Source organism: Pantherophis guttatus, chromosome 1 (assembly GCF_059756535.1).
Source record: "Pantherophis guttatus breed Tessera chromosome 1, ASM5975653v1, whole genome shotgun sequence".
In the NCBI taxonomy this organism is placed as follows: domain Eukaryota; kingdom Metazoa; phylum Chordata; class Lepidosauria; order Squamata; family Colubridae; genus Pantherophis; species Pantherophis guttatus.
This window is the reverse complement of record NC_142063.1, coordinates 315,458,538-315,530,626: the sequence shown is the minus strand read 5'-3', so window position 1 is coordinate 315,530,626 and position 72,089 is coordinate 315,458,538. Positions and strand designations below refer to the sequence as shown.

General features: G+C 39.9%; 1 long non-coding RNA gene across 1 annotated transcript; it reads left to right on the top strand.

Annotated features, from left to right (window-relative positions):
• The first annotated feature begins 16,744 nt into the window (after positions 1-16,744).
• Positions 16,745-52,078, top strand: LOC117671399 (uncharacterized). Its single transcript, XR_004592833.2, has 6 exons — positions 16,745-17,010; positions 42,433-42,495; positions 47,453-47,571; positions 48,192-48,261; positions 51,209-51,273; positions 51,739-52,078. It is a non-coding gene; the product is annotated as an uncharacterized LOC117671399 (long non-coding RNA).
• The last annotated feature ends 20,011 nt before the right edge of the window (positions 52,079-72,089 follow it).

Sequence of the window (72,089 nt, the reverse complement as noted above, 5' to 3'; positions counted from 1 at the left end):
TGATTTTGTCTATAGGGGTAATTCATATGAGAAGACTTCTTTCTGGATGCATACTATTTCTTAAAATATATCCTGGTGTTGATTAAAAAGTTTAAAACACTGGGCATTTTCTATGTGCTCTTCTCCTTCCCTTCCTTTCTAAATCTTCATTCTACACTCTTCTCTTTTCACTCTGTTTTTGCCTGTAGAAGCCATATGAGGGAAATACACAGAAATAAGAGATTAAAAATGTAAATTTTATAAACCGAAAATCAAAGATCCTAAATCCTTAGCATGGGAAAAGCCAACAAAAAGCATACGAACATTAAAACCCCTACATAAATAGAACTTCAAGGCTGAGCATGTTAAATAATTCAGCGGTTAAGTCATAAGTGTTCTTAAACTTAAGTATAAAAATGCCCTTGACAATATTTCACAGCTGTGCATTTCTTTAAAATATTTAGCATTCTCATTAAAGAGAATGACTTTATTTTATATATTAGTTACACTCCTGCTTGCTAATATGAAGGAATTGAATAGTGAAAGAGCATTCTTATGCATATAAGCAAAAGACATTTACATATAAAGTTAGAAGATGATTCCCTCCTCTACATCCTCGGTGTCCACGAGGGGCATTTAAACAAATTTATTCCTTAATGTGGGATATTAATATTTCCTACCTCAACATGTCATTTGCTAATGCCATCCTGAAGACAGGTTCATTCAGAAGCGACATCCACGCTCTCATCTCCGAAAGACTTAATGAACCTTACATTTTTTGGAATGCTGAACAGTGAAAAAGGCCTATTACATATTCATGGCTGGGACAGAAGACTTCTTTAACTCCGAAGCTTCCTGCTCTGGTTCGCTGTAAAACATTGTCAAAAGTCACCAGAGACATTCACTGAAAACTGCAACTCTTGATAGCAAGATGTTCTCGGAAAGTTTCAAGTACAGGAGCCTGTAGTCTATGAGACCAGTGGGAATAGTTCTGACAGACAAATGGAGGGATAATACATTTCTTGACATAATGGGATGAAAAAGTTGATGCCAGAAAAAGGAATGAATTAAAGTTATGCCTTCAAGAAAATCTTAAAGTTTTCTGGGCTGTCAGAATGTTATGCACATACTTTGCATGCGCATAAAAGGGGGCCTTCTCCTTCTCTCCCAGTCTACCCTCACCACAAATAATTTGCTATCTGGTGCAAGACGCAGCACTTCACTTAACTTACAAATGACATTGGTACTAAATCTTACATTTATATAAATATACTTAAAGAAGAATCTGGAGGACTTAAGGTAGTTTCAGATGCCAGGAATCTGATTTGATTTGATCTGCCATTTGTTAGAAATGGTGTAGGGTTTCCTGCTTGAGCTGGGGGTTGGACTAAATGACCTATAAGGTCCCACCCAAATCTGTTAAGGAATTGGATTTGGGTTCATTGCAAAGTCCTTGAAGTCCCCAAATAAGCATAACCAGTAAAGATACCATTTATGATCCTTGATGGAAACAAAAAGAAATTGGGGAAGATTGGAAAGTCCATGTTGTCTTTTTCCTGTATATCACATATTGTCTGCAAATTACCCATCATCTGCCACATTGTTGACCTGAGTTGCCATTCCCACATGACTTGCCTGAAGGTAGATGATAAACATTCAAATCATATTAAACCCCAAATCCTGGACGTTATGGTCCTCTGTCCTTTCTAGTCTTTTCTTTAAGTAGAAATATTCATTGCTGCAGTTGTGAAATTTATCACTAACATCCTATGACATTTCCCTGTTTGATACTTTATCATTGTTTCTACCTTCCGGACATGTTAAAGTAGCTGATCTCCACTTTCCACCTTATAAAGTCTTGCCTAAGCTTACTAAAATGTTCACATTTCTTCATAATGGGATGAAAATAATTTAAAATTAAAACAACAGCAAAATGGGCTGAATTTGTTCATCCTATCAGATGATTTGGGAAGTTTAGTGCTTTAAAGTCTGGGATTGAAATCCTGTGGTGCTGAATCAGTGTTGCCATCTCCCTTTCACATTATTAAACATCAAAAATGGGATAAAAGCAAGCAAAAGAAAGGAAAGAGGGGGAGAGAGGGAGGGAGGGAGGGAGGGAGGGAGGGAGGGAGAGAGAGAGAGAGAGAGAGAGAGAGAGAGAGAGAGAGAGAGAGAGAGAGAGAGAGAGAGATGAACAATAAACAAGAATTTGTAATATCTATATGAAAGGCATAGAACTTTCCAGAGCCAATAGAAACAATAACGTGAATAACTAGCCTGAAGAGTCACAAGAGTCACAGCCTTTGATTATTCTAGCCTTAAGCCTTCTATGCACATAACGGCAGAAGAATAGAGATGGAAAATAGGACACCAGGTGACCGCATCTCTGTTTTGCACCATAGAGGAAACGATTTGGTAGATGGGAAAATGCATCCGACACAGGGGTGCTGCATTGGTTTTAAATAGTATAGTTCAAGGTCTTAGTTTTGACTTCTAAAGCTTCTTATGGCTTTGCTCTCATTTATCCTCAGTGCTGTCTCTTTCGAATAGAAGAGCCCTCTGTTCATCCAGGGTTGATATACTCAAGGTAATCTCCATACACAAGATTAGTAGGCAAGGGCTAGGAGTCTTTTACTATTGCTTCTCCCCTCCTTTGAAATTCAGATGGTGCCCTTGCCGTTTGCCTTTAGGAAGGCTGTCAAAACAGAATTATTTCACAGAGTCTTTGAATGTAAGAGCTGTTGCCAGCAATTACAGATGCCAAGATGGGTTTTCTTTGGTATTATTGTGGGTTTTTTTGTTTTTTTTTTGCTTTATGTATTCTTTTAAACTACTCCAAGTGCAAGAAACAGACTCGGCAGACTCCCACTAGTCATCTTTAAGGCCCATTAAAGCCATCAACTCTCCAAAAGGCAGGAGGGAAATGGGAGCTGATTCCAGACCAGCATTTTTCAAAGTTGACAGCTTTAAGGTGTGTAGAGTTCAGTTCCTAGAATTGTTCAGCCAGCAAGTTTGAAAAACACTGCTCTAGAATCATGGGGCTGAGTTCCTGAAGGCCTACAATCTGGATCGGGGGTCTCTGACCTGGCAACTTTAAGATTTGTGGACTTCAATTCCCAGAATTCCTCAGCAAGCTTTTCTGGCTGATGAATTTTGGGAGTTGAAGTCCACAAGTCTTAAAGTTGTCAATGTCGGAGACCCCTTATCTGGAGGACAGAACTCTGGAATAGGGAATGGAACAAAGAGGATTGTTGGGACAAATTAGGATGGACAGATAATGAGAGTGTTGTGAGTGGAGAGCTTAAAATATGAATTAAAGCTAGCAGTTTTAACTGGGCTCTGGCTTGAACAGGGAGCCAGCAAAGAGGATAAGGATAAGGATAAGGATAATTTTATTTCTATACCGCCCCTCTCCCGAGGGACTCGGGGCGGTGTACAGCCAGGTAAAACACAATACAAATACAACAATTTAAATTTAAAAATTCTTAAAAGTATTACATTTAAGGCCAAAATTAGCTAAAAACCCAAAAAAATTAAGAACTCTGAATTTAAAACTCAATTATGAAGCTAGCCCTGTCTGTCGGAAGAGCAGGGTCTTAAAAGCACAGCGGAAAAAGAGCTTTATAATGTGATAAAATAGTATGGAAGAATCCGAATAGCAGAGTTTTGGACTAAAATCAGGGAATGAAGGAAGGACTCAGGAATACCTGCCAAGAGTCTGTTGCAGTAATTAAAGCATGAGACAACCAAGGTATGAACAAATCAAGCTGCAGTTTGTCAGAAACCCCCAGATAATACAAATACTCACTGAATAAAAATTAGCAGGCTGTGTCATAAGAGCAATAAATAGTAACAGAGTCAGCTAAAACTGCGGGCAAAAGAAATTGTGCCAACCCGGAAGTCCTAGAGAACCAGTAACTGAAGAATAAAATAAAGGATAGAAAGACAATTTGGCTCAAATGCAGCAGATTCTGATTTATTCATATTGAACTGAGATGATAAGACATTCAAGAAGAAATGCTAATGAGATTTTTAAGGTTGATCATGAATCGTCATCATCAAGGGTCAGAAAAGATTGATAGGTCGGAGCCAGGAATGAAATGCTCCCGGTTTGGACCGGATCACCTGATCCGGTAGCAATGGCGGTGGGTGGTTCGGAGAACCGGTAGCAGAAATCCCTGCCTCCCCCCCATGCCCAGCTGAGCCGCATGATCATCAGGGGATTTTTGGTTTACTTTTAAAAGCATTTTTCTACAAATAGTAGAAGCAGAAGCCCAGATTTCCCTAACCTTCTTTGTCCTTTTAATGAAGGTAAACACATTCAGGAATTTGTTTAGTGGAAAAACAAGTTGTTTAGACTGCAAGATTTCATTGCTAACAGGACAAAGATAAAATATCTTAAATATTTTACCTAACGATTGTGACTCCACTTGATTGGTTCCAGTACTTTCAAATAAATAGGACAGCATCAAAAATTTCAGAAACAAGAGGGAATATGAGAAATTTTACTGAATTTTAACATCTTATGACACATAATGCTGAACACTTTGTTGAGTTTAATTTATAATCTGAACAGGTCAAATATGTACAATCAAATGGATGCAAAACTTGAATAAGGTAACAGAGATGCAATAATAGGAATTTCAATAGAAGAATATTAATTTTGCTCAGAATATTATACAAAACCTAGAGAAAATTTGTATGCTTTACCACTGATATATCAAATCACTCTTGATTGTTAAATGAAGAAGTCTTTTTCTACAACATGCTGGAAATACAATGAACAACTCCATTTTTCAATATGCGGAGACAATGCTATAAAGTTCAACACTTCTGGAAAACAGTTCTTAGTAAAATAAAGAAATCTCGATTTATGACTGAATTGAGCCCCAACTTTCTGTTGCTAAGTGAAACATTTGTTAAGTGAGTTTTGCCCCATTTTACAACCTTTCTTGCCACAGTTATTAAATAAATGACTGCAGTTGTTAAGTTAGTAACACAGTTGTTAAATAAATCTGGCTTCCCCATTGAGTTTACTTGTCAGAAGGTTCCAAAAGGGGATCACATGATCTGGAACATTGCAGCCATCATATGTATAAGACAGTTGCCAACTATCTGAATTTTGATCATGTGACCATGGGGATACTGCAATAGTTGTGTGAAAAATTGACATAAGTCACTTTTTTCAGTGCTGTTGTAATTTTGAATGGTCACTAAATGAATTGTTATAAATCAAGGACTACCTGTATACTGAACTAGCTTTGTATATGTTAATAGCTGCAAGGATATCATATATTTTCCACTGGAAAGGATATTTGATTCTTTCATTGGAAGAAAGCTTAACTACTGTAAATTGTGGGAGTATACTTCAATGCCTAGAATAAATTCATATTTAAAACATGAATATGGTTGTAAGATAAAATTCTATTTGGAAACCATTCTTGCACTATAACCTTATACATGGATTTCTAGCAACCCAAAATTCAGGTTCTTTTATACAAAGAATCTACATTTTTATTTTTATGGAAAATTAGAATTGATTTAATGCATTGAAGTTATAGCTTTAGTTAGTGATTTATATTGTGTTAATATGTATAAATACTGTATGTGATGTTAGAATTAAACAAAGATAGAAGAAACCTCTTGGTCTTCCTAATGAGTAATTACAATTCCTGTCACAATGTCCTTTGTTTCTGGAAAGAAAGGCATGCTAGTTGAAAGTTTAAAAATATATATAAAAAGAAATGAATACTTCACTAGTTTCATTAAGTTAAGTAAAATAGATAGCAATAAATCGACTAATTTTGGGGGAAAGGGTAATCATTCCTCAAAATGCAGAAGAAAGCTATTTCCATTATCATAAAAGAGAATTTTGGTGGAATATTAGACACTAGACAAAAATTCTGTGAGTTGAAAGATTCCAGTTCAGTTTTTTCCTCCATATCTTCTTGTTATGGATCCTTAACTTTTTAACTGTTTGTTTCAGCTCGGAGTAACAAAGAACCCTAAACTTTTGTGGGATGAATTAAGGGACGAAAGGGAAATATAAAAGAATACAGGGCAATGCTGAATACAGAACAATGGTGAGGGATCTTTGGTTTGGGGTTGGTTTTTTTTTTTTTTTAATAGAAACTAAGCATCAAATGCATTCAACATAGCATTTGGAGACAAAGCTCCAATTTCAGGCGTTCTTGTGCCTTATTGGACCCAGATGTCATAAACAGTGGATAAAGGTGACTGATTGTGAAGCATTATTCATTTGTGGTGATGAAATTGAGTGGAAGGGTTTTTAAAAAAAATTTGCAGACCCAATTAAATATAAGGCAATGAATCTTTCCTCTTTAACTACTAGATCAATTAAATAGGATTTTGCTCTCAAAAATAATACGAGGAGTGGCTGGGGTGGGGGAAGACTGGACACAGACCTGACTTTTTGAAAGAAATCATTTGAAAAGCTCAGTCAATCGAACATTATGCTATATGCTATTGAGATGCAATCCTGCTTAGCTTCATACATCTTTCAAAATAGCTATAATTGTTGCAACCTGAGATAAATTTGGTTTGCTTATTTAAAGTTTCTGGAATCCTAATGTGGTACCTATTGGCTTGTGAACACATTTTCTGATGCCCACCTCACTCTGGCATATATCAAGACTTTAATATATGTGGAGGGATCAATCGCTTCCCTATGTTGTCCTATTTCTTTCTCAGTCTACCACCTCATGCCATTTCAGCAACAGTACCCTACTAGCTATTCTTTTCAAAAGAGAAACAAACATAGGGCAGGCAACCAACAACTGTAAAATCTATTTAGAACAACATCTAAAAACAGTGTCACATGGATGACAGGAATGGGAAAATGAGTCTTATCCCTTTCCCTCTCATGTCTTAAACAATTGAACTATTACAATACATGGTGCATGAGGTTGCATTTGCAACCTGCTACTGAACTAGACTGTAGCAGCACCGGCAGGTATACCTTGCGATACATCCATGTAACACCAAGTCTTTGTGATCTTCAGGAGATCTCTGTAAGTTTCCGGGTACAATTCAATATGTTGACTATCAACTATAAAGCCCTCATGCTTTATATGAGGATAGGATACTTGAGGGACTGCCTGTCTTCAGTGATTTCTGCCCACCCTACTAGATTTGGCAGAGTGGGCCTGCTCCAGATCCCTTCTGTGAAACAGTACCATCTTACATGGCCTAAATTTAAAATCTTGGTCTTCACTAAGGTTTTAGGGCTAGGATATTAATGGAGCTTGGTCTGTGTTTGGTTTGGCTTCATTGAGGAATTATTTCCTGGTGTTGTTATTATTATTTTATTGTTTACTCTGTATATATTTTAAAGCTTGTTCTCCACCTGGAGGTGATTGAAAGATGGGCAGCCATATAAATTTGCATTATAAATAAATAAGCCACTGCATTTAGTGTCATTGGGTTTTCATTGTGTTGTACTTTAGGGGAAGATATACATGCTGTAGATTTGTCTGTAGATTTGCCCACACAATATTGAAATCCAATAAATAAAACAAAATCTTTTCATTACCCTATACATATGCATGTGTTTCCATGTATAGATATGTGGATGCATGCTAAGAGGCACTGATAAATAGCTACACTAGTTTATTTTTTAAAAAAATAAACACAGGTTGGCATATCTTTCAGCAGTACATCTGGCATAATTGGATGGTATTTCCCAGGAAATAGTCCAATGATAGGATGCCAAAACACTAACAGAAGAAGTACTTGTGTTTTATGTCAATCATTTATTACCAGACAGTTCAATCAACATTGTTTTTGTGATGGGTTTCAACCAGATCAGTGCCAGAGACGGATATCAGTAAGGCTTCCACACAGTATTTGAAAAGAGAGATCTGCAACTCCAATATGGATGCTGCCAAGTGTTGCTTAGCAATGTGCTGTTCGTAGGCCAGAGCCAAGCCACAAAGGGAATGACATTCACACCTTCATTGAAAAGGCTTCATTCAGTCAATTAGGAGCTACAGCAAGAACAAGGCTGGGGTTGCCAGAAACTCAGTGTGCATCTTCCAGCTTTCAAATAATCTCTCTTCAGCCATCGTTTTATCCTGAAGCACAATATAAAGAAGATATTCAGATGAGTGTGGTCCAGGGTTTTCTTTGTAGATGTGAACTTTGAAAACCTGCTGATCAGGTTGTTCATAAGAAAATTCAGACTGTGTTCTTTTTCAGCTGGTGTGAAAAATGAGAAAACCAGCCCATCTGGAGAGCCTCAGATTAGGGAAGTTGATATACCGGTAATATAAAGAGCTGTAGTGCTGCAGTATTTAGAATACAGTATTGCATGCTAATTATGCTGACTGCCATGAGTTCAATTCTGACCGGCTCAGGGTTGACTCAGCCTTCCATCCTTCCAAGATCAGTAAAATGAGGACCCAGATTGTTAGGGGCAATATGCTGACTCGGTAAGCCGCTTAGAGCGGGCCGTAAAGCACTATGAAGCAGTAAATAAGTCTAGGTGCTATTGCTATTACTATAATCAGATCATACAGTATATCAGAGGGGTTCCCAACCCCCAGTCCATGGACCGGCACTGGTCCATGGCATGCCAGAAACCAGTCCATGCAAACAGACGAAGCCACATTTAATATGTTTTAAATTGTTTTTAAGTTTATGGATATATGTTGTTTGATTGTGGCTGTGCACCGCTCTGAGTCCTTCGGGAGAAGGGCGGTATAAAAATTTAAATAATAAATAATAATCCGAGGGATGCAGGCAGCACACAAAACCATGCCCTGTCTGGTCCTTGGAAAAACCTCTCTCCATGGAACTAGTCCCTGGTTGTTGTGGCTCCGACCCCCGAGCCCATCTTATCGGAGGAAGAAGGCTCCGAACATGAAGGAGAGGAGCCAGCCAGGCCTCCCTCTCCAGGCCCCTCCTCTCTGGCAATGCCTCAGGTGTCTGCCGAGGGAGAGGAGATTGACCAGGAGCCAGGTGTCTCCGATGACAGCGATGAGGGTGATAAGTCATTCCTGGATCCACGCCAACGAAGGCGAGATAAACGTTTGCAGCAGATGAGGAGGCGTGCCAGGGATTAAGCTGAGTCACTGGACCACACCCCACAGGCTATATAAGAGAGTATGGTGGCCATTTAGACTCTGTGACGGACAAAGCTAACTTCTGGCTAGTCACTTTGTACAACGCCGAATCTGCTGAAGGTTCCATGTTTGAGCTGGACTGTTTTGAAAACTGTGTGTATTCGTTGGTGTTATCTGGTGGAGGAACACTCCCTCTTCTTGTAGTAAAGCACTTGGCAGACGGTTATCGTATTGCTACCAAGTTCCTGATAACGAACCTTGTGAGTGCCAAGTACTTCTATAACCACCGGCTGTGATCTGTCCCCGTCCCCACACACACACAACACAGCCAGCCGAGGGTTAAGGAAACACTTTGGAATGCACCCAGTTCTTATCTCCCTCTTGGTAGCGATAGACACACCGTCTGCCAAGGGACTTTATTTTCACAAACAGACAGATAAGATACGAACGTTCAAGAAAGTCCAAACAGAAATAATATTCCTCCCAGCAGTTCCGGACGAGGCTTTAGTGACTGTCCAAGGTTTACTTTGTTCGTCACAAAAGATCCTTGACCACTACCCTCTATTATATAGTCTCTGGGGTGTGGTCCAGTGACTCAGTTCTAATCCCTAGCACGCCTCCCAAGCTGCTGCAAACGTTTATCACGCCTTCGGAGGCGTGCGTCCAGGAATGATGTTTCATTATCACTTTGATTCGAATCAGCTGTCTCTTCTCCCTCGGCCGGCACTTGAGACAATGCCAGAGGGGAGGGGCCTGGAGAGGGAGGCCTGGCTGACTCCTCTTCCTCATGCTCGGAGCTTTCTTCCTCCGATGGGACAGGCTCAGAGGGCGGGGCCACAACACTATCCCCCACTGCAGGGCCCTTCCCCCGGGTCTGACGGTCGGGATGGGGTCGGGACGGGAACTGTTCGTGGAAAGCCCGCACCAGGTCAGGGGCCTGAACGGCAGACGCGTCCACCCAGGTGAAATCCTCGGGCCCGTACCCCTTCCAGGCGATGAGGTATTGGAAGCGCCCCTTCAGCCAACGGGAGTCCCGGATACTGTCCACCTCGTATGTCGAGGCGTCGTCCTCATTGGCTGCGGCTGGGGGGGCAGGCGTCGGCGGGCGGCGGAGATGGCTCGCGGGGGCCTCAGGGACCAGGAGGGACCGATGAAAAACAGGGTGGAGCCGCATGGAGCGGGGTAGAGTCAATCGGTAGGCCACCGGATTGATGACCACCTCGATAGGGAAGGGACCGATAAAGCAGTGGGCCAGTTTCCTCACCGGCCGGTCTATGGGGAGGTGTTTCGTGGACAACCACACCCGATCTCCTACTTCCAGCGGTGGCGTCGCCCGGCGGGCGCGATCGGCGAACCGTTTATAATCCTCTTTCGCCCGGATCAGCTGCCGCCGCACCAGTTGCTGCACCGCCTGCAGCTCTGAGAGGAAGTCCCGGGTCTCGGGAACAGGGGAGTCCATGATGGTCAACGGGAAAAGCCGTGGATGGTATCCGATGTTGGCATGGAACGGGGTCATCTGGGTGGAGGTGTGTTGGGAGGTGAACTCCGCCAGGGGAAGGTACTCGGCCCAGTTGTCCTGCTGCTGGTTGACAAAACAGCGGAGGTACTGCTCCAGTATGCCGATGACCTTCTCCGTGCCCCCGTCAGTCTCCGGATGGTGCGATGACGACAGGCACACCTGCACCTCCAGCGCGGCCATCAGGCTTTTCCAGAAGCGGGCCGTGAACTGGGCCGCGTGGTCCGAAACCACCCGGTCCGGCAGGCCGTGGAGGCGGAAGATATGTTGCAGGAACAGGCGAGCCGTGGTGCGGGCCGAGGGCAGGCCGCGGCACGGGATGAAATGTGCCATCTTCGTGAGCGCATCCACCACCACGAGGACGGTCGTGTACGTAGCGGACAGGGGCAGGTCTGTCAGGAAGTCCATAGAGATGGCTCCCCATGGTCTCTCCGGTGTCGGCAGCGGCTGGAGGAGTCCGGGAGGGGGGCCGGACGCGGCTTTGGCCTGTCAGCACGTCACACAGGACGTCACGTAGGCGTGCATGTCGTGCCGTACCCGAGGCCACCAAAAAGTCCGCGTCACCAGGTTCAAAGTCTTAAAGAAGCCGAAGTGCCCCGCCGCGGGGTTGTCATGACACTGGTTCATGACGAGGGCTCGGAGCGGACTCGTGGGCACGTACAGCTGACCCCGATGTCTGAGCAAGCCCTCCTCCACGGTCCATGGGGACGCGGGGCCGACGTCCGCTCTCCGCTGTTGCGACCAGTCGTCCCGTCGCTGCGCTTCCAGCACCTGAGCCCGCAGGTCCACCGGTTCCTGGACCGCGGCCAAGGAGTCCGCTGGCAGCACCGTCCGGGGGGGAAGGGAGTCCTTGGGGCAAAAGTATTCCGGCTTACGGGATAGCGCGTCCGCCCTCTGGTTGAGGTTGCTCGGAATGTAGGTGACGTGGAAGTTGAACCGGGCGAAAAACAACGACCACCGGATCTGCCGCTGGTTCAACTTCCATGCCGTGGTGAGGTGCTCCAGGTTCCGATGGTCCGTCCGCACCTCCACCTGGTGTCGGGCCCCCTCGAGGTGATGTCGCCAAGCCTCGAACGCGGCCTTGATGGCCAGCAACTCCTTTTCCCAGATGGTGTAGTTGAGCTCGGAAGGGTTGAGTTTCCGGGAGTAGTATGCGCAGGGAAAAAGAGTGCCGCCATCCACCGAAGCCTGTAGCAGCACCGCCCCAATCGCCACATTGGACGCGTCCGTCTCCACCACGAACGGACGGTGTGGATTGGGGTGCCTCAGGACTGGCTCCGTGAGGAAGGCCTGCTTGAGGACCTCGAAGGCCTGCTGCTGCGGGGGCCCCCACTGGAACGGGACCTTCTTCCGAAGGAGCTGGGTCAATGGCAAGGTCAGAGTGGCGAAGCCCGGGATGAAGGTCTGATAGTAGTTGGCGAATCCCAACAGACGCTGGACGTCCTTCACCCGACGTGGGGGTTCCCAACTGCGCAAGGCCTCCACCTTGTGCGGGTCCATCGCGATGCCCTCGGGGGTGATGATGTGCCCGAGGAACTCTATGGAAGTCTGGAAGAAGTAGCATTTCTCCAACTTCGCATAGAGCTGGTGCTCCCGCAGGCGCTGCAGGACCTGGCGGACATGCTGGAGGTGACTTTCCGGGGTCCGGGAATATATCAAAATGTCATCCAAGTAGATCACCACGAACCGATCCAGCATGTCCCGGAACACATCGTTCATCAAGTGCTGGAAGACCGCGGGGGCGTTGGTCAACCCGAACGGCATGACGGTATACTCGAAGTGTCCATACCGAGTGCTGAACGCCGTCTTCCACTCGTCCCCCTCTCTCACACGCACCAGGTTGTAAGCCCCTCGGAGATCGAGCTTAGTGAAGATCGAGGCCTCCCGCAACCTCTCCATCAGCTCCGGGATCAGCGGCAGGGGGTAGCGATTTCGCACTGTGATGGCATTCAAGCGCCGGTAGTCGCAACACAGGCACAAGTCCCCCGTCTTCTTTTTAACGAAGAGGACCGGGGCCGAGAGCGGGGAGGTCGAAGGCCGGATGAACCCACGGGCCAGGTTCTTTTCCAGAAAGTCCCGTAAGGCGGCCAGCTCGGGCTCCGACATGGAGTACAGGCGTCCCGAGGGCAGGGGCGCGTTGGGCATTAGGTCCACCGCACAGTCGTAGGGTCGGTGCGGGGGCAAGCGATCCGCCTCCTTCTCGCTGAACACGTCGGCGAAGGGCGTCAGCTCCAGAGGCAAGGAGACGTTTGGGGCAGAGACGTCCTGGCCGGCGCAGGTGTGGCGAAGGTGGTCGACACACTGCAGGCTCGGGAACGAGATGGCGTTTCTCGACCACGCCACCTGAGGGTCGTGCGCCCGAAGCCAGGCCATCCCCAGGACCAAGGGAAAGTGCAGATCCGCCGTTACGTAAAACTGGATCGCCTCCTCGTGGTTCCCAATGGCGAGGCGCAAGGGCTGGGTAGCAGTTTTGATGGGCCCCGCCACGAGTTCCCGCCCATCTATAGTTTCGACCCTCAACGGAGGGTCCACTGGAACCAAGGGGACTTTGTAATGGGCCACAAAGGCCTGGTCCATAAAGTTCATGGTGGCCCCCGAGTCCACCAGCGCGTGCGCCTGGAGCCCCTCCGACCGGTTAGCCAACAACACCCGGGTGTTCAAAATCAGGTGCCGAGGGGGCTCACAGTCCACAGCCGCCGACTCCGGCGGGGCATGGTCATGTCCCTGACCCAGAGTTTCCCCTAGGCCAGGCCTGGTCCGTTTCCCGGCTGGTCACGCTGAGACTCCGGAACAGGCTTGAGCGGTCCACTCCGCTTCCGGGGACACGAGGCGGCAAAATGTCCCGCCTCGCCGCAATAGAGGCACAACCCCCCTTGACGTCTCCGCATCAGCTCCTGGGCCGTCAGTTGAGGTCTGGCTGCTCCGAGCTCCATGGGCTCCGCAGCCGTCGCCACAAAACGCTGTGCGGTCCGGAGCGCTGTCGGTGCAAAACGCGGGGGTGCCGACGCTGTCGATGGTTCCGGAAGAGCCCGACGGGGCCGTCGCCGTTGCAGGCGGGCGTCGATGCGCAGGCATTGGGTCACCAGCGCGTCGAGGGTCGGTGGCGCCTCCACACGAACCAGCTCGTCCTGCATCTCGTCGGAAAGGCCGTCCTGGAAGGCATCCATCAGTGCCACCTCATTCCAAGCCATATCCTGGCCTAGCAGTCAGAACTCTGCAATATAGTCCTGCAGGGGGCGCTTGCCTTGGCGGAGTTCCTTGATGCGCCTCGCTGCCATCTGCACCCGAAGGGGGTCCTCAAACATGGTGCGCAGGTGTTGTAAAAAGCCCTGAAAGTCCAGGAGCAAGGGGCTATCTTGCAACAACAGGGGTGTGGCCCATCAGGCGGCAGTGCCAGAGAGGGAGCTGATAACAAATGCCACCCGAGCCCGGTCATCCGGAAAATCCTCCGGCCTCATCGCCATAAACAGTTGGCATTGTCCCAAGAAGGCCGGAAACATCTCCTGCTGCCCAGAAAACCTATCTGGCACGTTCACTGGGCATCTCGGACGGGGAGGGGGAGGAGGGGGAGCTGCAGGAGCATTTCCCAAAGCAAGTTGGGCAGTTAGCTGTGCTACTTGCTGTTGCAGAAGCTGATTGGCCTCCAGCATCTGCTGTATCTGCTGCTGCAGCTGTTGGTCCATCGTGGGTTAACGATGGAGTATGGGGTGACGAACAAGATGATCTGTCCCCGTCCCCACACACACACAACACAGCCAGCCGAGGGTTAAGGAAACACTTTGGAACGCACCCAGTTCTTACCTCCCTCTTGGCAGCGATAGACACACCGTCTGCCAAGGGACTTTATTTTCACAAACAGACAGATAAGATACGAACGTTCAAGAAAGTCCAAACAGAAATAATATTCCTCCCAGCAGTTCCGGACGAGGCTTTAGTGACTGTCCAAGGTTTACTTTGTTCGTCACAAAAGATCCTTGACCACTACCCTCTATTATATAGTCTCTGGGGTGTGGTCCAGTGACTCAGTTCTAATCCCTAGCACGCCTCCCAAGCTGCTGCAAACGTTTATCACGCCTTCGGAGGCGTGCGTCCAGGAATGATGTTTCATTATCACTTTGATTTGAATCAGCTGTCTCTTCTCCCTCGGCCGGCACTTGAGACAATGCCAGAGGGGAGGGGCCTGGAGAGGGAGGCCTGGCTGACTCCTCTTCCTCATGCTCGGAGCTTTCTTCCTCCGATGGGACAGGCTCAGAGGGCGGGGTTGGCTGTTTGTGTGTGTGTGGGGACAGGGACAGAACACTGGTGCCCAAAAGGTTGGGGGCCACTGATGTATCACATTGCCTTCGGCTCATATATTCCACCCAGCAAATCACATCTCTGTCTGTCTGTCTCATCATTCAACCAATTAACTATATGACTGCCCACTTACCAAGTGACTTTGAATGGCTAATAAGAGTTAAAAACAATGCAGTGTGAAACAAAACATATAATTAAAATTGGTTTATACATCATCCTGGTCCTGTGCCTTCAAGAAAAAACAGGTTTTCTGGGACCTTTCAAAGGCTAGCAGGGGTTGTTTGAAGTCTTGGGATGGGGGAAATTCTGTTCTATAGGCAGGCACTGCAACAGAAGGGCATATCTCCTGGTTCCATGATATGACATTGTTCACAAGATGGGTCTTGGAACATCTTGGAAGTTGTAGAATGAGCAAAAATAATCAGAGACAAACTGTCTTGCAAATATCCTGGAACTCTTCCATGTATTGGTGATCACTAACACTTTGAATTACACATTAGAGCATACCAGTAGTTCATACCCAATTTTACCCATAGCTCTTCCCACTAACATGTTCTGAGCCTTTTGTGTGATCTTCAAATGTTCAAATCCAATGTAAAACAAATTACAATAGTCCAAATGAGAGGTAACTAAGGTATATGTGATTAGAACAGGGTCTTTTAATCCAGAAATGAGCACAACAGACACATAAAATAAATTTATGCAAATCTCCTCTTAGTCACACTCCAACACTTTAAGCAGTGGGACTTAAGAAACCTGGAAATTGCACAACAGTTCTGTCTGGGGAAGTATAGCCTTATCTAGAACTAGTATTGAAAAATCTGATAAATAGATATAAGGAAAAATTGATAAATAGATATAAGGCATACCACTCGCGATAATTTTACACAGAATAGCACAAAAGACTGATTTTTACGAGTCAAATCAGTTCCTGTTTTCACGTCTTTGCTATTTGCCTCTTTACTTTTCAGTTATTTTGCCATGGGGTGGTTCCAAGGTAACAAATACATTAAACTAATGAAAGATAATATATAATAATCTAATATAATGTAGGGTTAATACAATCCCATATATATAATAGTTTTGACCCTTACTAAATGGTTATAAAAACTACCACTGATGCTGCTGCTGCTGCTACTACTACTACTACTTTCATCACGGTAACCTGTATAGTCTTGTGGTACTCTCTTTAGGAATTCTGAAGAGCAGACCCCCAGGTCTTGGTGAGGAATATATATTATCTTCCAGCCTCAGATTATGTATTTGGGCAAAATATGATGATAACACAAACTACTGCAGGAGAAACATTTTCTTGGCAAATTTAACTTGTTCCATTCTGTAAATAAGGAGGAAGGAAGACAGATCAATTGGTTGTCTATTGATAGATAATTTCAAAGTTCCACAGCATCACCTGAAGATTCCTATTTTTGAAGCTACATAGGTCTCAATCCACACTGGGTGGAAGGGAATTGGACAAGTTCAAATCTAAGTAGCTACTAATCCTGATGATGACTATGATGATATCTAAGGCATAGGTAGCTATGAATAGAGGCATAGGTGTAAGCATGCATGGAGTATGCTTTCCTCATTTGTTTGGGCCTTCCAAGAGATGTCCAGTTGCCCAGTTTGGCAAACAAGGTGCTTGATCTTGTAAATTTTTATTTCAATTTAACAGGATTTTTCCATGGTGTTTTTTTTTTTTTTTTGGTAGTTCTGATTATTTTTTTATTGCCTTGATTTCTGTCATAGAGAGAAAATGGTATACAAGTGTAATAAAGTGTTCACTTGCTGATGGACTAAGCTTATTTACATGCACACAAGGTGGAAGTGAATGACACAGAAGTTCAAATACATCAACATTCCAATATCTGCTTATGAAGGTATTCCACAGAGAAAGGGCTGTCAATTCCATCTGTGCATTAGAGCCCTGCCTTGTTAACTGACATTACCTCAGATTCCCAGCTTCATTCTAAGAATGGACTTCAGGAATTTTAAAATCATTACCTGGGTGAGGGACTTAAAACAAATCCTTAAGGCCTAGAAGTGACAGAGAGGGAATAACTGTAAGAGAAGCCCTGGTTTCCAGCCAATTGGATAAAAGAGAAACATTTGACTGAGGAAGGCTCACCAGGAAAGGTCAGTAATGGAGCTCTGGGTGCCTCTGCCTGTGAACATTATGAATCTCATAAAATACAGTTAGAGCAATTTAATTTAACAGCTCTGATTAGTGATGAGCTGCTCATAGGAGCCTTCTAGTTGTGCTACTGCAAAGCACAGAAGAAAAAGGCAGATTGAGGGCCAGTTTTGAAGAAATAAGTAGATTGTACTTTGATTGTACAGAATAGAATACAGGTAAAGCCTGTAACATGGCAAGTAGATTTACATCATTGAACCGTGAGGGACTTGCCAAAATCCATTGCTGTTCTCTTGACCAGCATTACATTACATTACATTATTGTGTTTTGTGCAATTTTAGTACAATATCCTGATGGAAGAATAAAGAATAAGTTACAGCTATTAATAAACACAACAGAAAAATAACAAAGGAAAGCAAATAAGTAAATTACGATGCAGAGAGATCAAACTAGAATTTGATCAAATTATAAACACCGAGTGCCCCTAAGATATAAATTCTGTTCTGGGAAATGTTGGATTTAGAGAAAGGCACCTTAAATTACTTGAGAAAATGGGATATGAATCTAACAAATATATAAGTAAACCTGCTGAATAATCTGCCTAAATGAAGCATACTTTTCTTTTCTCCAGTGGCCTTGTTTATTTGGATATCTTGAATCCAAGGAAGCTGTAATTCAGTGCTACAACACTTGATTTCTTGATTTGAGTCTCTGAAACTAAGTTTCTACAGTCTTTATTTCAGGGCTAAAACAATGATAAAGGGCAATATTAATTTTTCTTCTTTTCCTACTTTCATTGTGTATTCCTATCACCAGAAAGACAATTTGCTTCTTCAAATTATTTTTTTCTAGAACTGCAGCTGATAAATTAATCCTTATCAATGCCCTACTCCATAATGGATGGAAAGTTTTAATATTTTACTATAACATGCTTATTTTATTAGGACATATTCTACACATATAAATATACACACTGAAAATATCTATCAAAAAGGAAGCTCTAAATAATTCCAATTGATGATTGGTTCTGTAGTCTCCATTTGGAATAAAAATAATCTATACATAACATAACCTTTCATTTTTATATCATCCTATTCTAAAGGTGGTATAGTCATACTTCTATATCAGTGGAGTCCATATGAAAATTCATTTCCTGAACATTTCTTATGTGTTTATTTTTATGTACTTTTAAAGTGTGCATTTTTATAAGTGGTTTTTCACAATGTAATGTGCTTTATGCATGCTTATCATAATATACACACTCTTTTGTATGCATTCAAATTCTATCTCAAAAGCCAAAATAGCTCTTTACCATTCCTGGTTATCTGAAGGTATAATCTATCTGAAAGGTTGTCCAGTTCAAATCGAGATGAATGTTAAAACAAAAACAAACTAGAAAGAGAATATAGTGGTTGTACTTTAATTTCATGTTGTACTTCAAGAATTAGCATTGGACAGCAGACAGAGCAGATGTACACATCTTCTGAGTTCCAGAGATGTATTTCAATTCTATTTAAAGTATGCCAATTACTTCTAAACACATATATACATCCAAATTAGCATAGGAACATTTTCTGAAAATCTGTGTCCTCTTTTATCCTCTTCCTTGGTGAGTTATTTCTTCTTTTTCTGTAATGTGTAAATGGCCTCTCTAAGTACAGCAATTTGACAAAACAAGCATGTAAATAAATTACTAAAATTTTGTTCTGTCTCTTTTCCTGCAATATATAGTGAAAAATCTACTGCAGTCTTCTGTATGAACTTATTCTTGTGAACTCATAATATATCTAAAAAGAGGAGAGAAAAAGCAAAGTTTCATTACTATCTTTGATTCATACTGCAGAGATATTTATGCCCATTTGAGTCAAATACAAATAGCAATCATGGTCAGATTCCATGCTTTCAGGATATGGATCCTAAATTCACTCTGATCCATGTTTGGAACATCTACTTTAAATTGTGGATAGGACTTTTTTATAACTGTGATCCTAACCTTTCTTCAACATAGAATGTCTGAGAAATAGTTCATATATATTTGATACTCCATTATAGCACAAAAGTTCAGGCAGTAACCAAGAAGAATTACAAGTAATAAGAAAATGATTTGGAAATTTCATGTAATCCACAATGGATTCCAAAGTTACAAATTTGGTTCAGGTGATATCAGAATTAAGAATACTAATTTATCCATATATAAGCCACTTTAGTCTACAACAGGAGTGTCAAACTTTTGAGAGCTGGATCAGCATTGTAGTTCTCCTCCATGAGCTGGCTGGGGGGAGAGACAGGATGCAGCACCCTGCCGGCCAAAACAGGCAACGTGCACAGCCCCCCGTGCCCTGTTTTGGCTGGCAGGATGCTGGAGGACATCCAGGCCAAAAATGGGGTGGGGGAACGTGTGTGGCGTGTGGCTCCCTTGTGCCCTGTTTTGGCTGCCAGAGGCAACGTGGGCTTGTTCTTTGCTATTTCCAGGCCGGCCCCACAGGCCAGATTTAAGCACCCTGTGGACCGGATCCAGCCCGCAAGCCTTGAGTTTGACACCCCTCATCTACAAAGTCTCCAAACAGTATAAATAACAGCAACATAGTATAGCAGAGTTCTCAAAACCTTTTTGGCTTTGTGGACTGGTGGTGTGGTGGAAAGGGGATGGTTCTGCACATGCAGTGGGCAAGCAGTGCACACATTCAACTTCATTTCCATGGGTAGCGGGTGCTTACACCCACCGCTTGTGCAAATGAAGCACATTGTGCCTGCACTCACCCATTGTTCATGGGAGTGGGAATGTGCATGTGCTCGCCCACCACTTCCATGGTCCGGTTCTGAAAGATTCAAGACTGGGAAGTGGGCCGCAGCCTGGGGTTTGGGGACCCCTGTAATAGAGTATCATAAAACTAAAAACACGATCAAAATTGTGTTTTTAAAAATACGATCAAAATATTTTAAATAACAATTACAAATTGTCAAATCATTAAATTATTTATTCAAATAATTAATTATTTATTTGGGTTTTTGTGCTCTTTGAGTTTTATTATTTTCTTGAAGATATTTAATTACTTGTCCAGAGAATGTGGTTTGTTGACTGCTTAAGGAATCTTGTGCATCCAGTCTTGATGGGGGTATGGCTTCATCCTATCATTTCTTGATTAGAATGTTGTTTCTTGATTATCTGGATATTGGATCCTGAAGGGATGTATTCTAGACTGTTTCCTCCCTTTCTAGGGTTTTAATTGTGTCTTTAAAATGCTATGTAAATAGGATTTATCTCCATGAGTCTACTGATGGCTTATTTGTCTGAATGCCAGGCATCCAAAAATTCCCTAGTATTTTTCAATTTGGTCTGATCTAAAATGTTGTTTGCCAGTTGAAACAATGGCTGACTCTATTCATATATTATGAGATTAAATAATTTTTATCATATCTTTTGACCAATTGTTTTTTTTTTTTTTTTTTTTGGGATGCAGACTGTTAGTTTTCTACCTGATTGTCCTACATAGAGCTTGTTACTAACTTTACCTTATATATTGTGGATGTCTCCTGTATTCTCTTTAGTTACTGGGTTTGCTTAAAATGTTTTGGGAGGATTTTGAAGATGGACAGTTTGTATTCCAACCATTGGAGAAGGCAGATGTTTCAATTCCACTTTAAATATTCTTCAGGGCTAGTTTTGGAACAGAATCACAGAGTTCATAAAAGCATGCTCCAATTGAGAGATAATCTTTTAAAGCATCATTTTTCCATTTTAAGCTTCATTTGATAAACCAATTGTTATATAGAAATGACTTTAATTTTCACTTCTATATAATTTAATTAAAGCAAGAGAAGAATTTCATGGCTTAACTTTGGACAAATGCTTTACTATTTTTTCCCCCAACCAATAATTATGCAGAATTTGACAGCCAATGCCAATAAGAACCTTGACTCCAAAAGAGTTCACCAGTCTCTTACTATTATTCCCATTCATTATGGTGGAGCCAAGTCAGTTTAGTACATCATAGATCCAATTATGAGACAGGTATAGGATCGGGAAGCAGGGTTTTTTCAACTTTTGAGGTTCAGTCCCCATAGTATCTTTTCTGACTTCCATAAATTCCTTTTAAATCCTTGGATTGACTGAAAATTTCATTTTTTTCAAAGATATCTAGATGGGCTTCAGAGCACAACTATGAGAAGTTGTGCCTTATACTTAGAGATATGTTCAAGTAATATCCTGAGGATAAGAGACTTCCAAGGCACATGTTACATCCTCACCTGAGAGTTGTAACATTGAGCTAAACTCCCAAATGAGATGAATGGGGAACTTTACTGTCACTTCTACAGGATTTCTTGAAAGGTCCCTTTCAGAGAAAAATCAAACTCTTGTCCTCATTACCCCTTTTAAGGCTATTTTGCAGAATGTTCTACAAATATTTGCTGCTATTTTCTGCAAAGTAGAAATGCCTTCCTCACAATAAACAAAGGCACTGAGGTTTTATGCAAAATGGTGGTCAGTAGATATGTACTAAATTATAGCAACAATGAATATATATCATATTTTTTGGACTATAAAATACTCCAGACTATAAGATGCACTTAGATTTTGGGGAGGAAAAAAAATCTGCCACTGCCTCCCAGCATCCATCCGGTATTCATATGGTCCATTTGCTGCTGCCTGTTTGCCACTGCCCACTTGCCGTCACAGCCTGTTCACCCCCGCAGTCTGTCCACCCCATGACCTGTTTGCCCTCACGGCCCGTTCACCAGGGCCTGTTTGCCATGGCCCGTTTGCCGCCACAGCCCATTCTAGAACAGCTGATCGGTCCCGCACCAACCCTCTCCCCCCACCACAATATTCACTGTATAAGACGCACAGACATTTCCACCCACTTTTTTTGGGCGGGGGAAGTAAAAAATATGGTGTTTGTAAGGAGATCGGTTAATGTCCAGTAGAATTAAGAAACTCAGTCTGCACATTTCATGAAAGATGTAGCTGCCTATTTTCTTTTTTAATCATTTAGTTTTAAATCTCTCCCTTCAACCCCTCCCATTTCTGTTTCCCACTTCAGTGGGAAAAAAGCAACGAATGGGTAAAATACTGTAGTACAGTTTGATTTATTTCTGCTATTTCACAAACATTATTTACAATAAGAAATCAGATATACTGGAACTTTCTCATTGCCACAAATGAATGACACAAAAGTTTGGGCTGAAAAATTAGCTCACAAGAATCATACAGTATAATGAAAATCTATCATTATGTTTCTTTCAGAGAGGAAAAAAAAGATAGTTTTGTTTAGCATTTGGGCTGAAAATGATATATGAGTACATCATAAAACACTTATATTAAAAACAAAAAGAACCCCTTTCTTTGAATGCAACATATATATTGTATTGTCTTATCATTCAGACATTTTATAGTGAATGTTAAATATCCATTGTGCGATACTAGTCTAGGATTTCATATCAAATTGCTGATATATTCTTCTAATAATTTTATTTAAAAGACCTATTATTCAGCACTGTATATCAAGCTACTCATTTTAGTACTGAAAATGGAAATGTTTCAAGCAGATTTGGTACTTCTATGGGTATATGCACTTTGCTAATAATTTAAGTCCAAAGAAAAAAGGAACTCATAATAGTTTAATCCTCTTCTTTCTTATGTATATGGGCCAAGTCTCCAATGAAACTTTGTTTTGCTCTCATGTTAGTTAAAAGTTCCTTCAAACTCTTTTGTCACATCCTGATTTAAGCATCCTTTACTGGCAGACACTTCATCTGACAACATTCTAATATCTTTTGCCCTTATTTACAGGGGAGTTCAAGAAAATTCAGAGAGGATACTGAACTTCGCAATTATTGACAGCATATCTTAAATACCATTTGATATGTGTAACAACTATAGAAAAATCTCCACCTTGTGATATATCTGGTTGTGGACTGTGTTACATAGGATAGTGGATAGGATCCAGGAAGATTCTTATATTTTTAATAGTGTGAGCAGACATATTTTCATATGTTATCCATATTCATTTTTGTTTAATGATTACAATTTTGCAGTGCAATATCCCAAAGCAATTGAACTAGATGTGGAGCATAGTGGAGATGCAAACTCTGTCAGACACATGTACAGATAAATGAAACTTTGCTTTGCCTAATGCTTATGACAATTTCCTCCCACACTTGAACTACTGGAAAATTGTTTCACTCAACATTTCTTTGCCTATAAACAGGGTGAAAAACTGAAAGATGGCCTTGTTACCCAGGTTTAACCTGCAAAGAAACAGCAAGAGGAATAGGTTCTTGAAATTTAGATTTTGCAAGTTTTGTCTTAGCATTTTTTTTAAAAAAATATGTATTTGTAAGTATTGTAAACTATCCAGAGTTTTTCTAAAGTTTGTGTGTGGGTGTCTCAAAATCAAATCAAATCAAATCAATCAATCAATCAATCATAGAATTACTTGAAAGGGTTTTTGAACTGAATATTTTTCCAAATATATAAACAGAGGTGGACAACTTTCCAATAGATGAATGCTCAAATGGACACAGCAGGCAAGGCAGAGGGAACAAATAACAAAAGAAACCTGAAAAAAGAAAGAAATGCAAAGGTTTTTTTTAACATTAAAGAATCAGTAAGATTGTAGTATACTTCAGTCCAGACTCTTCTGGAATGGGCAGCCATAGTGAATCGAATACATTAAATTAATTTAAATTTCCAATTCTTCGTCGTGAGCATAGGGGATCCTAGGTAAACGACTGCATGTGACCTATGAGTGACCATTTATTCATGCTTAAATAAAGCATGTGATGCTATGTGATAGACTTTTTATATACCCGATGCTGTGCTGCATCAGTAGGAATGAAATAGGAATTGATCACCTCCAGCGCTCTCTGCTTGGAACCTTTCTAGAAGAATCTGGTTTGCTATTATTGGAAACCAAATGCTTGATTGGATGGCCATGCTATTTTGCCATGGCCACTTCTTACACTCTTACTTGCAGATTAGATGCATCTAACCAGCATCTAATAAGAGAATTTCAAGAAAACTGGATGCTAATGGAGACTCTCAGGCTTTGTTCAAATACTATAGTTAGAACAGACAAATATTAAGATTTACTATTTAGGGTTTAGGTCAAGAATGAGTTCTATTTAGATAGTTATTTGTTTGATGATATCACTTCTTTTTCAGAGATAGCTATTCAGGTGGTCCAGATTATAGAAATTAAAAGACAGTCATTTAGGGGAAGTAGTGTACAAGTAAGTTCTTCTCCAGTTACTGATTATTTCTTTAATGTGAACATGCTGTTATTTGTGTGATGTGATTGAGCGAATAGAATAAAAATAGAATTCATCTATTTTTCCCCACCATCACAAATCCATTCAAGTTGAAGGGCTTGCAAAGTGAATAGAAGACAAAGAACAATGAAGCTACATCTGGAATGTCACCCTTTGCATACTTTCTTCATTGTGAATAAGTTATTTGTGACCATAAGAGTTCATATTCCAGGTGTTCGGTTTCAAGGTTGCAGGCATGCATACAGACACAGTTAGTCAGAAGTTGAGGTATTTAGGCAGATAACAGCAGACAAGGTCATAATCCAAACACCTAGTTAAGAGTGCATGCCTGAAAAGTGCCAATTACAATCCAAGAAGCAAAAAGAGTAGTCCAAATATGGCCCAATAGTCACAGAATGCTAAATCAGGTAGTCAGCTTGTCAAAGGGTCACAAATAAAAGAACAAGAGTTATGAGTTGGAATACCAAGCAGCTGTTTCAGGCTAAAGGCAAAGCAGCTATATAATATCTCTCAGCAGGCAAAAGGAAATTGGCTTTCATTCTAAGAGATAGCCTTGCCAAGCCTGGTCTCATGGAATGGCAAAGAAGATACTCATGACCTCATGGTCAAGGAAACATAAGAACAAGGAAGAAAAGGTATGTTGTAATGGTGATTCCCTACTGAGAAGAACAGTTATTTCAAGGTGCAGATTTGATGTGTCGTTGCTAGAAATGTTTATTTTTACAGATGCCATTGCCAGGATCTGATTTATAGGCTGCTAATACCTATCTTCAGCCCTCCCATGACTGATGTCAGGTCACCTTGCTCCAGGTACAGTGGTATCTAATGAGCTATCTGGAAAGGTCTCCTGGACAGTCTCCATCGGCTATTCTAGAACACACACATACACACACATACCCAAACTGCCTAATTTGCTGGGTACACATCCCACCTCTGCCCAGGTTCCTGGCATTTCTGTCAATAAATACTTATGACAAATAAGAAAACCATGTACATGCATGAATGTGAATGTGCAGCATCTATTTTTTTTTTTTTTTACTTAAGGCCTTATTAGTGGAAATAGAGGGTCTAGCCATTGCTTTGATAGCAATCTCAATTATGTGACTCCCTTCTTAGGGAGGTTGAATTAGCCCCTGCCCCTTTCATTGCTCATCTTCCACTGGGCAATAATAACATTGCTGTTCTGCTTAACCTTTGATAGTTTGTAATTAGAAGCTAATGTTGGTTTACTTCATTACATACTGAAATTTTGTTGACCTGTTTCTAACTGGATGGATACTAGAAAAATATTTCAATATTTATTTTATATACTATTTTAATGGCTGAATAACTGAAGAACACAAATATTACAATGAATTTGTAAAACAAGATAAAAATAATATCTTAATAAACCATTCAGAGTCACTGTGAATGGCAAGATGCAGCAAATAGATTTGATAATAATAAAAATGATGATAATAATAAGTACCCAAATAATAAACAGAATTGTAGAAGGATTTTCTGCCATTAACTATAATTGAATTATCACTTTACTAAGAGTGTCATTTATTATGTGCAGAATGAAACAATAAATCTCATTTTCAATAGAAATAAGGTAAAACTTGGCCAATTCCAAGAATGGGGAAGAGACACAGTAATGTACAATCTGATACGAATGAAAAGGGGGTAAGAAGAAAAACATTCCAGCTCTTTGAAGATCATTCCACATTGGAAAGCTGGTCAACCTATGGTGATTTAGTAAGGATTCAAGACATCAAACAAACCAACAGGAAAATCTTGTTTATATGCATTTAGAGTTTTAAGAATTTATTTTTTTAGGCACAAAAGATTCTGCCACATAACAACAGTTTCCATAAAGCTCAATATAAGTTCTGGATTGGACGAACCTGCACTTATTCAATATTTCAGAATCCAGACTAGGAACAATGAATCAATCTGTGATGAACACCAGGTCAAAGAAAATAAAGATCAGCCGGATGCTTTTTTGAAAACACACACATACCAGAAAATAATGAATTCATAGTATTTTGAAAGATGAAATTACCCGAACTATAGATTTCAGACATTATATTTTCCACATTGATCTTTGGGAACATGCTTGGAAAAAAAAATGTTCTGCTCTTTTTTTTTCTCCCAGAATGTTGCCAAGAAATACTGACACTGAAGTTTTAGGAGGTTAATGATAGACTCAATTGATAATGAAGATATTCCACTCTAATTATCTTCTACCAATGAGGAAATTGGATCAGCATGTTTGAACTGATGTCAGGATATACCAGATAATGGGAATATTTTTACCTTGGTACTGCCCCACTGAAATACAGCTTCTTTAATTAAATATTCTAAAAATTTCACTTCATGCTAGATCAACTTTCACAGCCCAAGCTGTTTTCCAAAATACTGTCCTACAGTTACTGTGTAATCTTAAAAGAACCACAACGCTAATGGGAAAACATGTACACACGCCAAAATAACGAACATGCTAGATTATACTGGCTCATCATTACCCTAATATATCAAACAATATGAGCTTAGCTTAATTATTCCCTGTGAGAGTTACAAAAACTAAGCACAACCTTCAATTTACAGCTGCTTGGTGCCGGGAACCTGAATTATTATTTAAAGAGGGGGTGGAAGGATGAGGGAAGAAGAGAAAAAAAAAGTTTATTTATTGTGACCTACACTCCGTTTTTATTCATCATGGAAAATCTGTATATTCACAAATGAGGGCTATTCATCTACAGACTGCTGCATTCTTTAGCTGTCCCGGGTTGTATCAGCTTCACTTCTTCAGCTTTTGTCTTCATTGCGAAGCCTCTTCATCCAAATTGTTCATCATCTTGATGGAACAGCTTTATCTTGTTCGGATGCAGCTGCATTCTGCTTATCCATAGTGCTAAGAAATACAGGGAAGAGCGAGAAAGAGAAAGGGGAAAAAAAAACAGAACAGAAGAAAAAGAGAAGGGGAGGGAGGGAGGGAAGGAAGGAAGGAATGGCCAGTACTCATACAAGGATAATTTGTAGTTTCTCAATAATAATAAAAAAAGGAGGACAAGCTAATTACTGGCTTAACTAGGGCAGCCTGTGGATCCTCCATGTCAAAAGGACTAGAGTAATTATTTGCTATCAAAGCACATTCACATTATGGCATGAAAGAGAAGGGCCTTGCACAAATGGATCTTGCTAATAAACAGGGCTGAGAGGAGCATTATGTCTCTCCCTGGATGCAAGCACATTAACAAAGTGACATGGGAGTATAACTCTGAGCCTGGAAAGAAGATTGGGGGGAGAGAATGATAATTACCCCCATCTCCTTCTCACCCTTTCTCAGCCTGTCTTCCACTCTTTTTTCTTCCTTTGTACAGGACTAGAAATCCAAACGTGACCCTTTTGAAGGCCCAAAGCAGGCTATTAGTGACCTCTCTTCCATTGACAAGGTGGCTACATTCTTAAAAGCCCCATCTCTGATGTCAGGCAGGTCACATGAGCCAGCCAGAGTAGCTTTAAATGGTCCAGGAAACACTTCAACCTTAAAGACACCTGGAAGGTCATGACCAGTTTAATTCAGACGACTCTATCCTAAGGAGCATTTTTTTTAAAAAAAAGACATATCTTGGCCAAAAGTATTTTCCTTTACATGTTGCTTCCTGTTCTTATTGTACTCCCACTGGATTGTTGTTGGGTTGATGTTTTTTTTTTCATTTTAAGTCCTAACATTTTTGGTAAGAGAGAGAGAAAAAAGACAAAGGTCAAACTATATTCGGAAATCTACACAAATTGAAATGATTTTTTAATTCAAAATAAACTTGGATAACAATGAAATATAGACTGGAAATGTGGATTATTATTTAAAAATAATAATAGGCCATCCAAGGCTTAAAAAAAAAAAGCATATGTGAAACAGATAGGATAAGCTAAAACAGGAAAGAGAGAGAGAAGGATTCAAACACAATATAATAATAAATTGTGAGGCAATAACTCAAATTAAAAAATTATCATTTGGGTCCCCTGAATAGTGCCTGGCTGCTTCAAGCCAAAGAAGGTTTACTTTCATTGTCTTCTAGTGGCAATTGCAAGAATTATGGACTTTCTTAGATATTTCAGTACAGATGTTTGTTAGTAAAAATGGTAGCACCTTGAACTCAGTCCACCAACAAAGGGCAGATATAACAGTACAGATTGATAGACCTGATATAGTTGATAATGCCCCCCCCCCAAAAAAAGCAGCAGCAATATGAATAAAGGATAATTCCGTCTATTCATCTCTCTGCAAAAATTACAGTTAGGGCACTGAATGTTGCTAATGTAATAGCTTTTTTGTTTGAAGGGGAAAGTCTCTTTTAAAAAGTAATTTGGAATAATGTGGGGATTATAATAAACATTCCCTGGAGCATAATTCAGAGCCTTAGATTTGTCAATATGTAGATCAAGATTGAAAACATATTGTACAATTTCAGAGATAACATTCTCCTATCATTGTCAGCACCTGGACTGAGAGGCTTTACTAGGAAAGATCATTAGCCACAACTTTCTTTTAGGAAGAATTACACATTTCTGCAGAAATGAATTGGGCCAAGCAATTATTCCCAAAGTTTGGTTTCATCCAATAACATAGGTTGCAAATTCTCACACAGGTAGCTACGGAAGGAGAGATCTTAATTTAAGTCTTGATAAAGTGTTCAGGTTAGATTGAAGTGTATGGAAAATAAGTCTCAAAAAGCTATATGAAACAACCTCTTGAGATGGTATGTCTTTATACGGGTACTTATACAACAATAGAGTAGAAGCAAAATTATTCTGTATCTAAATATTGATCAGCCACTGGGACAAAAGAGTAAATTGTTGTCCTTGTTGTTAATATATTTATATTTGAAACCCTCTGTGAATAAGATGAAATTTCCTTAATTTATTCTTTCTTTGTAGAGGATTAGTGGAAAGATACCTAAGAAGTACCTGGTTTATATACATGCAGTTGCAGCATCTTTTAGTAAATAATGTTCAATTTTAAAATGAAAAATACATTTTCATTTTTAAAATTTTAAATAATTATGAGGTATTTATCCTTAGCATAAGCTGGCTAATGCTTGAAAACGTCTATGAAGTAACAACATCCTTAGCATATAATAATATATAATGCAACATTACTTTATAAGGGGCTGCCACAAAGAAGAGGGAGTCAAGCTATTCTCCAAAGCATCTGAGGGTAGGACAAGAAGCAATGGGTGGAAACTAATCAAGGAGAGAAGCAACTTAGAACTAAGGAGAAATTTCCTTGACAGTTAGAACAATTAATCAGTGGAACAACTTGTCTCCAGAAATTGTGAATGCTCCAACACTGGAAGTTTTTTTTTTTTTTAATTGAAAAAGTTTTTCAAATACAGATTTTTTTCCCCCTTTTGGAAGTTTTTAAGAAGATGTTGGATAACCATTTGTATGAAGTGGCATATGGTTTCCTGCCTGGGCACGACTAGAAGACCTCCAAGGTTCCTTCCAACTCTATTATTCTATTCTATTCTATTCTATTCTATTCTATTCTATTCTATTCTATTCTATTCTATTCTATTCTATTCTATTCTATTCTATTCTATTCTATTCTATTCTATTCTAATGGTCCCGTGTGCTAACTTTGGGGGAATGAAATAAATTACTTGATAGAGCTTATAATGTTAAAATAAAGTTAGATAGTTGGATAGAGTAATATTCTCATGGACTAATATTTGATCTTATATCCAGATTTAGAATGCCATTTATTCTTTTTAATCCTGTTGAAATAAATTAAATCTAAATCATGTCAGTATACATTCAAACATAAATCTGTTCTATCATTTTTTCAGCAATTTATTTTTTCAAATGTACACAGAAATATCTGATGACGATTTTTTAACATATGTGGTTTGTATATATCTTTCCCTACTCTTTACATCTGTATCCACAACTTTCTGTAATGTACACATGATGGTTTCAGTTTTTGAGATGTAAATCCATGATGGATTTATTTTACATCTTTGTATATATTATTTTATTTTTGGTGTAGCATTAAAGAGTGAACCCTGCTGCATTTGGGTACCATCTGCTCATTTTGGTGAGTTGGTCATTTTGGTTTGCACTGGAAAATCTCCTGATAATCCACTAGGTGTTAGTGATCACTTGTAATGAAAGAGATCTTAAAATGAGTCCTGAGTAAGAGCTTGAAAAATAAGGAGACCAAAGATCAAGAAATATCATTTAGAAACAAAGAATATTGAAGAAGCATTATTTATTTATTTATTTATTTATTTATTTATTTATTTATTTATTTATTTATTTATTATTTATTATTTATTTATTTATTTATTTAATCAAATTTCTATACCGCCCTACTCCCGAAGGACTCAGGGCGGTGAACAGCCAAGATAAAATACAGATAATACAAATATTAAAAATCCCTTAAAATTATTAAATATTTTGGCCGAAACACAGATTAAAACACACAATTTATAAAATCACGAATTAAAATTTTTTAAAAATAATTTAAAAGAGGGGAGTTAGGCCAGGCCAGCTTGCTGAAATAGAAGTTTTGAGAGCACGGCGAAACGTGCGCAGGTCCGGGATCTTCCGTATCTCTGGGAGGAGCTCGTTCCAGATAGTAGGTGCCCCCACAGAGAAGGCTCTCCCCCTGGGGGCCGCCAGTCGACACTGTTTGGCCGACGGCACCCTGAGGACTCCCTCTCTATGGGAGTGTACTGGTCGGTGAGAGGCTACTGGTGGCAGAAGGCAGTCTCGTAGATACCCCGGTCTGATGCCATGGAGCGCTCTAAAGGTGGTAACCAAAACCTTGAAGCACACCCGGAAAACCACCGGGAGCCAGTGCAGCTCGCGCAGGAGGGGGGTCACATGGGACCGCCATGTCACTCCCATAACCACCCGCGCGGCCGCATTCTGGACCAGCTGGAGCCTCCGGGTGCTCCTCAAGGGGAGCCCCATGTAGAGAGCATTGCAGTAGTCCAAGCGGGAAGTAACGAGAGCATGAGTGACCGTATTTAATGAGTCCTGATCCAGAAAGGGACGCAACTGGCGAATCAGGCGGACCTGATGAAAAGTCCCCCTGGCCACGGCCGTCATGTGCTCTTCTAAAGACAGCCGTGAGTCCAGGAGGACACCCAAGTTGCGAACCCTCTCCGTGGGGGCCAATGACTCGCTCCCAATAGTCAGTGATGGCACCAACTGACTATATCGGGATGTCGGAAACCACAGCCACTCGGTCTTGGATGGGTTGAACCTGAGTCTATTTCTCCCCATCCAGATCCGCACGGCCTCCAGGCACCGGGACATCACTTCAAGGGCATCATTGGGGTGATCCAGGGTGGAGATGTACAGCTGAGTATCATCAGCGTACTGATGGTACTTCACCCCGAAACCACGGATGATCTCACCCAGTGGCTTCACATAAATGTTGAACAGAAGGGGCGAGAGGACTGACCCTTGTGGCACCCCACATACAAGGGGCCTCGGGGTCGACCTCTGCCCCCTGTCAACACAGACTGCAACCGGTCAGAGAGAAAGGAGGAGAACCACCGTAGGACGGTGCCCCCCACCCCTAACTCCTCTAGCCGGTGCAGCATGATACCATGGTCGATGGTATCAAAAGCCGCTGAGAGGTCTAATAGGACCAGGACAGAGGAACAACCCCTGTCCCGAGCCTCCAGAGATCATCAACCAACGCGACCAATGCCGTTTCCGTGCTGTACCCAGGCCTGAAGCCCGACTGGAACGGATCCAGATACGGATCCATTAGAAATAATAAAGCAGTAAAGAACAGCTACAGCCAAGAAGATCAGCAGATATAAGTCTTGAATTACACAGTATAGGCAGAAACTCGAATCAGAGATGTTTCTACAACCCATCAATAGAAAGGCTGCAATGAATGAGCCAACACCTGAAAAGAAGCAGCAGCACAGTTCTGGGCCCAGGTATGAGCTAACCCCATGAAATAAAACAAGAACACATTTTGGAGAAAGGAGGTGGAGAGAAAGGAAAAAAGAAGCTGGAATGGGGAAAAAATGTAATAGCAGCAGAAATGGCAAGAATTGGTCAGCACCAGGTGAAGAAGAACTGTGTTGTCTCCAGAGTTTGGATGAGGAGCACTAAAAATACCTGGACATCCTGTCAAGCTGGCAATATCAAGCACACTGAGGACAAGAAGATTAAAAATCCAAAGTCAATGAAGTAAATATCATGAAGGCAATTAACACCTGAGCAATTGCAGTCCGAAGAAGCTAAAGTACCTTGGGATTTTAGAATTCAAACAGACAAGCACCCACCACATACCACCCAAGACTTAACAATTGTTTAATAAAAAGGACAAGAAAGTTTGATTGTGACTGTTGCAGCACTTGAAGACAGCAGAATAAATGAAATGGAGAAAATCAAAAGGTACAAAGACTAGCAAATAGACGTAGAATGATTATGGTAAAAGAAAGCAAAGATAGTACCAATAGTAATATGTGTCTTGGGTGAAATTTCAAAATATCTGGAGTACCATTTGAACACCATTGGCATTGACAAAATTACCACCAGTTAGTTGCAAAAGGTTTACTTGGGACAGCTTACATCTTGTGATAATACCTTTAACACCATCAAACAAAAACACCTGCCTACCGGAGGTCCCTATAGGTGGATAAAAATGCTAAATTTGGTCTAAAATCTGGCTGATGGTGTAACCTGTCAGCTCCAGTGTGCTGTCGGCATGGAGCTGCCATTCGTGGGGGGAGGAATGCATAAACCTCGTTTCAGCCCAGCATCTGCTTTGTCGAGCTTCCCAGGAACTGACAGGATTGACGGGAGGGAATATTTGGGGGATGACATCATCATGGCCAGACGGAAATAACAAGGGGATTAACATCATCATGGCCAGCCAGAAATAACAAGGGGATTAACTGTTTAGATGCTGGTTGCAAATACTCAAGTGAATTAACTGTTTAGATGCTGGTTGTAAATACTCAAGAATTAAACATAAACCAACTTCTGGGTCACATGGGAGGGAGCAGCATGCGTGATTGGTTGGGTGGTGATAACTAATGGATAAATGGTGGTGGGAAGCACAGGGCAGTAGCCCTAACAAGATTTTCATCTGTGATTGTCAGTGAGTGCCAAGAACTGATTAAACTAAGGTAGCAGCCATCCAGGTTTGTCTCCTTTTATTCCCTTCTGTTTGGAACCTGACATAACCAACAATAACAACAACAATAATAAGGAGAGACCAAACTGGCCTACAAGAAAGGGCAAATGAAGAACAGAAAAGACACATGGAAAGACAAAGCATTATATGGCCAGTACATTTTTAAAAAAAATAGCAGAGGAAACAGATAATAGCAAGACCTGGTAATGACTAAGAGCAGGAAAGTTGAAGAAAGAGACAGAGGAACTTAAGTCTAGCTGCACAAGACCAAGCCTTAAGAACAAATGCATACAAAGTCAGAATTGAGAAGGAAGCAACAGACAGCATGTGTTGCCTCTGCAAAGAAGCTGAAGAAACAGTGGATCTGCAAGAAATACAATCTTCTGCAAGAAGATTGCACAGACTGACTACAAACAACAACATGACAAAGTAGGAACAATGGTACATTGGAAGATCTGCAAGAAATACCATTTGCTTGCAAACAAGAACTGGTGGGACATAAAATAGAGAAATAGAATAATAGAAAATAAAGAAGCTAAAGTGCTCTGGGACTTCAGGATTCATATTGACAGACACCTGCCACATAATAACCCAGACTCACAATTATTGACAAGAAAGACAAACAAATATGGATAGTGGACGTGGCAAAATCTGGATGCAGCCGAATAGAAGAGAAAGAACTAGAGAAGATAGCAGAATACAAAGAAAGCAAAGGTCTACCAATGTTATAACAGATGCCTTGAGTGCAATCCCAAAACAATTGGAGCATCACTTGAATGCCATTGGCATTGACACATTTACCATCAGTCAATTGCAAAACACAGCTTTATTTGGAACAGCTTATATCCTACAATGATATCTGTAACACCATCAAATATCCACATCTGCCTATCTCAACTCTTTTGGAAGGACTTGATAGGCGGACCAAAAATGCCAAATCTGAAGACTGAAGAATCATAATAATAGTATTGCTCAAGTTGAGTACTGTACATCATTCCAGATGACACCTGTGAATCTTTCTTCCCATTCAGTTAATACTAGCACTTGCTTATTCCATTAAAGAGTATCAACAATGAGGTTCAGTATATCAACTCAACATGATTTAATTCTGAAGTTTTACTTTCAGATAAATCTGTCCACCAGGAGTGGATAACCTGCTGCCTTGGGGTCACAGGGCCTCAATGCTTCCTCATCATTGTCAGGGTCAGAAACATGTAAATGTTGTATTATAGATCCTATCTGAGCTACAGAAAAGAAAAGCTTTGCCAAAACAAAAGAAAATAGAATATTCAGATAATACCCACATGTATGATCTGAATCCATCTGTTTTCCATTAACATCCTGCTTATTTGAACTCTTACCTATTGCCAATTCCTAAAACGTATAGTAGCTATTTTGCCTTCTTCTAGTCTTCCTTACTCAACTGACAGTTGTAATTGTAATCCTTATGAAAAGTTCAGATTTGGGAAGGTTGGCTTGATATTTTTCCATCTAAAGAATGCACATGGAAAAGAGCAAGGACTTTTCCGCCAGCAGTCTTGTAAAATAATTCTAAACAGTAAACTGGAAATAGTGATTACTGCACTTGTTTATGCTGACATTAAGAAAGTCGTTAACCATCTTCCCACTGGATTATATTCCTGCAGTCAGTATGGCAGTGAAAGGTGGTAGCATTATTTTTTTTTAACGATTCAACATTACATCGAAATGTCACAAGAGTGGTGACATTAAAGACCCAATACACAGGGTAAGATTTCGGTCTTAATATATGTTGCTGGCACAGAGATACAACAAAGCTGCTGAAGCTCACAGACTGCCTTGCGTTGATGTATCTTCTACCACAAAATCACTATTTATTGTTAAGATTATTAACCTTCCCTACCTTTCAAAACAAGGGGCTCACAGCAATAGTTTCAAACTATAACAACACTACTAACATAGATTAAAATATGACTTTGCCATTGAAAACATTGGAAAGAGAACATGTCATTAATTGCGATAATTATGCTTATATCTGCCTCTTCTTCTGAGAAGCTAAGAATAATTTACAAGAAGCTCACATGCAGCCTACACACCAAGCTTGTTATTTAACAAGGCAGCAGCATTTATTTGGCTTGTTGAACACCGCTCTCAAGTCTTATTTTCAAATGTTAAGAGTTTTCAGGGACGCAGTAAAACTTTTGCCTCACAATTGAGTTCTGGTAAGCAATCAAGAGCTGTCTTAGACTAATTTGGCTTTCGTTGGAGTTTTTGGCCAGAAGAATTCAGGCACTTGGATCTGAACTCTCATCGGCCACAGCAAGCATAGACAAAGCAAGAGGGAATAGAAGTTGTAGGTCAAAGTGTCTGAAGAGCGCTAACTTTGCCTGTTCCTGCCATACAGTGTATTTGCTGTTTGGAGAGAATGAAGAAAGAGGAAGTAGACTGTTATTTTTTTCTTTAAAAACATGGAAAAGTTTTTGAATGATTCCAGGCAAACTAAGAGGGAAAATACAAAAGCGCAGTTTGATGCCGGCCTTCCCCTATGTAGCTTTCCAGTTTTAAAGCCCCAAGACCAGTGTCTTAGTCTTTTTGAGGTTAGCTGTGGGAAAAGCAATTTGGTGAATGTTTGCTGAGGTTTCAGTAACATCCTGTGCTGAGCAACCTTAAACCCCAGGTAATATTTCAGAGGAAATGGCTAGCACAGACTGAAAATTAACCGCAGCAGACCCTGAGCTCAAATAAGTTCCAAGAGCTATTCTTTGAATCAAGAGTACTCCCTAGTCTTTATTTGGACACTTGCCTGAACTTTTTAATAAGTGTAGCAGCAGGCCCAACCGAAAGGGGAGATTGGGGAACAGGAGAAGGAATAAAATAAAATAAACACAGAGAATGCTACCATAATTTTATTAAACTGCTGGTTTTCCAGCTTTTATTTTCAGGGAACCCCTTCTACATTAATCTGTATCACAGTATCCTAAAAAGTTACACAGGATTCCAGGGAATTGTTCTAAAATGCCCGTTCAGCTCCCATAAATATATGAGGGGCTAAACTCATGTCTGAATGTGATGTATTTCTTGTAAAATGCTTTAAAGCAAAACAAACAACTATTCACATCTGTCTGTCTATTCTGTCTGTCTGTCTCATCTGTCTCATCTATTTCAGCTTTGTCTAGGTTGATCAGAATGGAATTCAACAGCATCTTGGGATCATTTCTATATGAATCATCTCCATTTCCAGATTCACATATATCTGTTGGAGTGGTGATCAATTCTGTTAAGACTTTGGGGAAGTGGGCATACAGAGCTGGAATATGCCTGAAAGAGTCCTTGGGTCTCTTGGCTAAGGACTGATCAGCTGCTTGTTAGAATGTATTGAAGATTTCATTGTTTTGTTTTCCCACTATGTCTTTGGGAACTTTACATAGGGTTGTTCATAGTGGGAAATTAAAAATGGCACTTCTGAATGGCCAATGTGCCAAACATAAGATTGGTAAACTTGGTAACAGCTACCTGAAGGTTTTGGATGCTAAATTGGAATGAGTCTGTATGAATGGAAAATATCTGAGAGTAAATCCAGCTTTCTGGTATGACAGTTTCATATTTGAAGAAAAGATGGTGGGGAATTGTTCTATAATAGTTCTCTGAGGCACCTTTGTGGGCTTTTGAGGAAACCCAGGTTTCCTTCCACCAATGCATACAAATAATCCCACTCATGAAAAAAAAAACAAAAATCCTGCTTGAAAATTGTCCTTAAAAATGGCTGGATGTGAAGCTTTAGCTTTAAGAGTATTCTTGCTCTGTTCCCAGCATGGATACCCTCCCTTTTCCTGAGGTAACTTAACTAGGTAACATTCTCTCTAGATGGCTGTAGCTATCTAATGGGAAGTTGTGTTCACGACTGAGGCCAAACACAGGCATTAATTACAATGAAAAATCAGTTTAGGGCAGGCCACAACTAAATTGGAAGCCAGGTCCTCTAGGTAAAACAAAGAGACGAAACAGAAACTTTAGATTTGATTACAGGGCAGTATAAGAAAAATGTGCTGTATGTTCCCTATTATTAAAGCTGCTTTTGGAGCTGTGTGTTTGCCTGCCTAAGGGATTTTAATAAATATTAGTAATAGCCAGCTGGCTTGCAAGGACTTTTTGGTGCTTTTAGTCTCCCTCCTCCTTCTCCTCTTCCTTCTCCTCTGTAGGATAAAGGAAAGGTGCAGCTAAATGGTTCATCCTATAATAGTAGAAGCAAAAAATTTGAAAGGTCTGGTGTTAGCAAAATCCATGAAGCCCCCATTTGAAAAGACCTATTTCCTTGTTACAGGCTTTGTTTTCAATTTAAAAAATGACTAGGAAAAGAAAGAAGGAAAAAATCGCAATGGCAAAGCTCTACTATTCATTGTTTTTGATTATTTTTATCAATGCTAAAAATATAAACCCTATTGCATTGTGCTGAAGCAGTTGGAAAATGTTCAATAATATTAAAAAATATTTATGAACAAATTTCTCCATTTTTCCAGGAAATATTAACTCTAGCTGCTTATATTATTAATTTTGTATTGGCTGTCTGTCAGTTTCTTTGATGGCTGCATTTTTGTTATTGTTTTTTATATTAATATGACTATTGATGATCATTCTCATTAAGCATTGCCTGGGTATTTGAAAGGGGGGCAGTTTATGATATTATTACATAGAAAAATAAATAATTGTAAATAAAGGCCAATTCTCAACCACTCTGGTTTCTGTTTCACATGTACCTGTCTGAGTTCTGCCCCAAAAAACCAGAACATCCACATTGGTTTTTATCACTCTGAAAAGCACACTAATCATATAGAAATATTTGGAGATGGAGTTATATCATCAAATGTTACCGTACTTTAGGGGAAGCATGTTCTAGGTTCCCATCTAGAATGGGGAAGTTTATGGGTGCAATTCAAGATTATGGTTGCCATCTTTAAACCTTCATGGTTTAAAGCCTACTTCTCTGAGGAATTGCCTTTCTCCAATTGTTTCTGCCTACACAGTATTTTGGGGCAGAGTAGTAGTGCTCCATATTCATTCAATTTCATGCCATCTTGCAGGAGTGAAGTAAACTGCCTTCTCTGTTGTGGATTTCAATCTTTGGAATAGCATTCCCCAGACATTTGGAAGGCACCTCTCTCTTGAGGCTCCAGAAAGCCCTTAAGATGCCTGTATTCTCAATCCTGGGGTTAATGTTAATTTACTGGTCAAGTTCCTATTGTATTGTTTTCGTATTGCCAATTGTTCTAGTTATTTTAGTCTAAACTGACTGTTTTTGTGATTTTAACTTTTTAAATTGTTTTACTCTTTTTATGGATGTTGTAAGAATATTCTGAAGTGAGCAGCCATATTAAATCAATGCATGAAATTAATTACAGCAAAATGTTCAACTTGAAGATTTCATTGAAGCATACCCCAATAGTCTGTAGACTAGAGACTGCAAGAGATAAAATTAAGCAGTAAAACATCCTTTGGTAACTTTAACCAAGCATAATATGCCGTATTCCATGCATGGGAATTTCTTTAAAGAGTTCATGACTTTTGAAGGACATTCTGAAAGCAACATTTCTCTCAAAAAGTTCTTTGAAAATGTATAAAATAATATTGGAGAATGTATTTGCCTAAACAAAATTAATCCTGCATTTCATCTTGTTTCAGCCTTTGGTATTAGCTCCACTGATGCTTTTGTATTTATGTAGCTGAGAATATGGGACAGAAAGAAAAAGGAATGAAATGCAGGATTTATTCCACTTAGAGAGGTACTATATATTTTGTGCTACCCCTTGCAAGCAGCATCATTCTAAAGGGAATTTTATTTAAACTACTGCCACCAGGATGAGACAAAATCTGGCAGCAACTCATCTAAGAGGTATTTTGTTTTTTGCTCCTTCAGATTTTCTTTTCTTTTTTTAAGAAAAGAATCTTGATTCAGCTTTGCTACAAATTCAGCTGCCAAAATTCAAAAAGTTAGCTAAATTAGCTGGGACTAATTTAAGTTTCATTCATTTCAATAGAGTTTTGACATGGCTAGCTTTCTTTGGATTTGGGCCACTACTTTCCATATTAGTTATTTCACACATCCAGTCAAAATGAATTGGTTTGGACCATAGCCAAGGCCAACACATGAGAGAGAGATGTATACACAGCTCTTCCCCGCCCATCCATCATACTCTCACATCCCTGTCATTTTCACATTAACACTATTAATTCCAAACTGTTCATTCAAATTGGAGGATCACAGAGCTCAAAAGTCATTTAGACCAAAGTTCTGTTGAAGCAGGAAATCTGTGACAACAACTTTCCTAATGGATGGCTATCTAGATATTCTTTCACATTGTCCTTCCCCTTTTATATATATTTTTGGGTACCAGTTGGATTATCTTTTTCTGTATGTAGTGGGGGACATCAGAGATGGCAGATGAAGGGTGGAATGTGATGGGAAGAAGTCATGCTTACCTCTATATTGGCCCCATCTGTAGAAAAATTTAGTGTAATAACATGTGGTATACAGATGTATGTGTGAATCGAACCCAAAGATTGATAAGTGATGTTAACTGGCTAATAGAAGGAAGTTAAACTCAGCCATAGTTTAATGTAGATATTAAGATCCTCTGAGTTGACCTCAATTCCTAGTGACTTGATGGATAACTCATGCAGGACTTTTTGGCAGCATTAACAAGTGGTTTACTGCTGTCTTTTCTTTCTTTTTTTTAATTAAACTCTCTCCAAACTACCCTATATCTCTGGGTTTCCTGATGTTCTCTCACCCAAATGCCAACCAGGTCCTCTTCCTATTTAGCTATCTGGGATCAGGCAGCAACAGTTAGGAAGTTGCACCTGCTGTAGTCTTTAGATTACATAACATAGTACAATGATGCCAGCAAGAGAATAAAACATGCAAACTGAGCAACTTGCTAAATAATAATAAATTGCACAGATTTTCTTATTGTGAGTACAGAATGGGGTGATGAGATGGGGTGGTTAGAATTCAGAATTACTTTAGTATAAAATTTTGACAGAGAGAAAAAATAATGAGAGTGTTGTGAAATTTTTGAAAAAGACTAGATGTTTAGTTGATTTCAAAAGTAACTGTCTATATTTGGTTCTGTTCAAGTTTAGTTTATATATTTTATCTTTCAAGGGTATTTCATTATTTTTGCAGCAAAAATCATTTATGAAATGTACTGTCTTTCTTTTTGGATCCATTCTGTAATGTATCTATCAACCCTACAACATAATATGCAGAAAAATGAATTTCCACCCAGCACAAATAAATCTCCAGGTAGGCTGATACATTAAGTAATACTGGCAGCACAAAATACTTTACAGGTTTGAAAGCAAGCTTTGGACTTTTGCCCACTAGCTCAGCTGAACTCAGTCATGTAACAGTGGAAAAGGAATTTTAGTATAAAAAAAGAGAGGCATCAAGCAGTTACTCATTTAAAACAGAGATGGTGGACAAATGTATTTAGTACATAATTTAATACACATTTTACACTGAATTTCCTAAACTTGCTTCCCTTCCCAGGGGTGAAATCCAGCAGGTTCTGACAGGTTCTGGAGGACCAGTAGCGGAAATTTTGAGTAGTTCAGAGAACCGGCAAATACCACGTCTGGCTGGTCCCAGAGTAAGGTGGGAATGGAGATTTTGCAATATCCTTCCCCCAGGAGTGGGGAGGGAATGGGGATTTTGCAGTATCCTTCCCCTGTCATGCCCACCAAGCCACGCCCACAGAACCGGTAGTAAAAAAAATTGGATTTCACCACTGCCCACCCACCCCCCATCTATATATGAATTAGAATGCAGTTATTTACCAATACCCATTAGGAGATGTGTGGACTGAAGTACATAGACATTGTGCTGAAGTAAAAGAGGAATGAAATGAACTCAAGATTGGAAAAATGAAAAACTAGGTAGTATCAGACTTGCTACATTTGCAAAGGTAAGTTGCTGTGATTACTGGTGCTCTGCTAGAGCACTATTGCACCAGTGATTTCACAGTTAGTGTTTTGTAAAGCTCTTGTGATTCACCTATGTCAGACTGATTACTGATGAATTCTTTTGCAGACATTGCTATGTGCCTGACTTCATCACTAACCTCCAACACTACCTACATCTCTTCACTTCCCAAAACAAAATGGTGCAGCTATCACTATTTATATATAACTCAAAATCTTGCTCCTATCCCAAACAATGTGTCTGTCTCTCTCTGTCTCTCTGTTATCTCTCTATATCAATCAATCAATCTATCTATCTATCTTATATGTTCTTCTATGAGATGGACACTGTAGGAGGAGGGAAAATCAACAGTACCTCTGATTCATACTGATAGGAGAGAAAAAAAGAGAAAGAAAAGCCAGATATCTAAATGGAATAATTTCAAACTAAAAACTGAGATAATTTTAAAGCAGCAGAAAAGGAACCAAGAATAGTAAACAAGCTGCTGGCTTTGAAAAGTTTGAAATACGTACACTATCAAGTTAAGAAATCAGGAAAGTAATCTCCCACTTAAAGATATTTTCTGCATTGTATCCTACATGAATTAAACTACTCATAAGCTAACTTGTGGGTAAACGGAGCCCATCAAGCATGTATGGCTAATTTTCTATGACAGAGAAAATATTTAGTTAATAGGTGGAGGGCCAGGATTTGATTCAAGAGCAGTTGAGAATTGATAACCCTGCGGAGGCTTAAAAGTCAGTACCTAATAGTATAAACACATTTTAGGCATTAGAGGATAAAGCCTGACAAAGTGATATGTCACAATATGAAATGTAGTGGACGTGGATAACAGGGAATTTCCCCCCAACCCCTATAAAACAGCTTTCAGTTTTGTATGGTGCATACAAACTGAAATTGCTGAATATCATACATCTACAGTCAATTTGCTGTTATTATTTTATTTAAGGCTATAGATGGTTTCCCCCCCACCTTTTTAAATGGAAAGCAGGCTAATTTCTTGGTTACCAATAATACGGATCCTGGTTTATTTGCAGATCATTCTTAAGAGTTGTTTTAAAACTGAAAATTATGAAGATATGGTGACTCAGAGTAATAAGGTATGTTAAAATGTCTTGTATTACCAAAGACTGCAGAAATGATGAATATATGTGCTTTAAGGCATCCCCATGCTGCTTAGATGGTAAAAGGCATTCAAAATTTTATGAGTCACAAGTTTTACAGATTTGTGTTTCATTAAGGCTTTGCAAACTATGACTATGGGAATCTGCATGAGTGAAAAAAAAACATGGAAAAACATTTAGAAGAATGTAACCTTTTTCAAGAAAAAAAAAGATCCTTTTTTCTGTTATAACAAATGTGTTTTGCCCATTTGTTTCTTAGTTTGCAGCTTACGAACTGTCAGTGTTGCTGTGGTAGTAAAGGAAAAGTGTTTGAGTAGTTATCCAAACCAATTACATTTTTCTCTCACCCTCCCCTCCCTGACAAATTTCAAACCAAAGGTTTTCACTTGAGAATGTTTGGCTTAGGAGTAATCTTGGTACAAAATTACCGATGGGAAGAAAAACCATCTTTCTGCTCCTATCTCTAATGATGGATATATATTTGGGTAAAGTGCTAGAGGTGACCTTGAGAGCTTATCCAAGTAGCCCTCCTCTTTCACTGATTGAAGCTAACCCAATCTAATTTTGTCCAACCTTCAATTAGGGGCTTCCATCAAGGCTATGAGAAGCCTAGGCAATCTGTTCTTCACTTCTTCATTCTTACAACTATAAACATTATTTCTATTATTCACCCTGTATTCCTATAATTGCCCAAGGTGACTGAGCCCGCAGACACCTAGGAGAAAATGATTAGCTGCCTGTGGTGTCTAATTGCTCAGAATAAAGAGAAAGTAGGAAACAGTTGCTGTTCCTTAATCTTTTGACTCCCTGATCAGAGGATTTTTTCCCCTTTGCCTTGCAGACCCCAGATTCCCTACCACTAGCCAACTTTTCTGGTGACATATCCATATTCTTCCCAATGATTACCTTAATGTACAGTCCTCCAGTCCTTGATTTAGCTCAAAAGTATGCTAGCATAGATTATAGTGCCCCAAAGGCCACATTCTAATTTGATTCAAAAACGAGGCTTGCAAGTGGTCCTATTATTGACAGCTTCAGTGCAGGATTATTTATTTATTTATTTATTTGTTTATTATATTTCTATACCGCCTTTCTCCCGTAGGACTCAAGGCGGTGTACAGTCAAGAAAAATATAGACACACAAACATCATAAAATTGCTAATTAAAATTATTACTTAGTTTGGTCAATTAAATAAAACCCAGAATTAGATAACATTTAAAAAATCATTCACATGTTTGTATGTTTAGCCCCGCCTGTTGGAACATCAGGGTCTTGAGGGCACGGCGGAAAGCACGGAGATCAGGGATATTCCGTATCTCCGGGGGCAGTTCATTCCAAAGGGTTGGAGCCCCCACAGAGAAGGCCCTCCCCCTGGAGGGCATAATTTGACTGACAGTACCCTGAGTAGTCCCTCCCTGTGAGAACGAACTGGTCTGTGGGAGGCTATTGGTGGCAAAAGACGGTCTCGTAGGTACCCAGGTCCTAAGCCATGGAGCGCTTTAAAGGTGATAACTAACATGATTTAAGGGCAAAGAATGGTGGATTCACCTGGCTTTGCTTCTCTCTCACTCAGCATCAGAAACATCCCGTGGGACAAACTATCACTGATTACATTTTTAACAATGTTATGTTTACTTGAACAACAAGTTTGAGTGAGTATGGAAGAATTCATGAGATAAGGGCCTTAGCCACTTTTTAAGTTGTCCTTGAAAGAGGTCACTTAGAACCCTGTCTAAAAATCCCTGACTGACAAGGAAGGGACGTAGAGGGAAGCAGGAGGAAAGGACTCTGTGTTGGTGCACTGAGAGAGCCCCCTTCAGCTTTATCCTAGGCCTGTACTTTGCCTTCTAGCCAAACTGTTGGATTCTGGCTTATTGGTCTTCCAGAACAGGGATACATTTGTGTTCAATGTAAGAACCCAAGTGAGAACTAGTGACCTGTGACTCAGCCTGGAAGGGGAAACTTGCTGAAGTCTTACCACTTTCACCTGATTTCCCAAATATTCCAAACTCTTTAGTGCGGCAAGAAAGCAGCAATAAATACAGATAATAAGTGGCTGTGGCCAGCTTTACGAGGAAGTCTCCCCTTCTCCTGATTTGCACCTTCAAGTCAGTGGTGGTGGCACCTTGAATTGTCTCTGAAGTTTTCTTGACAAGAATGTGGTTTGCCATTACCTTCTTTCCATGGCTAAGAGAGACTCACTAGCCCAGGGGTGTCAAACTCAAGACCCACAGGACAGATCCGGCCAGTGGGGTCATCCTGGTCTACCCAATGCAAAGAGGAAAGATCGGGCCAGCATGGCTTTGGCCCGGTCAACCCAGTGCAAAGAGGAAAGATCAGGCCAACTTAGCTTCGGCCCAGTCTACCCAATGTGAAGAGGAAAGATCAGGCCAGTGTGGCTTCAGCCCAGTCTACCAAGTGAGAAGAAGAAAGATCAGAGCAGCATAGCTTCTACCCAATGTGAAGAGGAAACATGCCAGCAGTTTTGGGAGTGGCGTCAATCTGACCATGCCCACCCAGTCAGCCACACCCACCCAGTCAGCCATGCCGCCCCCCAAGGTCAACCACAGCCCTTGATGCGGCTTTCAATGAAATTGAGTTTGATACCCCTGCACTAGCCTGATTTATGGATTTGCTGGTTAAAAAGATTTGATTATGTAGAGAAGAGAATCATGCTGTAATTTTAAAGAGAATTAATTTGCTTGTAACTGCTGTAAACAACACTGGAAACTGCTTCTATATAAACATCAGTTAGATTATTTAGAACAGTTAGAACAGTTAATCAGTGGAACAATTTGCCTCCAGAAGTTGAGGGTGCTCCAACACTAGAAATTTTTAAGAAGAGATTGGACAACCATTTGTCTGAAATGATATAGGGCTTCCTGCCTGAGCACTTAGTATGCTAGTAATATTTTTTTAAAAAAACTTAGGTCTACTGTTCTTTCAAAGGAACCACTAATTTACCTTTAAAAACAGTTCTAGGATATTTCCAGAGCAGTGCTTGACCTGTGTATGTAAGGTGAGGTGTCTACCCTGTGTTTCTATAAAAGAGAGGTTGCTTGATTTTTCCTCTAGTTCATGCAGATATGGTCCAACAGAGTAGTTCCCAACAAATGGAAGGGAGGGGGCATCTCTTCAGCACCCAACAACAGCCAATGGGAGTTGGACAGATTTAATGAGGTGTCACTTCAGAACTGGAGGAGCTCAAAACTAACAAATTACCGTTGCAGAGAGATAGGGATAAGATAAGAATAGGTCACGAGGACACAGTAAGTAGGGGCATCTTTAGGCCATGGTTGGTGAGATATGAGAATGAGCCCTCAATGTAAGGTAACCATGGCTTGAAAATTATGTATTTTAATATCAATTATAGATCCAATAAATGACAATAATTGAGCCAAAGGCCTTGACTCTTTAAATTAATTTTGATTAATTGATTATGAATTTTCTCTGGGTATGAAGGAGAAATCCCTAAGAAATAAAATGACATTTCAAACCTTTGGAATTTATGAAGCTACATTAAGAAATAAAGAACATACGTATTAGTAAAAACTTTGTTTTTAAAAAGAAGGCAAAATAGATAGTAAATTAGAAAGCTAGTATCAAGGAAGAAAGTATGTCATCTAATTTATTCTGAAAATTTATTCTTTTTTGGTGCTATTATCTTTGCATGAAACACCTCGTAACTGGTCTAAGATATAAGTGTGTGTGTGTGTGTGTGTGTGTGTATACACACCTTGAGCATACAGCGGTCATTTGTTTTTATTGAAAAAAATAAAGGTACTAATTACTTATAGACTTACTTAGCACAAACAGATATGCTTCAAAATGAAAAAAAAATTCACAGTTTATGATAATTATGTTCTCTGCTTTGTTTTCAGAGACTGATAATTTGAGGCTTTAAAATCACCAGGAAGCCATTAATTGGAATTCTTCAATAAAAAATAAATTACATAGAAGTTCATGAAGAGTTGTAAAAGCACAGATTTTATTATAGTGAGTGCCACTGAGTCACTGTGTTTATAGGGCAGTACAGATAGTTGGGATTCAGAAGATCCAGTGACCAGATTGGAGATCCGGATACATAAACATCTGCTTAAACCTGTGTCATGAACTTTGCCTGTAATCGTCACATTGTACAAAAGCAAAATATTTTGTAGATGGCAGAAGTGCCACAGAAGGAGTTGGGAGGGAGAGATGATGAAAACAGTTGTACGCTGTTGTGATGCAAGCTTAAGAAAGACATATTTTGAGCAGCAAAAGGCAGGAGATGACTGGAGAGGTGTGAAGTTCTATGCCATCAACTCAGGCTGAATGCTTGAAGGAGGGCAAATGATGAAAATAGCTTAATGCTGCCGTAATGCCAGCTCTCCCCTTTTCTACATGCATTGTGACACACATGGCTGTGTGAAAGGGCCAGAGCTTGCTTTGCCTTCAATTTTATGGATGCCTCTGCTTGTGGACCTGAGGCTCCATATCTTCTGCATCCCAATTTTTTATGCCTCGTGGAGTTCCATAAATTGCCTTGTCAAAATATAGCCTCAGGTCACTGATTTGTACAAGCTTAATATTGCTTTAAAAAATCCCAGTAAAATAAATATGTTAAATATGTTTATTTATAAAGAGATATAAGGTGGTGGTTCAGCCACACCTCTTTGAAGTATGTCACTGAATCATTATCATGTGCTTTTCAGAAGCTTAATAAACCAATATTAGCTCTTGTCCTCCCCCTTCCTCTTCTGCTACTAGTGCAGCATTACAGACTTCCAGAAAATTGTTCCATTGTACTTTTTCTCAAGGAAAATTGACCTATGCAGAGTTTTTAGCGAGAAGGCCCAATCAAAATTTAATAGAAGGATTACAGATTTCTGGAACAGAGATATGTCTTATGGGGAGTTTTTTTTTCTGTCTGAAACAATTTTTTTTCCTCAGTGAATTAGTACAGGACCCCAACTCATCAAAAGGCATGATCTGTTGATAAGAAATAGATGCTACCATGCTGCCCATGTCCAAATGAGGAGACTACGGAGAACCAAGCTATATCACCAAAGGTAATGTTTTACACCAGTAATCCAGAGTAGAAGATGTTTTACCCAGAGCACAAATAAATGTCAGTGCTGATTAGTGATTCAAATTCAATTATTCATGGATTATGCTAGGACATTTGGTCATTGATTAAACTATGCAGGCATCATTTGATTCAAAGTCCTGGTCATCTTCCTAAATCCTGGTTTTGAATACATAGATGGAGGGATAAGTGGATGGTTGGGTAGATAGATGAGTGGATGGATAGACGGACAGACAGATGAAGAGACAGACAAACAAATATGCAATTGTATATGCAATCTGCATTTTAATTTTGAATCCACTTTATATTGACTTTCTAGAAGGGAACTGAAGAAAGATCATTTTCTGCTTTGTAGCAATTTGTATAATATAATTAATTCACTGTGTCTAAGGAAACCTTCTGAACCTGCAGAATTAGCCATGCTCTAGTTTGTATCATTCCAACGACCTGCAGCAAACATGTGACCTAAATAAGAAAGTTTGTTGTCCACTTACAGAAATATGAAGCTGTATATAAAAAGCAAAAGTAGCAGTGGGGAAGAGAAATAAAATTAAAAGTGTTATCCATGGTAACAATACATAAAGATTTTTTCTTTCTCTTTAGATACTGAAAGACATTTAGAAACCGCACAGGAACGCCTAAGGATATTGCTATTAATTCAGTTTATCCTGAAGTATGTAAATAATATAATATAATATAATATAATATAATATAATATAATATAATATAATATAATATAATATAATATAATATAATATAATATAATATAATAATATAATATAATATAATATAATATAATATAATATAATATAATATAATATAATATAATATAATATAATATAATATAATATAATATAATATAATATAATATAATATAATATAATATAATATAATATAATTATTAACTGTACACACATATATACCCATGAAAACTTACATAAATATATATATACACTTAATCTCTTCCTTGGCTCAAGTTGATGAAGGGAGGAGAACTTGTGGCTCAGAGGTTAATAGAACTACCTAACATGCAGGCAGCCCAAGTTCAAATCCAAGTAAGGGTATGGCTAGCTGATGAGAGCTAAATAGCTTGAAATAGATCTATACTAGTCTCCCTTTATTTCTTTATCAGCGAAATATAAATTTGGTATAAAATGGTTTGTCGTGAAGGTGACTGCTTGAGGGCTCCTGGATTGGATTGGAGCTGAAAGGCGAAAGGGATGCAGTATGATCCCTCCCCTCCCACCAGGTGTCTCGATAGAAAAACACTTAATCTTTCCCCTGGCTCAAGCTGATGAAGGGAGGAGAACTTGTGGCTCAGAGGTTAATACAACTACCTAACATGCAGGCAGCCCAAGTTCGAATCCAATCCAGTTTATTGAAATAGCAATAGTAATAGTATTTAGGCTTATGTACAGCTTCATAACAGTTTACAGAGTCAGCATATTGCCCCCAACAATCTGGGTCCTCATTTTACCAACCTCAGAAGGATGGAAGGCTAAATCAACCTTGAGCTGGTGAGACTCGAACTACCAAACTGCTGGCAACCAGCAGTCAGCAGAAGTAGCCTGCAGTGGTGCATTCTAACTACTGCGCCACTGCAGCTCAAATACATGAGACATCTTTGTGGTATGATTCTACCTCCAAGGATGATAGTTAATAATGTAGTTTAGGGTTTGAGGGAATCACAATAATAATGCGGGACATCATTATACACATGAGAAGAACAACGATTAAATGCATAGCTTTACTTTCCTATGGTAAGTATGAGTTTTAGGTGATACCTAAACAGAATTTCCACGCAAAAGCTGAAAGTTTGTTCTTTGGGATCACTACAACTGCACACTGTCCCACAGTGGGCCAGTTTATTTAGCTGTTCAAAGCATCAGAGTTTGTTTTTTGCTTGTTAGTTTTTGATAGATAATTTATTTGTAAAGTTTATATATATATATATTCTACTGAGCTGGAGCTACAAAAAAACCTTGGCTACGTAGGTAAAACCTGGCTAGAAGAAAAACATATATATAACATAATATATATATATATATGCATATTCTTTCTAGCCAGGTTTTACCTACTAGAAAGAATATGCACATAAAAGCCTACGAAAAAGGAAAAAAGATATATATATATATATATATATATATATATATATATATATATATATATATATATATATATATATATATGTGTGTGTGTGTGTGTGTGTGTGTGTGTGTGTGTGTGTGTGTGTGTATGTATGTATGTATGTATGTATGTATGTATGTATGTATGTAATTTTCCTTATGTATTTCTTCTCTTGAGAAATTCATCCCATAGTTTCTCATCCCATAGGAAAGATGAACTTTAGATTCAAATATTCAATACCCAAGTTGTCTCAAAGAATGATAAGTAGATGGTACAAACAGTCAGTGAGGAATCCATCCAAGGGATACTGTAGAAGGGATGTTTAGAAACCCATTGGGGAGGAAAAGGACAATCATAATAAAATTATTTTGGCTTTTTCCCAGATTCTTCAGATGTTTTTCATGATATAGAATATCCAAATTCGCTTTCATTTTCATCATTCATTTTTGTAGCTTAAACATCAGATGTTGTTGAGAGCAGTTAAGTAAATACATGTATATTTTTGGTATTAATCTTCATCCAAATTACTTAAGAAATTAGCAAGATATTTTGGTACATGGCATATACAGAGTTATCTAACCATTTATACAAATTATTTATGACTTTGTTTTCAATAACCCCCCCACACACGTGTGTGTGTATGTGTGTGTGTGTGTGTGTGTGTGTGTGTGTGTGCGTGCGCATATATGCATATTTCTCTTTGCTATTTCTTTAAAATTGAAGACTTTACATAAAGGATTAACCTTTTATTACCCATCATTCCTTTCTTTTTATTATCATGGATTCCATCCAGTAGCATTCCAGTAAGCCTATTGGTTTGTAGAGATTGTTCTTAAAATACAGTATGGAAAATAAGCAGGCAAATTTGTTGCCTTGGTATCCCATGGGGAAAAGCTACAGTTTAGATGCAGATGATGGAAAGAAATATAATATCACAGAAAGACGGCTTTCTCAGAGAGTGTCAGTAGCATTAATGTCATGAGCAAAGCACCTGTCTGTGACAACTCCATAGACCTTTCAATGGAAAATTGCACTTAATACATTTTAAAGTATGAGATGGTAATTTGGGGATTTGCTATATTTGAACTGAAGGATTGCATTTTTGCATGGGAATTTTGTTTAATTTTCTGGAATTACATAAAGAAAAAGAAAGGAAGGGGGAAAAAACCCCATACCACCTAGCACCAGAAACACTACGGCCTAGAGCCAACTGTCAACAAAAATCAACACTAATAGCACATCGCCTGTCACTGATTTATGTCATGATGTGGTAATCTTCTCAATTTAGTTGGATATTTTTTTCCCTCACACAAAAATTGCCAAAAGTCTCACTAGACGTTTTATAAATGTTGGGAGGTGCTATTACGATGGTAATGGGGCGATATTAAAGAAGTGTTCACTAGTTCAAAGTGCCAGTTAAAGAAATGGGGGAAAATGGAAAGATGTATACAAGGCCCTTTCAAAGTCTATAAGTAAATTATTTAATATTTCAGGTGTGCGTAAGATTTGAAGATGACATATGGAGTTTCCTAAAGACTGGATGGTTACAATAAAAGTGGTATTTACTTTGTCTCCTGGGAGAGGCACTTTTATTAATTGGTTAGAATGAAGGCATATGGCTTTTGGCTCTACAATCCAAGTAAAGACATAATGAGGCTTTCAAGTTACTGTTGAACTCCAGTTCCCATCAGCTTTAATGCTGAGGTTTGATGATAGCTGTATCTGATTATTTTTATTTTTATATTTATTTTCTTATTCTTATTTTCTCATTATTTTTATTTTATTTATATTATTTAGTACCTTGTTCTATTTTATTTATTATTAATTTTATTTATTATCTTAGTTTTTACTTATTAAATATTTTTATCTTAGTATCGGTATTATTTTCTTATTCCTCTTATTTTATTTAAGCATATTTCTATGCTGTTACAATGATGTAGAAGTCATCTTTACTTACGTATGTTTGTGTTAACTTCAACAGTTTTGAAATGCAGTTGTTTATCTCCAATTTTTTTTTTGCCAGAATATACACCAAAAAGGAACTTCTTCATTTAAGTTTCTCATTTCTGGAAGAGCTAACATAGCATTATGCAGGATTTAATTTTGGCTACCACTCGCTACAGTTGGTCATCTCTCATGATATATCATTGTGTATTGTGCCAGGAATTCTGAAAGTATCAGCTCTGTCCTGACTCTTCCATGTCCATGTTGGGTTATATCAGGGGTGGGGAACGATGGACCTTTTATGACTTGTGGATTTCAACTCCCAGAATTCTGGGAGTCCAGGCTGGGAGAGGAGTCATATATCAAATGTCTCTCACAGCAAACTGGACTGGAAGGAAATAAATAAAAGGAATAAGTGACTCTGTTCTCAGATTAGTAATGTATATTAGTAATAAAATCAAAGTAACAAAAGAATTAAATCATTCTTTAAGAATTCTTTCAAAAATAAAAAAGATCAAAGTAACACAAGAATTCTCATGAGTACCATTTACTTTCAAATAAGAATTCATAGTATGTTATTCCTTCCTTCCTTCCTTCCTTCCTTCCTTCCTTCCTTCCTTCCTTCCTTCCTTCCTTCCTTCCTTCCTCCCTCCCTCCCTCCCTCCCTCCCTTTCTCTCTCCCTCCCTCTTTGGAGGGAAGCCAGCTTGCACTTACAAAATGTTTGGCCAATTGTCATTTTATAATGAGGTGTCCTTGGTGTTCTCTGGGCATGCTTGTTTTCTTGCAAACATTTCATTACCCTAACTAGGTAACATCATCAGTGCTAGTAAAGAGTGCTGTTTGCTGTCAGTTTATATTCTGATGTCTTGCCTGTTTGTGTGGGTGGGAGTGGTCTAAAGAGATTCTTTGGATGGGCTGTTTAATGATGGCTGTTTGTCAGTTTCTTGATATTTCTTACTTGATATGTATTTCTTACTTGATTGTTGGTCTGAAATTAACCTTGAAGTTACTCTATCTATCTATCTATCTATCTATCTATCTATCTATCTATCTATCTATCTATCTATTTTAGTCAGATTTATATGCCGCCATAAGACTGGGGGCGGCTCACAGCAATAGAACAACCCGACAATAAGTGAAAATTAAATAATATTAAAACCAATTTAAAATCCCCAAGTCCCCAAGTTAAAATCCGTGGCAAATCAGAGAAGTTGGTGGAAGAGCCATGTCTTTAGGTCAGCGCGGAAGGTGCGGAGGTCGGGGGCCATCCGGAGCTCAGTGGGCATGTTGAGGGTAAAGCTGCCCTCTGCAAAGTGGCGCAACGGACCAGACAGCGAATAGATATGTTGCTTAGCAAAACACACAGATACTCACAGACCCTGAACATTTAAAGAAAAATAAACAGTCTTTACTTGTAGTAAAAAAAACAAAAAAAAAACAAACAAACTTGGCTTCTCAAAACAAAGATAACACTTCTTCAAATAATCACGGTTCAACACAAAAACATAGTTTGCTTACAATTCCAGTTCCAGTTCTTCAGTAACACAGACACAGTTCCTTTCAGCAGTTCAACCTTCTAATAGCAGGAGCAGAAGTGAATGAACTTCCTGCCTTCTTTTATGTCTGCCTAGCACAGCCAATTAGTCATCTTGTAGCAGTTAAAGTTACAGAACATAGGTTTCTATATATTATCTACCCAACCATAGGATAATCATCCAACAGGGCAACCCATTCTAGAGGGTTGGTGCAGCCACAGAGAACACCCTCATCCTGGGGACCGCCAGCCGACACTGTCTAGCTGAGGGGACCTGGAGGAGGGCAGCCCTATGTGAGTGCACTGGGCGGTGGGAGGCCAGTAGGAGGTGATCCTGCAAATACCCTGGGACCATGCCATGAAGGGCTTTATAGGTGAGTACCAGCACCTTGAAGCGGACCCAGAGAACCACCGGTAACCAGTGCAGCTCGCACAATAGTGGTGTTATATGGGAGTAGTGGGACATACCCGTAACTACTCACACGGCCGCATTCTGAACCAGTTGGAGCCTCCGGGTACACCCCAAGGGCAGCCCCATGCTGATCTGAGTGCTGATTACTAGTGGAGAAGTGCTGAAGTCTTTTTCTCTTTTGGACTAGTTGATTGTCTCTTTTGCATAGTCTATAGATGTTGTTAATGTCTATGTGTCTATTGATGGCTGATTTGTCAGAGTGCCAGGCTTCTAGACCATTTTATAATGATCAAAATGGATAGGCCCCATAAGTAGCCATTAAGAATACTAGAGATGATGTGAACCTGCTGTCCGATGACTAGTGGGTGAAAGAAGTCCCATCTATTGAATTGTTCAGGAAAAATGCCAGGCTCAGTGCATGGTAGTTACCACACTATGTAGACTATAGTTCCATAGCTTGATTCATTTAATAGCTAATAGAGAAGGAAGAGATGAGACAGTAATATGATGCCATTGATTATTAAGTGATAATAACTAATTCCTACCTTTGTGATAGACTTAGACTTAGAATAACTTTATTGTCACTTTGAATGTATACTAATCAGTATACATTAAAATGAAATTTCATTGCATACAGCTCTCGAAGGGTCACCACCTCCAATATACACTACATAAACATTACTAAATAAATAAATAAATACAAAATTATGCATATATTCACATATATTATTTGACCTGGAGAAACAACAGTCTAGTTCAGATGCATACATACAGTATACATGGTGAGCAAAACGAATCTTGCAAAGTTACCAGATGGATGGCATACGAAACAAAGCTGTTATAGAATCAGATAGTCCTGCTAGAAATACTTCGAAACCTCCCCCCCAGAGGGGAGCAACAGAAATAGGCTGTGAAGTGGATGTGTGAGGTCTCTAACAATGCTTTGATCTCTAAGCACATAGCGCTTATAAGCAGTATCTGAATAATGAGAACCAAACTTCCTACAATCTTCTCGGCTGTTCTTACCACTCTCTGAATGGACTTTCTATCTGAGGCACTGCAGCCACCAAACCAAACAGAGGTTTGGTTTGGGAGTTATACACTCTCAATTGTGCCTCTGTAAAAAGTGGCCAGGACAGAAGGAGAAAGATATGCTCTCCTCATCTGACATAGGAAATGCAGATGCTGGTTTGCATGCTTCACTAAGGATGACGTGTGGAGAGACCAGTTCAGATTGTTAGATATCTGCACCCCCAGATACGTAATACTGTTGATCACCTCTACAGCTGCATCCTTGATATTGAGTGGAGTATGACCACGCTGGCTCTTTCTAAAATCTATGATTATCTCCTTTGTTTTATTAACATTTAGAACCAGGTTACTTTTATTGCACCTCTTCCTATAAACATCTTCATTGTTGTCCTGAATAATACCCACCACTGCTGTGTCATCTGCATACTTCACAATATGATTTGTAACAGATTTGGCACAGCAATCGTGGGCTGTCCAGGTGAATAGTAGCGGACTCAAGACACAACCCTGTGGGGAACCTGTACTCAAGGAGATGGAGTTGGAAACTTTTCTTCCAACTTGCACAAACTGGGGCCTAAGATGATTGCTTTTGTTAGCAAAATCAAAACCAGAAGTAAAGTTTGCTAGGATCTGACATGGCAAGCTCTTGAAGAACTTAAACTCTTTAATAGTTTTACCCCCAAAAGAAAGAAGCACCAACTTATTGTGAAGCTGCCCAAATGAAATAATGAAATGATTTTGCACAGTGGCCGGCTTCCAAGAGATGAACCTCACCACAAGGTGCCAATCCAATGCCTGCATAAGCAAAAGCAGCATCACGGTAGAGCACAGACATGGGAATTCAGCACACTCCAACTTGCAATTATGAAGCAACAGAATTTATTGGGCATAGAAAATACTGTCACTAAACAGCTCAACGGTCCTCGGGAGTCCTTTCTGGCTTCCAAACATGCTGTTGCAGGCAGACAATTTCTTTTCTTCCAGGCTTTTATTAAAAACCAATTCGGGCAAATGCCGTCAGTCTAGTCAGCAAGAAAACCTGTAGAGCCACAGCTCCATAACTTCCCACGAGGTTCCTCCATGACATTTTAAGGTGTTAATAGCATGACAAAATGCTGCATTTCAACACTTTGTAACAAAAAAGGACCCTCTTAAGAGCAGAAACACACAGTCAGGCGAATCATGTGATATAGCTCTTGCTAGGCAGTTCCACCTCTGAGAACAGGTGGTGGTACCTCCATATTCCCTCTAATACATGGAAATAAAAATCCTAGCATGTGTAAAAATTTCATGCCAAAGAGAAAGCATTCTGGTTTAGGTTTTTTTTTTTTTCATGATATTCTAATATTCTGGCTGCAGGAAGGATATGCATAGGAATATTTCAAATATATTTTCGTAGTGGCATTCTCAAGTTAAGGTGTCATGTTCTCAAACTTTTTGATAACCTTAAGAATTAAATATAGATTAAGGATGGGGAATCAGAGGCCCTCCAAATATTTTTAAACTTCAGGTTCCAGCAACCCTCATTGGCTATTCTGGTTTGGGATTTTGGTACTATAGTTCAGCAATGTTTCAATTATGCTGCATTCAGCAATTTTTTTCTTTCATCCATATCAACATGGAAGTTAACTTAATATGTTACAATAATTTCCCAATTAGTATGGGGGTGGGGTGGGGGAGGAAGCTTTCCAAGAATTTACAGAGGGAAAAGTATTCTTGGAGGGAAATATCAATATTAGGAAGAGACATGAACATTCAAATTAGTTCTAAGCCACTTTATACTTCGGCCTCTACTGATTATATCACTGGTGTGTCTAATGTAATCAGAGTATCCCATGACTCTTAATATAAGCATTGGGGACAAGAGATGCTGCAGAAGGACATATTTATATTATTGAGAGATCTCTGGGACCTGAGGTAAGCCATGTGTTTGTTTTCTAATTCATATCTATTTGAGATCCACAGCAGATCTCAGGTATGAGCAGGTTTTGTTGATTTGTGTCACAAAACCAAAATTTTTAGCTTCACTTCTTTGTGAGCTATCAACGTTTTGCCTTCCCTTGTTTAATAGTCCCTCTTCACCCTCATGTTCTGTCCTGTTTTATACACATATACATCTATCAAAAACTGTTCTAAATCCTTCCATAGCTTACATTTACATGGGCAGGTTCCTTGCTTCAGACCATCTTCTGCATGAAAGTTATAGAACCTGGTTCTGTTTTGTTTCTAAAGCAGAGAAGGTGAATGCTAGTTGCAATTATTTATCTGTACTACACTGTACTACACTGAATGTGCATGTGGGCGGAGGGGGGAGGAAGAAATGCATTCATGGACATGGTTTCCCATGTGCACAGAGAGCCTATGATCATATAAATAGTATATAACCACGCAGACTATATGGATATAGTGCAGAATTCATAAGCACTTCCCCATCATCCTCTTTGAGAACTCAGCATGTGCAAATTAATGTGTATCCAAGGTTGATTTATAATCTGGAGGTCTTCTCTTTGATTTTTTCTATACTCATACAAGAATTTGCACCTCACAGTAAGAAAATATTCATTTCTAATCCACTGGAAAAAAAAAAGCTCCGGGTACTTTTTGTATATGAGCATGTAAATCTGTGAAATATGGTTGCTATGGTCCATTGGAAGATGAGCTTGTACTGGAAATGGCAAAATAGTAATGTTGAATATACTGAGGCCAGTGGGGTGTGATTTTTTTTTTTTTGCATACATATTTTTCTCCCTTGACCTATGCCATTCTCCTGCATATATTGGTAGGAGAAGGTGGGGAGGAAAGAATGAAGCTCTGTGTTACATTGAAATGCAATGTCCTTTTCTGCCAGAGGCTGTTTCTGTTTTAAATGAGGAAAAGGCAGAATGCATGAAGAAGGAAAATTAAAGTATATTCATTTTGTAAATTAGATACAGTGTCAGGAAACTGGAAATAGCACAGTTTGAACACAGCACCAGGCAACATGACAGTTCATTGAACTATTGACCACCATTTATCCCAGGAAAGTGTTTGAGACTTGGAGGAACCCAAGAACATTTTTCAGTACTTAATCATGGATGGTATGTTTTAACTTCATTTATCATTTTCTCCCTTCTTCTTCTTTCCTTCCATTATAAATTATGTCAATTAAAGATGGGCTAAAATTTTCCCAATATTTTTATATTCTCTCCCCCCCCCACCCTCTCTTAGTTTTGGTGCTATGCACTCTCCTCTTAGTATATATGTGCCTCCCTTCAAACATTGGGAAGAATTTTTCTGAATTTCAGAAAGAGGAAACTGCTGCTTATCTTAAGAACGTAGGAATTGCTGCATTAGAGCCCAAAACTACAATATGGGGTAACTGGATCAACAACTTGCTTAGGGAAAGCTCAAAAAATACAGTAGAAGTGCAGCAATATTTTCTTATTGGATTCCCATCGAATAGCATTTAAAGATATCAGTAGTGGTGTATTCCTATGATGACCATTAGCATGAATCACTTTACATTCTGCACAAAATCTATCTGGTAGTGTTCAAGTGTCCTTTGCTGCATCTAATGGGAATAAGTCAGATCTCTGAAGAATTTCTTCATTTTCAAGAATCTTTTGATGTTGACTTTAAAATCCCTAAAATTATTTATGGGTAGCCTCAATAGTCCTATTATACATCTCACCTATATTTCAGCTACATGAACAAGCAGTTTAGAGAAACATAATTTTCTTGATGAAGGCACCAAGACAGTCTTAAATTTACAGTATTTCCTGCATCCTACAATCTTAAATGTGAGGATTTATGGAAGAAGAAGAAGGGAAATCAAGAAGAATTAACATGTTTCAGATTGTGACATGTTAAACTATATTTCTAAGAAAATAATCTGTTTTCTGGGTTCACACAATATATTGAGCCAGGAACTAACAAGTTGAGTCATAGAAAGGTAAGCAACTTCAAAATAATCTTAGTGTGTTATGCAGATGCAGCTGGTAGATCTTTAACTTGGCTAAATGTGTTACCTGTAAACTAGTTTACCTTCTTCCACTACTAGTATAGCCAATTCTGTTACTTTTGAGAGTTCAACAAAGGGTCATTAACCTGGATTTTATAAGGTAGTCAATCCTGGCCAGAAAATCATTGGGCAGTCTTTTTGTATTAGAGTGCATAGTAGCTTTGTATTCTGTAGCATTATAAAATAGTGTTGTCATAGTTAAAGGGATTATAATGGAGTTTAATAAAGCTGGAAAGCCAGGTAGAACCATCCTAATATTGCATTGAAGGTTACAAAGCCTCAGATCATTTCCTGGAGCTAATACTCATATCCACATTGTTTGACTTTAGAGATGAAATGTAGGCAAAAGAAATAGAGGTCAAAGAGCCCATCATTTTGGTAGTTATTGCTCTTTTTGTAGCAATAATCAGGATGTCTTGGACTATGTATTGCTTTCATGCTATTTCAATTCTCAGCATTCTGCCTGCTACAATAGTTCTAAAATAATCGGACTGGGATTGAGAAGGCTTGGATTCAAATTCTTGTTTTATAATGAAGCACTTTGAGTAACTTGTGGCATATAACTATCTTGCCCTAATCTAATTCATTGAGGTGTTGCAAAACACTAATATTCAACATTCTAAGAAATAATCTTTTAAACTTCAATACATCAGATGTGTGAACAAGGCAGCTTGTGGTCCCTAAGAGTTGGTTTAGGCCCCTGACCTCCTTGGAAAAGTCATCACCAAATTACCAAATTAAATTTACAGAAGGATGCCTGCACATTTGCTCAAGGTGGTTCCCAGGCAGATCTCCATTTTGTCCCCACAACAGAGATATCCACAACAGGGCAGTATGAGGGCCAAAATAGGAAGAAAAATCATGGTTCAAAGTCTTTCAATATGTGTCCAGAAGGATACCATAACTAAAGGTATTGAAAGTTGCTGAGATATGGATGCACCATCCCACTCTAAGCCATCCAAAGGTCATCAATCATTGAAACCAATGGTATTTTTGTGCTATGGTATCTCCACATCAATTTTGCACATTCATTGCTCAGTGTGAACTGTTTATGGCAGACAAGCTGGTGACTTTTGCGCTAAGCTTAGTGAAGGAAGCAGCAGCTAACTGGGCAATTAAGAGAAACAATCCAGTGCTAGACTTCATGTGAAAATTCAAAGTACACTTTGGATACACATAATCACAGCTAGTTGAGAGATCTGGAAGGTCAAGCAGAGACAGAGGACAGTAAAGTCAAATTCAATCTTTAAATTACCTGCTGACAATGTAGGGTGGAATACTTGATCCTGATTGACCAGTTCAGAAAATGGCTGACTAAGATCCTAAGAGACGAGAGTGACGCAAGGTATGCCAAATACCTTGGAAGAGTTCTATCAGTTTTGTGTAATGTGTAATGATGGACACCTGACTGGCAGATAGAAGGAAAAGTAAAGAAAAAAAAACACATTCTACATTCACAAAGAGCACCCCAACTCCCATTCTAGTAAGCAGGGAGAAAAGGTATGAGGCAAAAGTGGTATCAGACCCCAGACATAGAAGTAAATGAGTCAAGTTCTTATACATTGGAAAAGTTACCCAGAGTCAGAAAGGTCATAGAAGGTAGCAACATATATGCATGCACCACAATTAGTATGTTGCTTTCATGACCAATACTCCAACAAACCCTATCCCTAGCAACTACCAGCTTTGTGGGAGTCAGGCACTGACCAACATTAGCCAGGAGAGTTATTTTGTGGGGTGGGAGAGCCTTGGGAATAACAAGAGACCACATGGGGAAATATTAATCAGCTCTTCATCAGCATACAGGACATATGGGGAAGGAGGCAACAGATTCTCAAGGGAGAGACAGCTGTCACCTTAACTGGAATAAATGATTTATGCCATGGGATGCTTTGCGTGATCTTGGGGAGTTATCCAGAGAAGAGGAGAGCAACACAGCTACCTTTCATTTTCACAGCCTCCAACCTATTTTCCCCAGGGCACTTATGAGGGGGCAATGATTCTGAAGGGGAGAATGTTGTACTGGTCTGTGGGAATGACTTTGAGATATGAGGGAAGAGATGGGCAGAGAAGGAAACTAAGAAAGGGTTTTCTCTAATTTATGAGGCTGTAAAAAGAGACAGTAGGAGATTCTTCCTTATAGACCTGCACGACTCCATTGATGTATCCTTACAATAAAGTAAATTCAGTTTTCTGGTCTGTTTCGAAAGGGTGACATCTCAAAACAGGGTGAAATGTAAAATTTGTTACTACCGGTTCTGTGGGCATGGCTTGGGGGAGGGGGGTAATTTGACTGGGTGGGCGTGGCCAACATTTTTTTTTTAACTTTTCAAAGTATTTTTTCTAATGCTTTGAAAAGCCTCTGCCAATCAGGCAACTCAGCTGGGATCGTCAGAGACTTTTCAAAGCATTTTTTTTACCACCTCTTTGGCCAAGAGGTTGCAGGAAATAATGCTTTGAAAAGCCTCTGACGATCCCAGCTGAACGGCGCGATCATCAGAGGCTTTTTTAAAAAACTTTTAAAAGCATTTTTTCGTCGGAAGAGGTTGTAGAAAAAATGCTTTTAAAAATGAAAAAAAAAAAAAGCCTCTGATGATCGTGTGGCTCAGCTGGGCATGGTGGGGGGGGGGGGAGCACAGGGATTTTTGTTACCGGTTCTCCGAACCACCCGCTGCCATCACTACCGAATCGGGCGATCCAGTCCGAACCGGGAGCATTTCACCCCTGCCTCAAAAGATCTGCCCAGCCAGAGTCCAACTCCAACAGAAGTTGAGCAATTTTATCATACATAAATTAAATCTGAAATACTTTTTATCTTGGTCGGATCCATATTTTTAATCTTAGCTCCTCAGATTTTGTGGGCTACCATTCAAGGTCAACTGGCCCTAATGCTGGAAACACTACAAATCCTTATTTTAGGTCCATGTCAAGACATCCATGAAATGTCCCTTGCAAACTGGATCAAATGGATGAAAGTTCTCTCTCTTTATTTTTCTGTCCCCATCCATCCAAAGAGCTGTGCACGTTTACACTCTCATACATACAGTATGGGTGTGCATGTGTATATGCACACACAAAGAGATTGGGAAAGCAATTTATAATAAGTTGCAGGCAGCAATTTATTCTAGTCTCTCTTCATGGATGAGGGAGGTGGAGTTTGGAGCAGCTTGTTAAATAGAAGAGCTTGGCCCCTAGCCTTCCACGGCTGTTTAATGATCCACTTCTCATGTGCCACCTCTCTAATCTGCAGAGAGTGAGAGAGGTACAAATTGTATCTATAATGTTATATTACTTAGCACAGTAACGTATTATAAATCAGGGAACTGCAATCCAGCCTTGTAATTGGCGAGACATGTTCGGCGCAGAGTCCCCTAATTCAATACTGAGTGGCTGCTCTTATGTAGAACTGCCTGCCTGATACGGCCACCTAAGAGATAGGAATAGACTTAAAACTTAACAAAACCACACACAAAGAGAAATAAAAGGGAAGAGTGAAGCTGAACAATATAAGCCTCTTGGCCTCAACTCTATTCATAATAAGTCGCTACCTGCTTAGTATTTCTTCTTTTCTCCTGCAGCAGCTCTTAATTCCTACCTTGCATGTACACAATGCATCAGACAGTTCAAACCCCTGCATTGTGTGCATGAAGGATGTATATAAATGCAGATCTTCACTGTTTGCTAGGGAAAGTAGGAACATCCTCTGACTCTGATGAGATTAGTGTGTCTGTGCTTTTACTGGACCAAGAAGTAGGTATTTTTCTATACAATGATGTACTTTTCAAAAATGATTTGGAAGAAGTACTTCAAATCTTATTTGAGCACACCATTCTTCTGTTGTTTATTAAAGGACACCCCCCCTTTTTTTTAGATCCTGTGAAACCTGAAAAAAAACCTCTGTTCCTGTTTTAATTTTAAGGTTGTTTAAAAAAATGTATCTTTTTTCAAGCATGCACAGAACCCTGGAAAATGTTGGGGTTCCCTCAGAGCTTCATTTGCACTCAGATGAGTTTTGAAGCATTTCTTCTGAAATAGTTTCAAAGCCCTACTTTTTCTTCTTCTAGTATTTAATTTAAAAAGTCAGCAATGGGTGCCCCAAAGTTAAATCTGTAGTCTTCTAGCAAGCAGCCTGGTTCATCCAGTTCCCAGCCCAGGAATAAAAACAGGCTTGGGTGGGTGGGGGAGGGGAATTAGCAGTGATATCTGGATTTGGGATGAAAAATGCTATTTGGAGCCAACATATCAATCATTCATTGGCCAACTACCCAATATTCAAATATTATCAAAGTGATAACCGTGCTTGCTTGGGCTAAATGCCAATGCCTTTCATGTGGTCATGAAATAAGCCACTCCAAAATACAACTGCATGGAGGAATCTGAGTAAAACTGTATGCCAGTGAAAACATGTTTCAATGTGCCCTTGGTCACATTAGAATTTGGTCCCATTAACACACATACTAAACAACAACAACAAAAATTGGATGAGGGTGAAGCGGGGAAATGCTCTTATAAAGTACTTAAGATGCAACAGAGAAAGGATCTTAGAATAGAGTTGGAAGGGATCTTGGAGGTCTTCTAGTCCAACCCCCTGCCCTGGCAGGAAACCCTACACCACTTCAGACAAATGGTTATCCAACATCTTCTTAAAAATTTTCAGTGTTGGGGCATTCACAACTTCTGCAGGCAAGTTGTTCCACTTATTAATTGTTCTAACTGTCAGGAAGTTTCTCCTTAGTTCTAAGTTGCTTCTCTCCTTGATTAGTTTCCACCCATTGCTTCTTGTTCTACCCTCAGGTGCTTTGAAGAATAGTTTGACTCCCTCTTCTTTGTGGCAACCCCTGAGATATTGGAACCCTGCTATCTTTTCCAGAAACAGTATTAAAATATTGTTGATAAAATATAATCATTAAGTTCAGAATCTAAAATTACTTCTGGATCACTAAGGACCATTGTTATTATCTATCCTTCCATATAAATTCTTTCTAAAGGCAATAAATGTTTCAGATTGGAAAGGGAAGAGAATAGAGGGGACAAAAGATGCAGTATGGGATTATTACAACTATTTTGTGATGGTTACTTACAGGGGCGGGTTTCAAAACCTGTTGCTACTGGTTTGCTCGTAGGCGCTTGCACACTCGTGTGTGCATGTGACGCTTCTGCGCATGCGCAGAAGTGTCTGGGCAGGTGGGTGGAGCTTCCCGCCGCAATTGGGGTGAACCGGTAGCAACCCACCACTGATTACTTACGATCACAATTGAGCCCAGAATTTATGTTGCTAAGTGAGAATTTTGTTAAGTGAGTTTTGTCCCATTTTACGACTTTTCTTGCTACATTTGTTAAGTGAATCACCGCAGTTGTTAAATTAGTAACATGGTTGTTAAGTGAATCTGGATTCCCCATGGACTTTGCTTATCAGAAGGTTGAAAAAGGTGATCATATAAACCTTAGGACACAGCAACCATCATAAATATGAAGTATCTGAATGTAAATCACGTGATCATGGGGATGGTGTGATGGTCATATGTGTGAAAAACTGTCATAAGTCACTTTTTTTCAGTGCCGTTGTAACTTCAAATGGTCACTAAATGAACTGTTGTAAGTTGAGGACTACCTGTATATGATATATACTTCATGGTTGCCGGTTGACAATGCAACAAGATTTAGTAATAATGTGGGAAGCCTCTTTTTTGGTATAGTTGGTATCTTGGATACCAGGTACTTATTGTGCCAATGGTAATTACCCACCCATGACTATGGAGTTGTTTTCTGCTGCTCAAGATGGCAGAATTATAACCAGCGGGTAGAAACAGGGATGAGTAGATTCATGTCAAATAATAGAGGAATTTCCTGATATTAATAGCTGTCAGTGAATGGAATAGGCTGTTTCATGATATTCCCTTTCATCTCAAAGTCTTCAAAGAGAGTTTGGATAGTCATTTGTCTGAAATGCTTTAACAGATCTTTCATCAAGCAGGGGTTGGACTAGATATTCTCTGAGATCCCTTCCAAATCTATGCATCTTTTAAAATACTCTTAATTATTAATTAAAATTAATTATTAAAAATTAAAGTTAAAAATAATTAAAATATAAAATACATAATTGTTTCATTATTTTGTTATTCTATTTCATTTTATGTAAACCATCCACATTCTTGAGAATGCCATAGGTGATCTGTTTTAGTAAACACATAAATAGAAGATAGAGGGAAGAAAAAGGTTATAAATATCATTCTATGCTGATGATACTCAGCTGTATGTCTCAGCCCGTGGTGAGTTAAGTGATGCCGTGTCCTCCCTCTCGCAGTCCCTGGAGGCTGTTAGGGGCTGGATGGAGAGTAATGGGTTGAAACTAAACCCTGGCAAGACTGAGTGGCTCTGGGTTTGGGGTTCATTGGCTCAGGGAGAATTGCCACCTTTGGTCGTGGATGGGGTGGCACTACCCCAAACAGACCCTGTGCATAATCTGGGGGTTCTCCTGGACTCACAAACCCTGCTCCTGTGGTTGTGGCCAGGAGGGCCTTTGCGCAACTGCAGGTTACTTCCAGTTACTCTCTTTCCTGGACCAACAATCCCTACTCACAGTCATTCATGCCCTAGTCACTTCCCAACTTGACTATTGCAACACACTCTACATGGGGCTGCCCTTGAAGAGTATCCGGAAGCTCCAGTTGGTGCAAAATGCAGCAGCCCGCATGTGCAGATCCCAGTGTGCACATGTATCACCTCTCCTGGGGGAGCTGCATTGGCTGTCAATTTTCTTCCAGGTGCAATTCAGGGTGCTGGTTGTCACCTTCAAAGCCCTTCATGGCTTGGGACCAGGTTATCCAAGGGACTATCTCTTGCCGGTTACATCTACCCGACCCATCAGAGTGGGGAGGTAGGGAATGCTGTGGGTCCCCTCCCCGAGGGAGATGCACCTGGTGGACCCAGAACAAGGGCCTTCTCTGTGGTGGCTCCCTCTCTCTGGAACATCATTCCCCCAGAGATTAGAATGGACCGTACTCTCTTCTGGAAGGCGCTGAAGACCTGGTTTTATCAGAGGGCCTGGGGAACCCAGAGTGGGATGGAGCTCATTAAATGGCTTGTGTGATCTGCTGTCGTTGGGACGGGGAGTGGGGGTGATTTTATTATGATTTTATTACTATATTAATTTATTTGATTTTTAATTTAGTTTTATTTTTTAAATATGGTTTTTATATTCTGTAAGCCACCTTGAGTCGCCATGGGCGAATAAGCAGCAATATAAATTTAATAATAAATAAATAAATAAAAGAGAATAAGAGAACTTTTATCTTTGCTCATCCACTTCATCTCTGTGGGCAATTTTAAATAGGAAGAACTACATCTATTTTACAAGCGTATAGAATAATTTAATTTAATTTAATTTAATTTAATTTCCAATTTATATACCACCCTTCTCCCTGAGGACTCAGGGCGGTGTACAGCCAAGATAAAAAACATAGAATACAAATATTAAAACATTTAAAAATATATATAAATTTTGGCCCGAAAGTTAAAAAAAATCATAAACTAATTAAAAGAATTTAAAAATTTCTTCTTAAGCCAACCCAGCTTGCTGGAAAAGATGGGTTTTCAGGGAACGACGGAAGGCATTGAGGTCATGGATTCTCCTTATCTCCGGGGGCAACTGATTCCAGAGGGTGGGAGCCCCCACAGAGAAGACCCTCCCCCTGGGGGCCACCAGCCTACATTGTTTGGCTGATGGCACCCTGAGGAGGCCCTCTCTGTGGGAGCGCACGGGTCGATAAGAGAGATAGGGAGATAAGGGGAGAGAAAAGAAGTATGTATTCTATTCTGTTAAATTTTTAGCTGCTAATCCTTCTTTTAAACATGCATGAAAAGCTGCCATAATTACTAAGTCAATAAATACAGATTTCCACACAATTTCCCCCAACTGACACGTTCTTAAAATACTTGCCTTCTACACTAGTGTTTCTCAACCTCAGCTGCATGTTGGCAGGGGGATTCTAGGAATTGAAGTCCACACATCTTAAAGTATATACAAAGATTGTATTACATTATTTTTAGCAATGGAACAATACCTCCAAAGCTTGCTTTGCTTGGAGAAGGATTCCCATCAGGCTCCTTTTTGAAGCTTCTGGGCTCTAAAGTCCTAGCTGGCCATTGATGCCAAGGGCCTTGATGAAGGAATCCTTCTGGCCTAAAGCACTTTATCAAGCCCTAGAGCAGTCACCTTGTCCAGGTCTAGAAAATATTCAGTTCTGGAAGCAACTAATCTTTATTTTTATAGGTAGTCCCAAACACTTATTCAGCAACTCCTTGAGGTTACAATGGCATTGAACAAGCAGACTCAACAACCAGTTCTAAAAGTTATGGCTATTGCAGTGTCTTTGCAGTGATATGGTCACAATTTAGGCATTTGGCAACTGGTATGCATTTACAAGGGTCTCAGAATCCTGTGGTCACACCATCACCATTTGCAACCTTCATGGCCAGCTTATGATAAACCAAGTCAATGGGGAAACTGGCAGGAAGTCATGTGACATTATACTTAATGACCCACAGTGATTCCCTGAACAACCACAGCCAGAATTGACAAACTGCTATTGTAAGTCATGTGCAGTCATATGATTGATCACTTTACAACCTCATTGCTTAGCGTTGGCACTACCAGTCCCAATTGCAGTCAATAACTGAGGACTATCTGTACTCTTTGGCAATTGGAAATTGCACCCAATATTGGTTGCATCTTATGACATCTTTCCACTGAGAGTCAGAGATGTTGGGGACCTCTGTGCAGCCTTACTGTCTGTCTGGGGCTGTATGTAAAGCTATTTCTTTTGAAAAGAAACCAGCTAAGATGCTCTGAGGGATTTCTGTTCCAGTTCCCTGCCTTTGCATCTCAGGAATTGTGTGTAATGAGCAGCTGTGAATGCAGTGAGTTTTCAACTCACTCCAGCAGCAGTCAAGTGTCCACTTGCAGTGTCTGCCCCCTTCTTTCCAAGGGAAGCAGCAAGAAAAGCTGAGGAAAGTCTGTGTAATAGGGCGAAATTCCACGTCTCCTTTAAGTCGCCTGCATGCTCTCGTAAATCAACCCTGACGCGACGTTCCTCCCTCCACCTCTTTATACATACCCGCATTCACCTTTTGATAAACTGGGCCCTAGTGAGCTGCAAGTGTAGTGCCTTGCCTACCTTCTCTGGTTTTATGGCAATATTTTGAAGGTAATATAAAGCAGATTCATTTGCTGGAATGTATCTTTTTCTCCCCACCCCCACCCCCTTCTTTCTTCCTATGGATGTCTGCATGAAAATAAGATTTAATGATTGTGAAGATTAAGCAGAATGGACAGAAATATTTTTCATACGGGGGTGAAAAAGCTATGTGGAATTCCCTCCCCCTGACCTTCCAAGACCTCTCCCGGTCTTGCTATTTTAACCTGGTGCATAGTACACAATGGCCATAAATCTTCAGGGTGAAAGATGTCTCTGATCCCACCCCCCATCCCCCACCCCGGCCTGCAGGGACAACATCTCATGTTTGGAGAAATCCAGGTTGTTTCCCACTGTCTTATCATTGACATGACTGCAGAGTGCTCTTTGGCTCCTTGTAAATCTTGAAACGGATCATCCTGCTGGGCTGCCTGAATGCTAATTTGAGGCCTTCTTCCAATACACCCCGACCTTATATTTAATAATCATAATAAAAAGTCTGTATGCAGGCATGGCTGGTGCATGAGAAGGGTCAGAGGGTGGGGTGGAAAATACAAATGGAGAAGAATTCACCTGGTTCAGAGGCAAAGTGGAGAAAGAATGGGGAGACCTGCCATTTTTCACAAGCATTTGAAGAATAAATAGTAATAGCACTTAGACTTATATACTGCTTTACAGTGCTTTACAGCCTCTAAGTGGCTTACAGAGTCAGCATATTTTTTTTCTTATTTAATTTATATACCGCCCTTCTCCCGAAGGACTCAGGGCAGTGAACAGCCATAATAAAAACAATGTACAAAGTAGAATTCAAAAGCAGATTAAAATAATTAAATCATAGTCTGAATTTAAAACTCTTATTTTAAAACCAATTTTAAAACCCCATTAAAACCAAATTAAAATCATTTATCCCATCAGAGCGGCTTGCTGGAATAAGAGGGTCTTCACTGCACGACGGAAGGCACAGAGGTCGGGAATCCTCCGTATGTCTGGGGGCAATTCATTCCAGAGGGCAGGGGCCCCCACAGAGAAGGCTCTCCCCCTGGGGGTCGCCAGTCTACATTGTTTGGCTGACTGCACCCTGAGGAGGCCCTCTTTGTGTGAGCGTACCGGTCGGTGGGAGGCAATTGGTGGCAGAATGCGGTCTTGTAGATAGCCCCCAACAATCTGGGTTTTTACTCATTTTGCCCACCTCAGAAGGATGGAAGGCTGAATCAACCCTGAGCCGGTGAGAATCAAACTGCCAAACTGCTGGCAATCGGCAGCCAGCAGAATTAGCCTGCAATACTGCATTCTAACCACAGCACCACCACGGCTCTTGCTATCACCCAAGAATAAATATAACTGTCATAAGGGAAAGGTTTGAAGTCAAAGTGCTGGCCATATTTGATATTGATTTATGAGAAATTAGAAGAATTAGGGATGGCTTATGCATGTTCACTTGTGAGAAAAAGTTAAGCAGGGTTAAGAGTGAGTTCAAATACTTAGCTGAGTGATATGCAATAAAGCTCATTACTTTAAACTGCAAGGGTCAGAACTCACAGCCAAATGCTACTTTCTACTGTGTAAAACCTACACTTGGAAAACTAGTGTATCAATAAGATATATTGTAGTCTATAACACTCTTTTGGGAATGGTGTCTTTTTTTTCTGATGGAGTATAACTCCCCTAGCAGATTACTACTTTCACATGGTTCTCAGTAGCTTCAATGATCTTTACATGAGTGAGATATCCTGGGAGAATAGTCATGAGTGATAGCAAGTGAGATCTATGAGGCAGGGGTGAAATCCATTTACCTTCGCTACCAGTTCACAAATGTGAGCGTGCGCGCCTCCTCCATGCATGTGCAGAGCCTTCTGCGCATGTGCAAAGGGTCAAAAACGGGCAGGTGATGTCCAGGAGGGTGGGGCAGAGCCTCCTGCCCCCGGCACTACCAGTTTGGCCGAGCCGGATAGAACTGGCTGAATTTTACCACTGGTACGAGGCTAGGTGAAGAAAGATCAAAATAAAACACAGTAAAAGGCAATAGAAAACCTCTGTCATATTGTTGCCAAGAAAAATTGACCTAACGTGGTTGAAATATTTAGACAAATTTAGACTGCAGAGCCATCCTTCTAGCTACTGGGAAAAATGCCAAATTTTCATGAGTAGTTCTGCAGGTAATGGGACTACCATTCAAAGCCACAAGGAAATCTGGTCACTGATGGTGCCAGTATTGAAATATGTGGCGTGGTGTTTTTTTTTTTTTTTTAGAAAGACACATGTGAATACAGGATATATGAACTGATGAAAACTTTGCAAAAAGGAAATGAATAGTAATAAATTGAATGTTTTAAAAATAAGTTAACTTTGGTGGTCCAGAATAGGCTAAATGATTACATGATATTCAGAGCAGTGAAGGAATACAGTAGAAGTGATATTCAAAAAGATATTGCTAAATAGATATCACCTTGCTAAATAGATATAGCTCAACTATAATGCAATAAATGAAAAGTTGTGTCTATTTGAATTAGCAGATGCCTAGTAAGCATTAATTGTACAGAACTATATGCATCTACTGCAATTACAAGAGTGAAAGGCATTGAGGAATTCTATGGTAAACTGCAATTATGTATCTGGACAAAAGTAAGAGCTTTTATTTCTACTCTGATGAAATAAAGACCATGAAATGTAATTACTTGTTGCATCTGTAGAATGGCAGCCAGCTACACTGTTCAAAGAGTCCTTTGGGAAAGTTGGCCCACAAGATCCAATAAGTTGTTACAGCCTGGCTGATCACTTCACGGATAAAATCATTCACATTTGCTCCAAGCTGAAGCTGGATGAACAGAATCTATCAGGATGACAGAAACATTGTCTTTTGAATCTGTAGTTCCTGGGGAAGTAAAAGTGTCTGTGATCTTAGCTCCGCTACTTGTGGATTATATTTTTGCCCCTCTTGGCTAATAAAAGTGGTCAGAAATGGGAATGAGAATTGGATAAGACATTCGTAGTCTTTTGACTGGAGGCTTATAGAAGCTATAATAAAATAAATAAAATGGAATGGAACAGAATGGAACAGACGACTAGACTAGAAAAGAATAGAAAATACAGGAATTTTTGCAATAGGTAAATGCAGGAGATAGATTATCAAAGTTTTACAAAAAGAAGTCTTTGTTTATGCCTGTAGTTGTTTCAAGCAACGTAAATGTAGATTCTAGATATCACCATGCACATCATGGCAATCAAATCAAATGCAAAATAGAAAACAAAATATGCAGAATTCTATGTGGATAGATCGTGAAGTTTGTTGTGAAACATATACAGATTATTACTTTTACTTCCGTTCAATTGTGCTTGATTCTTGGAGACTGCATGGCCAGGTCCCTGAAGCTTTCTTGGCAAGGTGGGTTTTCATAGTGGTTTCCTTCCTAGGGCTTAGAAAAAATGATTGGCCAGAGTTGAAAATACTATACTGAATCCCATTATAAAAGATTTTGTAGAATGATAGAAACATTTGTAGAGAAGAATATAGCTAGTCTTTGACCTATAACCAGGGGTGAAATGCTACTGGTTCGGACCGGTTCTTCTGAACTGGTAGTAAAAAATGCTACTAGTTCGGGAGAACTGGCATTTCTGACGATCAGCTGGGTGACGATCAGATGACATGTGATTTATATTAGCTAGAATCGTCAGATTTCCTGCTTTCTAGCTAATCTAAATCCTGTGGCACAGCGGATTCCCCCCTTTGCTTTTCTACTTACCTTTGCAGACTCGGAAGGCTTCAAAATGTTTCTTTTTTAGTGCTGCGCATGCAGACTTCAGAGGATTTCACTGCTGCCTATAACCATAATGGAGACTTGCTTTACAATTCCCACTCCATGCTCCCTTAAGTGGTCTTTTAATAGGTTGTTAAATAGAATATTGGGTGCCTTAGGCTTGAGGAAGCCTATGGGAGATCTAGTGCAGGCCCAGGCCTACTTGCCCCAGAACTCCCAAGGTGTTGTGGTCCACCAGCAGCCTGCGGAGCTGGCAGCAGAGTCATACAGTGAGGAGGCTGGGGAGGACCATGGGCCAGTCCTGGAGTCTGGGGAAGGCTCTGATGAGGGCTCTGCATCAGAGGCAGAGAAAGGGCCATCTGGAAGGTATGTGCTGCTTCCGGAGCTTCCAGAGTAGAACCTCAGTGAGACAGAGAAACAGGGGGAGCCTGTTCCCAGTGCACTCATACGCAGAGCTGCCAGAAGGCAAGAACAGCTAAAACAAAAGGGACAACTCGAGAGT